Source organism: Callionymus lyra, chromosome 4 (genome assembly GCF_982586985.1).
Source record: "Callionymus lyra chromosome 4, fCalLyr1.hap1.1, whole genome shotgun sequence".
NCBI lineage: Eukaryota > Metazoa > Chordata > Actinopteri > Syngnathiformes > Callionymidae > Callionymus > Callionymus lyra.
Window position 1 is genome coordinate 38712968 of NC_141821.1, and position 68037 is coordinate 38781004.

The following is a 68037-nucleotide window of genomic DNA, read 5'->3' on the forward strand; positions in this document are numbered from 1 at the left end:
AAGAGGTAAAACAAATAAAAAATAAAATAATGTTGGAGTTTTGAAGAGGAAAAAAAAAGAAAGAATTATTTTAACGTTAGAGTTTTGAAGAGGTAAAAAAAAATGTTGGAGTTTTGAAGAGGTAAAAAAAGAAATAAATCTTTTAATGTTGGAGTTTTGAAGACGTAAAAAAAAAAAATTATGTTGGAGTTTTAGAGAGGTAAAAAAAAAAAAAATGTTGGAGTTTTGAAGAGGTAAAAGAAAAAAAAAATTATGTTGGAGTTTAAGAGAGGTAAAAAAAAAGAAATTAATGTTGGAGTTTTGAAGAGGTAAAAAAAGAAATAAATCTTTTAATGTTGGAGTTTTGAAGAGGTAAAAAAAAATAAAAAAAATTTGGAGTTTTGAAGAGGTAAAAAAAAAAATGTTGGACTTTTGAAGAGGTAAAAAAAAAAAAAAACTTTTAATGTTGGAGTTTTGAAGAGGTAAAAAAAAAAAAAATAATAAATTAATGTTGGAGTTTTGAAGAGGCAAAAAAAAAAAAAAATTATGTTGGAGTTTTAGAAAGGTAAAAAAAAAAAAAGTTGGACTTTTGAAGAGGTAAAAAAGAAAGAATTATTTTAATGTTGGAGTTTTGAAGAGGTAAAAAAAGAAAAAAGAATTTATGTTGGAGTTTTAGAGAGGTAAAAAAGAAAGAATTCTTTTAATTTTCGAGTTTTGAAGAGGTAAAAAAAAAATTTGGACTTTTGAAGAGGTAAAAAAAGAAAATTAATTAATGTTGGAGTTTTGGAGAGGTAAAAAAGAAATAAATCTTTTATTTTGGAGTTTTGAAGAGGTAAAAAAAAATAAAAAATGTTGGAGTTTTGAAGAGGTAGAAAAGAAAGAATTCTTTTAATGTTTTAGTTTTGAAGAGGTAAAAAAGAAAGAATTATTTTAATGTTGGAGTTTTGAAGAGGTAGAAAAAAAAAATGTTGGAGTTTTGAAGAGGTAAAAAAGAAAGAATTATTTTAATGTTGGAGTTTTAAAGAGGTATATAAAAAAAAAAAAAAAATTATGTTGGAGTTTTTAGAGAGGTAAAAAAGAAAGAATTATTTTAACGTTGGAGTTTTGAAGAGGTAAAAAAAGAAATTAATGTTGGAGTTTTGAAGAGGTAAAAAAAAAAATTTCGACTTTTGAAGAGGTAAAAAAATAAAATAAATGTTGGGCTTTTGAAGAGGTAAAAAAATAATAATAACGTTGGAGTTTTAGAAAGGTAAAAAAAAAAAAAAATGTTGGGCTTTTGAAGAGGTAAAAAAGAAAGAATTATATTAATGTTGGAGTTTTGAAGAGGTAAAAAAAGAAATAAATCTTTTAATGTTAGAGTTTTGAAGAGGTAAAAAAAAAATGTTGGAGTTTTGAAGAGGTAAAAAAAAAATAAAAAAATTATTGTTGGAGTTTTGAAGAGGTAAAACAAATAAAAAATAAAATAATGTTGGAGTTTTGAAGAGGAAAAAAAAAGAAAGAATTATTTTAATGTTGGAGTTTTGAAGAGGTAAAAAAAGAAATAAATCTTTTAACGTTAGAGTTTTGAAGAGGTAAAAAAAAAATGTTGGAGTTTTGAAGAGGTAAAAAAAAAAAAGTTGGAGTTTTGAAGAGGTAAAAAAAGAAATAAATCTTTTAATGTTGGAGTTTTGAAGACGTAAAAAAAAAAAATTATGTTGGAGTTTTAGAGAGGTAAAAAAAAAAAAAATGTTGGAGTTTTGAAGAGGTAAAAGAAAAAAAAAATTATGTTGGAGTTTAAGAGAGGTAAAAAAAAAGAAATTAATGTTGGAGTTTTGAAGAGGTAAAAAAAGAAATAAATCTTTTAATGTTGGAGTTTTGAAGAGGTAAAAAAAAAATAAAAAAATTTGGAGTTTTGAAGAGGTAAAAAAAAAAATGTTGGACTTTTGAAGAGGTAAAAAAAAACAAAAACTTTTAATGTTGGAGTTTTGAAGAGGTAAAAAAAAAAATAATAATAAATTAATGTTGGAGTTTTGAAGAGGCAAAAAAAAAAAAAATTATGTTGGAGTTTTAGAAAGGTAAAAAAAAAAAAAGTTGGACTTTTGAAGAGGTAAAAAAGAAAGAATTAATTTAATGTTGGAGTTTTGAAGAGGTAAAAAAAAAAAAAAGAATTTATGTTGGAGTTTTAGAGAGGTAAAAAAGAAAGAATTCTTTTAATTTTCGAGTTTTGAAGAGGTAAAAAAAAAATTTGGACTTTTGAAGAGGTAAAAAAAGAAAATAAATTAATGTTGGAGTTTTGGAGAGGTAAAAAAGAAATAAATCTTTTATTTTGGAGTTTTGAAGAGGTAAAAAAAAATAAAAAATGTTGGAGTTTTGAAGAGGTAGAAAAGAAAGAATTCTTTTAATGTTTTAGTTTTGAAGAGGTAAAAAAGAAAGAATTATTTTAATGTTGGAGTTTTGAAGAGGTAGAAAAAAAAAATGTTGGAGTTTTGAAGAGGTAAAAAAGAAAGAATTATTTTAATGTTGGAGTTTTAAAGAGGTATATAAAAAAAAAAAAAAAATTATGTTGGAGTTTTTAGAGAGGTAAAAAAGAAAGAATTATTTTAACGTTGGAGTTTTGAAGAGGTATAAAAAGAAATTAATGTTGGAGTTTTGAAGAGGTAAAAAAAAAAATTTCGACTTTTGAAGAGGTAAAAAAATAAAATAAATGTTGGGCTTTTGAAGAGGTAAAAAAATAATAATAACGTTGGAGTTTTGAAGAGGTAAAAAAAAAAAAAAATGTTGGGCTTTTGAAGAGGTAAAAAAGAAAGAATTATATTAATGTTGGAGTTTTGAAGAGGTAAAAAAAGAAATAAATCTTTTAATGTTAGAGTTTTGAAGAGGTAAAAAAAAAATGTTGGAGTTTTGAAGAGGTAAAAAAAAAATAAAAAAATTATTGTTGGAGTTTTGAAGAGGAAAAAAAAAGAAAGAATTATTTTAACGTTAGAGTTTTGAAGAGGTAAAAAAAAAATGTTGGAGTTTTGAAGAGGTAAAAAAAAAAAATGTTGGAGTTTTGAAGAGGTAAAAAAAGAAATAAATCTTTTAATGTTGGAGTTTTGAAGACGTAAAAAAAAAAAATTATGTTGGAGTTTTAGAGAGGTAAAAAAAAAAAAATGTTGGAGTTTTGAAGAGGTAAAAGAAAAAAAAAATTATGTTGGAGTTTAAGAGAGGTAAAAAAAAAGAAATTAATGTTGGAGTTTTGAAGAGGTAAAAAAAGAAATAAATCTTTTAATGTTGGAGTTTTGAAGAGGTAAAAAAAAATAAAAAAATTTGGAGTTTTGAAGAGGTAAAAAAAAAAACTTTTAATATTGGAGTTTTGAATAGGTAAAAAATATAAAAAATTAATGTGGAGTTTTGAAGAGTTAAAAAAAAAACATCTTTTAATGTTGGAGTTTTGAAGAGCTACAAAAAAAAAAACATTGGAGTTTTGAAGAGGTAAAAAAAAAAAAATAATGTTGGAGTTTTGAAGAATTAAAACAAAAAAACAATAATGTTGGAGTTTTGAAGATGTAAAAAAAAAAAAATATATTTTAACGTTGGAGTTTTGAAGAGGTATAAAAAAATAGATATTTTAATGTTGGAGTTTTGAAGAGGTAAAAACAAGAAATCTTTTAACGTTGGAGTTTTAAGAAGTAAAAAAAAAATACATCTTTTAATGTTGGAGTTTTGAAGAGGAAAAAAAAAAGAAATATTTTAATGTTGGAGTTTTGAAGAGGTAAAAAAATAATAATATTGGAGTTTTGAAGAGGTATAAAAAAAATAATATTGGAGTTTTGAAGAGGACAAAAAAAATAAATCTTTTAATGTTGGAGTTTTGAAGAGGAAAAAAAATATATATTTTAATGTTGGAGTTTTGAAGAGGTAAGAAAAATAATAATAATGTGGAGTTTTGAAGAGGTAAAAAAAAAATAATAATGTGGAGTTTTGAAGTGGTAAAAAATAAGAAATCTTTTAAAGTTGGTGTTTTGAAGAGTTAAAAAAATTAATAATAATGTTGGAGTTTTGAAGAGGTAAAAAAAAAGATATTTTAATGTTGGAGTTTTGAAGAGGTAAAAACAAGAAATCTTTTAACGTTGGAGTTTTAAGAGGTAAAAAAAAAAAGAAATCTTTTAATGTTGGAGTTTTGAAGAGAAAAAAATATATATTTTAATGTTAGAGTTTTGAAGAGGTAAAAAATAAAAATATTGGAGTTTTGAAGAGGTATAAAAAAAATAATATTGGAGTTTTGAAGAGGAAAAACAAAAGAAATCTTTTAATGTTGGAATTTTGAAGAGGTTAAAAAAAAAGAAATCTTTTAATGTTGGAATTTTGAAGAGGTTAAAAAAAAGAAATCTTTCAATGTTGGAGTTTTGAAGAGGTAAAAAAAAAAAATAATAATAAAAAATAAAAAATGTTGGATTTTGAAGATGTAAAAAAAAGAAATCTTTTAATGTTGGAGTTTTGAAGAGGTAAAAAAAAAATCTTTTAATATTGGAGTTTTGAATAGGTAAAAAAGATAAAAAATTAATGTGGAGTTTTGAAGAGTTAAAAAAAAAAACATCTTTTAATGTTGGAGTTTTGAAGAGCTACAAAAAAAAATAACATTGGAGTTTTGAAGAGGTAAAAAAAAAAAATAATGTTGGAGTTTTGAAGATGTAAAAAAAAAAAGAAATATTTTAACGTTGGAGTTTTGAAGAGGTATAAAAAAATAGATATTTTAATGTTGGAGTTTTGAAGAGGTAAAAACAAGAAATCTTTTAATGTTGGAGTTTTGAAGAGGAAAAAACAAAGAAATCTTTTAATGTTGGAGTTTTGAAGAGGAAAAAAAATAATAATAATATTGGAGTTTTGAAGAGGTATGAAAAAAATAATATTGGAGTTTTGAAGAGGAAAAAAAAAAGAAATCTTTTAATGTTGGAGTTTTGAAGAGGAAAAAAAAGAAAGAAATCTTTTAATGTTGGAGTTTTGAAGAGGAAAAAAAAAAAATAATAATACTGGAGTTTTGAAGAGGTATGAAAAAAATAATATTGGAGTTTTGAAGAGGAAAAAAAAAAGAAATCTTTTAATGTTGGAGTTTTGAAGAGGAAAAAAAAAAAAGAAATCTTTTAATGTTGGAGTTTTGAAGAGAAAAAAATATATATTTTAATGTTAGAGTTTTGAAGAGGTAAAAAAATAATAATATTGGAGTTTTGAAGAGGTATAAAAAAAATAATATTGGAGTTTTGAAGAGGAAAAACAAAAGAAATCTTTTAATGTTGGAATTTTGAAGAGGTTAAAAAAAAAGAAATCTTTTAATGTTGGAATTTTGAAGAGGTTAAAAAAAAGAAATCTTTCAATGTTGGAGTTTTGAAGAGGTAAAAAAAAAAAAAAAAAAAAAAAAAAAAAAATGTTGGATTTTGAAGATGTAAAAAAAAAGAAATCTTTTAATGTTGGAGTTTTGAAGAGGTAAAAAAAAAAATCTTTTAATATTGGAGATTTGAATAGGTAAAAAAGATAAACAATTAATGTGGAGTTTTGAAGAGTTAAAAAAAAAAACATCTTTTAATGTTGGAGTTTTGAAGAGCTACAAAAAAAAATAACATTGGAGTTTTGAAGAGGTAAAAAAAAAATAATAATGTTGGAGTTTTGAAGAATTAAAACAAAAAAACAATAATGTTGGAGTTTTGAAGATGTAAAAAAAAAGAGAAATATTTTAACGTTGGAGTTTTGAAGAGGTATAAAAAAATAGATATTTTAATGTTGGAGTTTTGAAGAGGTAAAAACAAGAAATCTTTTAACGTTGGAGTTTTAAGAAGTAAAAAAAAAATACATCTTTTAATGTTGGAGTTTTGAAGAGGTAAAAAAATAAGAAATTTTTTAATGTTGGAGTTTTGAAGTGGTAAAAATAAGAAATCTTTTAAAGTTGGTGTTTTGAAGAGTTAAAAAAATAAATAATAATGTTGGAGTTTTGAAGAGGTAAAAAAATAGATATTTTAATGTTGGGGTTTTGAAGAGGTTAAAAAAAAGAAATCTTTTAATGTTGGAATTTTGAAGAGGGTAAAAAAAGAAATCTTTCAATGTTGGAGTTTTGAAGAGGTAAAAAATAAAAAAAATAAAAAATAAAAAAAATGTTGGAGTTTTGAAGATGTAAAAAAAAAGAAATATTTTAATGTTGGAGTTTTGAAGAGGTAAAAACAAGAAATCTTTTAACTTTGGAGTTTTAAGAAGTAAAAAAAAAATACATCTTTTAATGTTGGTGTTTTGAAGAGGAAAAAAAAAATCTTTTAATGTTGGAGTTTTGAAGAGGAAAAAACAAAGAAATCTTTTAATGTTGGAGTTTTGAAGAGGAAAAATAATAATAATAATATTGGAGTTTTGAAGAGGTATGAAAAAAATAATATTGGAGTTTTGAAGAGGAAAAAAAAAAGAAATCTTTTAATGTTGGAGTTTTGAAGAGGAAAAAAAAAAAAGAAATCTTTTAATGTTGGAGTTTTGAAGAGGAAAAAATAATAATAATAATACTGGAGTTTTGAAGAGGTATGAAAAAAATAATATTGGAGTTTTGAAGAGGAAAAAAAAAAGAAATCTTTTAATGTTGGAGTTTTGAAGAGGAAAAAAAAAAAAGAAATCTTTTAATGTTGGAGTTTTGAAGAGGTAAAAAAATAATAATATTGGAGTTTTGAAGAGGTATAAAAAAAATAATATTGGAGTTTTGAAGAGGACAAAAAAAAGAAATCTTTTAATGTTGGAGTTTTGAAGAGGAAAAAAAAAAAAAAAATTTAATGTTGGAGTTTTGAAGAGGTAAAAAAAATAATAATAATGTGGAGTTTTGAAGAGGTAAAAAAAAAAATAATAATGTGGAGTTTTGAAGTGGTAAAAAATAAGAATTCTTTTAAAGTTGGTGTTTTGTAGAGTTAAAAAAATAAATAATAATGTTGGAGTTTTGAAGAGGTAAAAAAAAAAAATAATATTGGAGTTTTGAAGATGAAAAAAAAAAAAAAAATTTAATATTGGAGTTTTTAAGAGGTGAAAAAAAAAAAGTTTTGCTGTTGGAGTTTTAAAGAGCTAAAAAAAAAAAATTACGTTGGAGTTTTGAAGAGGAAAAAAAAAAGAAATCTTTTAATGTTGGAGTTTTGAAGAGGTAAAAAAATAATAATATTGGAGTTTTGAAGAGGTAAACAAAAAAAAAAACTTTTAATGTTGGAATTTTGAAGAGGTATAAAAAAAAAAATATTGGACTTTGAAGAGGAAAAAAAAAAAGAAATCTTTTAATATTGGAGTTTTGAAGAGGTAAACAATTAATAATATTGGAGTTTTGAAGAGGTATAAAAAAAATAATATTGGAGTTTTGAAGAGGAAAAAAAAAAGAAATCTTTTAATATTGGAGTTTTGAAGAGGTAAACAATTAATAATATTGGAGTTTTGAAGAGGTATAAAAAAAATAATATTGGAGTTTTGAAGAGGTATAAAAAATTAAATTAAATAAATGTTGGAGTTTTGAAGATGTAAAAAAAAAGAAGAAATCTTTTAATGTTGGAGTTTTGAAGAGGTAAAAAAATAATAATATTGGAGTTTTGAAGAGGAAAAAAATATATATATTTTAATGTTGGAGTTTTGAAGAGTTAAAAAAAGAAATACATCTTTTAATGTTGGAGTTTTGAAGAGGTAAAATAAATAATAATAATAAATTAATGTTGGAGTTTTGAAGAGGTAAAAAAGAAAGAATTATATTAATGTTGGAGTTTTGAAGAGGTAAAAAAAGAAATAAATCTTTTAATGTTAGAGTTTTGAAGAGGTAAAAAAAAAATGTTGGAGTTTTGAAGAGGTAAAAAAAAAATAAAAAAATAATTGTTGGAGTTTTGAAGAGGTAAAACAAATAAAAAATAAAATAATGTTGGAGTTTTGAAGAGGAAAAAAAAAGAAAGAATTATTTTAATGTTGGAGTTTTGAAGAGGTAAAAAAAGAAATAAATCTTTTAACGTTAGAGTTTTGAAGAGGTAAAAAAAAAATGTTGGAGTTTTGAAGAGGTAAAAAAAAAAATGTTGGAGTTTTGAAGAGGTAAAAAAAGAAATAAATCTTTTAATGTTGGAGTTTTGAAGACGTAAAAAAAAAAAATTATGTTGGAGTTTTAGAGAGGTAAAAAAAAAAAAAATGTTGGAGTTTTGAAGAGGTAAAAGAAAAAAAAAATTATGTTGGAGTTTAAGAGAGGTAAAAAAAAAGAAATTAATGTTGGAGTTTTGAAGAGGTAAAAAAAGAAATAAATCTTTTAATGTTGGAGTTTTGAAGAGGTAAAAAAAAATAAAAAATTTGGAGTTTTGAAGAGGTAAAAAAAAAAATCTTTTAATATTGGAGTTTTGAATAGGTAAAAAATATAAAAAATTAATGTGGAGTTTTGAAGAGTTAAAAAAAAAACATCTTTTAATGTTGGAGTTTTGAAGAGCTACAAAAAAAAAAACATTGGAGTTTTGAAGAGGTAAAAAAAAAAAAAAATGTTGGAGTTTTGAAGAATTAAAACAAAAAAACAATAATGTTGGAGTTTTGAAGATGTAAAAAAAAAAAGAAATATTTTAACGTTGGAGTTTTGAAGAGGTATAAAAAAATAGATATTTTAATGTTGGAGTTTTGAAGAGGTAAAAACAAGAAATCTTTTAACGTTGGAGTTTTAAGAAGTAAAAAAAAAATACATCTTTTAATGTTGGAGTTTTGAAGAGGAAAAAAAAAAGAAATATTTTAATGTTGGAGTTTTGAAGAGGTAAAAAAATAATAATATTGGAGTTTTGAAGAGGTATAAAAAAAATAATATTGGAGTTTTGAAGAGGACAAAAAAAATAAATCTTTTAATGTTGGAGTTTTGAAGAGGAAAAAAAATATATATTTTAATGTTGGAGTTTTGAAGAGGTAAGAAAAATAATAATAATGTGGAGTTTTGAAGAGGTAAAAAAAAAATAATAATGTGGAGTTTTGAAGTGGTAAAAAATAAGAAATCTTTTAAAGTTGGTGTTTTGAAGAGTTAAAAAAATTAATAATAATGTTGGAGTTTTGAAGAGGTAAAAAAAAAGATATTTTAATGTTGGAGTTTTGAAGAGGTAAAAACAAGAAATCTTTTAACGTTGGAGTTTTAAGAGGTAAAAAAAAAAAGAAATCTTTTAATGTTGGAGTTTTGAAGAGAAAAAAATATATATTTTAATGTTAGAGTTTTGAAGAGGTAAAAAAATAATAATATTGGAGTTTTGAAGAGGTATAAAAAAAATAATATTGGAGTTTTGAAGAGGAAAAACAAAAGAAATCTTTTAATGTTGGAATTTTGAAGAGGTTAAAAAAAAAGAAATCTTTTAATGTTGGAATTTTGAAGAGGTTAAAAAAAAGAAATCTTTCAATGTTGGAGTTTTGAAGAGGTAAAAAAAAATAATAATAATAAAAAATAAAAAATGTTGGATTTTGAAGATGTAAAAAAAAGAAATCTTTTAATGTTGGAGTTTTGAAGAGGTAAAAAAAAAACTTTTAATATTGGAGTTTTGAATAGGTAAAAAAGATAAAAAATTAATGTGGAGTTTTGAAGAGTTAAAAAAAAAAAACATCTTTTAATGTTGGAGTTTTGAAGAGCTACAAAAAAAAATAACATTGGAGTTTTGAAGAGGTAAAAAAAAAAAATAATGTTGGAGTTTTGAAGATGTAAAAAAAAAAAGAAATATTTTAACGTTGGAGTTTTGAAGAGGTATAAAAAAATAGATATTTTAATGTTGGAGTTTTGAAGAGGTAAAAACAAGAAATCTTTTAACGTTGGAGTTTTAAGAAGTAAAAAAAAAATACATCTTTTAATGTTGGAGTTTTGAAGAGGTAAAAAAATAAGAAATTTTTTAATGTTGGAGTTTTGAAGTGGTAAAAATAAGAAATCTTTTAACGTTGGAGTTTTGAAGAGGTAAAAAAATAGATATTTTAATGTTGGAGTTTTGAAGAGGAAAAAAAAAAAAATCTTTTAATGTTGGAGTTTTGAAGAGGAAAAAACAAAGAAATCTTTTAATGTTGGAGTTTTGAAGAGGAAAAAAAATAATAATAATATTGGAGTTTTGAAGAGGTATGAAAAAAATAATATTGGAGTTTTGAAGAGGAAAAAAAAAAGAAATCTTTTAATGTTGGAGTTTTGAAGAGGAAAAAAAAGAAAGAAATCTTTTAATGTTGGAGTTTTGAAGAGGAAAAAAAAAAAAAAATAATACTGGAGTTTTGAAGAGGTATGAAAAAAATAATATTGGAGTTTTGAAGAGGAAAAAAAAAAGAAATCTTTTAATGTTGGAGTTTTGAAGAGGAAAAAAAAAAAAGAAATCTTTTAATGTTGGAGTTTTGAAGAGAAAAAAATATATATTTTAATGTTAGAGTTTTGAAGAGGTAAAAAAATAATAATATTGGAGTTTTGAAGAGGTATAAAAAAAATAATATTGGAGTTTTGAAGAGGAAAAACAAAAGAAATCTTTTAATGTTGGAATTTTGAAGAGGTTAAAAAAAAAGAAATCTTTTAATGTTGGAATTTTGAAGAGGTTAAAAAAAAGAAATCTTTCAATGTTGGAGTTTTGAAGAGGTAAAAAAAAAAAAAAAAAAAAAAAAAAAAAATGTTGGATTTTGAAGATGTAAAAAAAAAGAAATCTTTTAATATTGGAGATTTGAATAGGTAAAAAAGATAAACAATTAATGTGGAGTTTTGAAGAGTTAAAAAAAAAAACATCTTTTAATGTTGGAGTTTTGAAGAGCTACAAAAAAAAATAACATTGGAGTTTTGAAGAGGTAAAAAAAAAATAATAATGTTGGAGTTTTGAAGAATTAAAACAAAAAAACAATAATGTTGGAGTTTTGAAGATGTAAAAAAAAAGAGAAATATTTTAACGTTGGAGTTTTGAAGAGGTATAAAAAAATAGATATTTTAATGTTGGAGTTTTGAAGAGGTAAAAACAAGAAATCTTTTAACGTTGGAGTTTTAAGAAGTAAAAAAAAAATACATCTTTTAATGTTGGAGTTTTGAAGAGGTAAAAAAATAAGAAATTTTTTAATGTTGGAGTTTTGAAGTGGTAAAAATAAGAAATCTTTTAAAGTTGGTGCTTTGAAGAGTTAAAAAAATAAATAATAATGTTGGAGTTTTGAAGAGGTAAAAAAATAGATATTTTAATGTTGGGGTTTTGAAGAGGTTAAAAAAAAGAAATCTTTTAATGTTGGAATTTTGAAGAGGGTAAAAAAAGAAATCTTTCAATGTTGGAGTTTTGAAGAGGTAAAAAATAAAAAAAATAAAAAATAAAAAAAATGTTGGAGTTTTGAAGATGTAAAAAAAAAGAAATCTTTTAATGTTGGAGTTTTGAAGAGGTAAAAACAAGAAATCTTTTAACTTTGGAGTTTTAAGAAGTAAAAAAAAAATACATCTTTTAATGTTGGTGTTTTGAAGAGGAAAAAAAAAAATCTTTTAATGTTGGAGTATTGAAGAGGAAAAAACAAAGAAATCTTTTAATGTTGGAGTTTTGAAGAGGAAAAATAATAATAATAATATTGGAGTTTTGAAGAGGTATGAAAAAAATAATATTGGAGTTTTGAAGAGGAAAAAAAAAAGAAATCTTTTAATGTTGGAGTTTTGAAGAGGAAAAAAAAAAAAGAAATCTTTTAATGTTGGAGTTTTGAAGAGGAAAAAATAATAATAATAATACTGGAGTTTTGAAGAGGTATGAAAAAAATAATATTGGAGTTTTGAAGAGGAAAAAAAAAAGAAATCTTTTAATGTTGGAGTTTTGAAGAGGAAAAAAAAAAAAGAAATCTTTTAATGTTGGAGTTTTGAAGAGGTAAAAAAATAATAATATTGGAGTTTTGAAGAGGTATAAAAAAAATAATATTGGAGTTTTGAAGAGGACAAAAAAAAGAAATCTTTTAATGTTGGAGTTTTGAAGAGGAAAAAAAAATATATATTTTAATGTTGGAGTTTTGAAGAGGTAAAAAAAATAATAATAATGTGGAGTTTTGAAGAGGTAAAAAAAAAAATAATAATGTGGAGTTTTGAAGTGGTAAAAAATAAGAATTCTTTTAAAGTTGGTGTTTTGTAGAGTTAAAAAAATAAATAATAATGTTGGAGTTTTGAAGAGGTAAAAAAAAAAAATAATATTGGAGTTTTGAAGATGAAAAAAAAAAAAAAAAATTAATATTGGAGTTTTTAAGAGGTGAAAAAAAAAAAGTTTTGCTGTTGGAGTTTTAAAGAGCTAAAAAAAAAAAATTACGTTGGAGTTTTGAAGAGGAAAAAAAAAAGAAATCTTTTAATGTTGGAGTTTTGAAGAGGTAAAAAAATAATAATATTGGAGTTTTGAAGAGGTAAACAAAAAAAAAAACTTTTAATGTTGGAATTTTGAAGAGGTATAAAAAAAAAAATATTGGACTTTGAAGAGGAAAAAAAAAAAGAAATCTTTTAATGTTGGAGTTTTGAAGAGGTAAACAATTAATAATATTGGAGTTTTGAAGAGGTATAAAAAAAATAATATTGGAGTTTTGAAGAGGAAAAAAAAAAGAAATCTTTTAATATTGGAGTTTTGAAGAGGTAAACAATTAATAATATTGGAGTTTTGAAGAGGTATAAAAAAAAATAATATTGGAGTTTTGAAGAGGTATAAAAAATTAAATTAAATAAATGTTGGAGTTTTGAAGATGTAAAAAAAAAGAAGAAATCTTTTAATGTTGGAGTTTTGAAGAGGTAAAAAAATAATAATATTGGAGTTTTGAAGAGGAAAAAAATATATATATTTTAATGTTGGAGTTTTGAAGAGTTAAAAAAAGAAATACATCTTTTAATGTTGGAGTTTTGAAGAGGTAAAATAAATAATAATAATAAATTAATGTTGGAGTTTTGAAGAGGTAAAAAAAAAAAGAAAAATTATGTTGGAGTTTTAGAAAGGTAAAAAAAAAAAAAGTTGGAGTTTTGAAGAGGTAAAAAAGAAAGAATTATATTAATGTTGGAGTTTTGAAGAGGTAAAAAAAGAAATAAATCTTTTAATGTTAGAGTTTTGAAGAGGTAAAAAAAAAATGTTGGAGTTTTGAAGAGGTAAAAAAAAAATAAAAAAATTATTGTTGGAGTTTTGAAGAGGTAAAACAAATAAAAAATAAAATAATGTTGGAGTTTTGAAGAGGAAAAAAAAAGAAAGAATTATTTTAATGTTGGAGTTTTGAAGAGGTAAAAAAAGAAATAAATCTTTTAACGTTAGAGTTTTGAAGAGGTAAAAAAAAAATGTTGGAGTTTTGAAGAGGTAAAAAAAAAAAATGTTGGAGTTTTGAAGAGGTAAAAAAAGAAATAAATCTTTTAATGTTGGAGTTTTGAAGACGTAAAAAAAAAAAATTATGTTGGAGTTTTAGAGAGGTAAAAAAAAAAAAAATGTTGGAGTTTTGAAGAGGTAAAAGAAAAAAAAAATTATGTTGGAGTTTAAGAGAGGTAAAAAAAAAGAAATTAATGTTGGAGTTTTGAAGAGGTAAAAAAAGAAATAAATCTTTTAATGTTGGAGTTTTGAAGAGGTAAAAAAAAATAAAAAAATTTGGAGTTTTGAAGAGGTAAAAAAAAAAATGTTGGACTTTTGAAGAGGTAAAAAAAAAAAAAACTTTTAATGTTGGAGTTTTGAAGAGGTAAAAAAAAAAAATAATAATAAATTAATGTTGGAGTTTTGAAGAGGCAAAAAAAAAAAAAATTATGTTGGAGTTTTAGAAAGGTAAAAAAAAAAAAAGTTGGACTTTTGAAGAGGTAAAAAAGAAAGAATTATTTTAATGTTGGAGTTTTGAAGAGGTAAAAAAAAAAAAAAAGAATTTATGTTGGAGTTTTAGAGAGGTAAAAAAGAAAGAATTCTTTTAATTTTCGAGTTTTGAAGAGGTAAAAAAAAAATTTGGACTTTTGAAGAGGTAAAAAAAGAAAATAAATTAATGTTGGAGTTTTGGAGAGGTAAAAAAGAAATAAATCTTTTATTTTGGAGTTTTGAAGAGGTAAAAAAAAATAAAAAATGTTGGAGTTTTGAAGAGGTAGAAAAGAAAGAATTCTTTTAATGTTTTAGTTTTGAAGAGGTAAAAAAGAAAGAATTATTTTAATGTTGGAGTTTTGAAGAGGTAGAAAAAAAAAATGTTGGAGTTTTGAAGAGGTAAAAAAGAAAGAATTATTTTAATGTTGGAGTTTTAAAGAGGTATATAAAAAAAAAAAAAAAAATTATGTTGGAGTTTTTAGAGAGGTAAAAAAGAAAGAATTATTTTAACGTTGGAGTTTTGAAGAGGTAAAAAAAGAAATTAATGTTGGAGTTTTGAAGAGGTAAAAAAAAAAAATTCGACTTTTGAAGAGGTAAAAAAATAAAATAAATGTTGGGCTTTTGAAGAGGTAAAAAAATAATAATAACGTTGGAGTTTTAGAAAGGTAAAACAAAAAAAAAATGTTGGGCTTTTGAAGAGGTAAAAAAGAAAGAATTATATTAATGTTGGAGTTTTGAAGAGGTAAAAAAAGAAATAAATCTTTTAATGTTAGAGTTTTGAAGAGGTAAAAAAAAAATGTTGGAGTTTTGAAGAGGTAAAAAAAAAAAAAAAAAATTATTGTTGGAGTTTTGAAGAGGTAAAACAAATAAAAAATAAAATAATGTTGGAGTTTTGAAGAGGAAAAAAAAAGAAAGAATTATTTTAATGTTGGAGTTTTGAAGAGGTAAAAAAAGAAATAAATCTTTTAACGTTAGAGTTTTGAAGAGGTAAAAAAAAAATGTTGGAGTTTTGAAGAGGTAAAAAAAAAAAATGTTGGAGTTTTGAAGAGGTAAAAAAAGAAATAAATCTTTTAATGTTGGAGTTTTGAAGACGTAAAAAAAAAAATTATGTTGGAGTTTTAGAGAGGTAAAAAAAAAAAAAATGTTGGAGTTTTGAAGAGGTAAAAGAAAAAAAAAATTATGTTGGAGTTTAAGAGAGGTAAAAAAAAAGAAATTAATGTTGGAGTTTTGAAGAGGTAAAAAAAGAAATAAATCTTTTAATGTTGGAGTTTTGAAGAGGTAAAAAAAAATAAAAAAATTTGGAGTTTTGAAGAGGTAAAAAAAAAAATGTTGGACTTTTGAAGAAGTAAAAAAAAAAAAAAACTTTTAATGTTGGAGTTTTGAAGAGGTAAAAAAAAAAATAATAATAAATTAATGTTGGAGTTTTGAAGAGGCAAAAAAAAAAAAAAATTATGTTGGAGTTTTAGAAAGGTAAAAAAAAAAAAAGTTGGACTTTTGAAGAGGTAAAAAAGAAAGAATTATTTGAATGTTGGAGTTTTGAAGAGGTAAAAAAAAAAAAAAGAATTTATGTTGGAGTTTTAGAGAGGTAAAAAAGAAAGAATTCTTTTAATTTTCGAGTTTTGAAGAGGTAAAAAAAAAATTTGGACTTTTGAAGAGGTAAAAAAAGAAAATAAATTAATGTTGGAGTTTTGGAGAGGTAAAAAAGAAATAAATCTTTTATTTTGGAGTTTTGAAGAGGTAAAAAAAAATAAAAAATGTTGGAGTTTTGAAGAGGTAGAAAAGAAAGAATTCTTTTAATGTTTTAGTTTTGAAGTGGTAAAAAAGAAAGAATTATTTTAATGTTAGAGTTTTGAAGAGGTAGAAAAAAAAAATGTTGGAGTTTTGAAGAGGTAAAAAAGAAAGAATTATTTTAATGTTGGAGTTTTAAAGAGGTATATAAAAAAAAAAAAAAAAATTATGTTGGAGTTTTTAGAGAGGTAAAAAAGAAAGAATTATTTTAACGTTGGAGTTTTGAAGAGGTAAAAAAAGAAATTAATGTTGGAGTTTTGAAGAGGTAAAAAAAGAAATAAATCTTTTAATGTTAGAGTTTTGAAGAGGTAAAAAAAAAATGTTGGAGTTTTGAAGAGGTAAAAAAAAAATAAAAAAATTATTGTTGGAGTTTTGAAGAGGTAAAACAAATAAAAAATAAAATAATGTTGGAGTTTTGAAGAGGAAAAAAAAAGAAAGAATTATTTTAATGTTGGAGTTTTGAAGAGGTAAAAAAAGAAATAAATCTTTTAACGTTAGAGTTTTGAAGAGGTAAAAAAAAAATGTTGGAGTTTTGAAGAGGTAAAAAAAAAAAATGTTGGAGTTTTGAAGAGGTAAAAAAAGAAATAAATCTTTTAATGTTGGAGTTTTGAAGACGTAAAAAAAAAAAATTATGTTGGAGTTTTAGAGAGGTAAAAAAAAAAAAAATGTTGGAGTTTTGAAGAGGTAAAAGAAAAAAAAAATTATGTTGGAGTTTAAGAGAGGTAAAAAAAAAGAAATTAATGTTGGAGTTTTGAAGAGGTAAAAAAAGAAATAAATCTTTTAATGTTGGAGTTTTGAAGAGGTAAAAAAAAATAAAAAAATTTGGAGTTTTGAAGAGGTAAAAAAAAAAATGTTGGACTTTTGAAGAGGTAAAAAAAAAAAAAAACTTTTAATGTTGGAGTTTTGAAGAGGTAAAAAAAAAAATAATAATAAATTAATGTTGGAGTTTTGAAGAGGCAAAAAAAAAAAAAAATTATGTTGGAGTTTTAGAAAGGTAAAAAAAAAAAAAGTTGGACTTTTGAAGAGGTAAAAAAGAAAGAATTATTTTAATGTTGGAGTTTTGAAGAGGTAAAAAAAAAAAAAAAGAATTTATGTTGGAGTTTTAGAGAGGTAAAAAAGAAAGAATTCTTTTAATTTTCGAGTTTTGAAGAGGTAAAAAAAAAATTTGGACTTTTGAAGAGGTAAAAAAAGAAAATAAATTAATGTTGGAGTTTTGGAGAGGTAAAAAAGAAATAAATCTTTTATTTTGGAGTTTTGAAGAGGTAAAAAAAAATAAAAAATGTTGGAGTTTTGAAGAGGTAGAAAAGAAAGAATTCTTTTAATGTTTTAGTTTTGAAGAGGTAAAAAAGAAAGAATTATTTTAATGTTGGAGTTTTGAAGAGGTAGAAAAAAAAAATGTTGGAGTTTTGAAGAGGTAAAAAAGAAAGAATTATTTTAATGTTGGAGTTTTAAAGAGGTATATAAAAAAAAAAAAAAAATTATGTTGGAGTTTTTAGAGAGGTAAAAAAGAAAGAATTATTTTAACGTTGGAGTTTTGAAGAGGTAAAAAAAGAAATTAATGTTGGAGTTTTGAAGAGGTAAAAAAAAAAATTTCGACTTTTGAAGAGGTAAAAAAATAAAATAAATGTTGGGCTTTTGAAGAGGTAAAAAAATAATAATAACGTTGGAGTTTTAGAAAGGTAAAAAAAAAAAAAAATGTTGGGCTTTTGAAGAGGTAAAAAAGAAAGAATTATATTAATGTTGGAGTTTTGAAGAGGTAAAAAAAGAAATAAATCTTTTAATGTTAGAGTTTTGAAGAGGTAAAAAAAAAATGTTGGAGTTTTGAAGAGGTAAAAAAAAAATAAAAAAATTATTGTTGGAGTTTTGAAGAGGTAAAACAAATAAAAAATAAAATAATGTTGGAGTTTTGAAGAGGAAAAAAAAAGAAAGAATTATTTTAACGTTAGAGTTTTGAAGAGGTAAAAAAAAAATGTTGGAGTTTTGAAGAGGTAAAAAAAAAAAATGTTGGAGTTTTGAAGAGGTAAAAAAAGAAATAAATCTTTTAATGTTGGAGTTTTGAAGACGTAAAAAAAAAAAATTATGTTGGAGTTTTAGAGAGGTAAAAAAAAAAAAAATGTTGGAGTTTTGAAGAGGTAAAAGAAAAAAAAAATTATGTTGGAGTTTAAGAGAGGTAAAAAAAAAGAAATTAATGTTGGAGTTTTGAAGAGGTAAAAAAAGAAATAAATCTTTTAATGTTGGAGTTTTGAAGAGGTAAAAAAAAATAAAAAAATTTGGAGTTTTGAAGAGGTAAAAAAAAAAATGTTGGACTTTTGAAGAGGTAAAAAAAAAAAAAAACTTTTAATGTTGGAGTTTTGAAGAGGTAAAAAAAAAAATAATAATAAATTAATGTTGGAGTTTTGAAGAGGCAAAAAAAAAAAAAAATTATGTTGGAGTTTTAGAAAGGTAAAAAAAAAAAAAGTTGGACTTTTGAAGAGGTAAAAAAGAAAGAATTATTTTAATGTTGGAGTTTTGAAGAGGTAAAAAAAAAAAAAAAGAATTTATGTTGGAGTTTTAGAGAGGTAAAAAAGAAAGAATTCTTTTAATTTTCGAGTTTTGAAGAGGTAAAAAAAAAATTTGGACTTTTGAAGAGGTAAAAAAAGAAAATAAATTAATGTTGGAGTTTTGGAGAGGTAAAAAAGAAATAAATCTTTTATTTTGGAGTTTTGAAGAGGTAAAAAAAAATAAAAAATGTTGGAGTTTTGAAGAGGTAGAAAAGAAAGAATTCTTTTAATGTTTTAGTTTTGAAGAGGTAAAAAAGAAAGAATTATTTTAATGTTGGAGTTTTGAAGAGGTAGAAAAAAAAAATGTTGGAGTTTTGAAGAGGTAAAAAAGAAAGAATTATTTTAATGTTGGAGTTTTAAAGAGGTATATAAAAAAAAAAAAAAAAATTATGTTGGAGTTTTTAGAGAGGTAAAAAAGAAAGAATTATTTTAACGTTGGAGTTTTGAAGAGGTAAAAAAAGAAATTAATGTTGGAGTTTTGAAGAGGTAAAAAAAAAAATTTCGACTTTTGAAGAGGTAAAAAAATAAAATAAATGTTGGGCTTTTGAAGAGGTAAAAAAATAATAATAACGTTGGAGTTTTGAAGAGGTAAAAAAAAAAAAAAATGTTGGGCTTTTGAAGAGGTAAAAAAAAAAATCTTTTAATATTGGAGTTTTGAATAGGTAAAAAATATAAAAAATTAATGTTGAGTTTTGAAGAGTTAAAAAAAAAAACATCTTTTAATGTTGGAGTTTTGAAGAGCTACAAAAAAAAAAAACATTGGAGTTTTGAAGAGGTAAAAAAAAAAAAATAATGTTGGAGTTTTGAAGAATTAAAACAAAAAAACAATAATGTTGGAGTTTTGAAGATGTAAAAAAAAAAAGAAATATTTTAACGTTGGAGTTTTGAAGAGGTATAAAAAATAGATATTTTAATGTTGGAGTTTTGAAGAGGTAAAAACAAGAAATCTTTTAACGTTGGAGTTTTAAGAAGTAAAAAAAAAATACATCTTTTAATGTTGGAGTTTTGAAGAGGAAAAAAAAAAGAAATATTTTAATGTTGGAGTTTTGAAGAGGTAAAAAAATAATAATATTGGAGTTTTGAAGAGGTATAAAAACAATAATATTGGAGTTTTGAAGAGGACAAAAAAAATAAATCTTTTAATGTTGGAGTTTTGAAGAGGAAAAAAAATATATATTTTAATGTTGGAGTTTTGAAGAGGTAAGAAAAATAATAATAATGTGGAGTTTTGAAGAGGTAAAAAAAAATAATAATGTGGAGTTTTGAAGTGGTAAAAAATAAGAAATCTTTTAAAGTTGGTGTTTTGAAGAGTTAAAAAAATTAATAATAATGTTGGAGTTTTGAAGAGGTAAAAAAAAAGATATTTTAATGTTGGAGTTTTGAAGAGGTAAAAACAAGAAATCTTTTAACGTTGGAGTTTTAAGAGGTAAAAAAAAAAAGAAATCTTTTAATGTTGGAGTTTTGAAGAGAAAAAAATATATATTTTAATGTTAGAGTTTTGAAGAGGTAAAAAAATAATAATATTGGAGTTTTGAAGAGGTATAAAAAAAATAATATTGGAGTTTTGAAGAGGAAAAACAAAAGAAATCTTTTAATGTTGGAATTTTGAAGAGGTTAAAAAAAAAGAAATCTTTTAATGTTGGAATTTTGAAGAGGTTAAAAAAAAGAAATCTTTCAATGTTGGAGTTTTGAAGAGGTAAAAAAAAAAAAAAATAATAAAAAATAAAAAATGTTGGATTTTGAAGATGTAAAAAAAAGAAATCTTTTAATGTTGGAGTTTTGAAGAGGTAAAAAAAAAATCTTTTAATATTGGAGTTTTGAATAGGTAAAAAAGATAAAAAATTAATGTGGAGTTTTGAAGAGTTAAAAAAAAAACATATTTTAATGTTGGAGTTTTGAAGAGCTACAAAAAAAAATAACATTGGAGTTTTGAAGAGGTAAAAAAAATAAATAATGTTGGAGTTTTGAAGATGTAAAAAAAAAAAGAAATATTTTAACGTTGGAGTTTTGAAGAGGTATAAAAAAATAGATATTTTAATGTTGGAGTTTTGAAGAGGTAAAAACAAGAAATCTTTTAACGTTGGAGTTTTAAGAAGTAAAAAAAAAATACATCTTTTAATGTTGGAGTTTTGAAGAGGTAAAAAAATAAGAAATTTTTTAATGTTGGAGTTTTGAAGTGGTAAAAATAAGAAATCTTTTAATGTTGGAGTTTTGAAGAGGTAAAAAAATAGATATTTTAATGTTGGAGTTTTGAAGAGGAAAAAAAAAAAAATCTTTTAATGTTGGAGTTTTGAAGAGGAAAAAACAAAGAAATCTTTTAATGTTGGAGTTTTGAAGAGGAAAAAAAAAAAAAATAATATTGGAGTTTTGAAGAGGTATGAAAAAAATAATATTGGAGTTTTGAAGAGGAAAAAAAAAAGAAATCTTTTAATGTTGGAGTTTTGAAGAGGAAAAAAAAGAAAGAAATCTTTTAATGTTGGAGTTTTGAAGAGGAAAAAAATATATATTTTAATGTTAGAGTTTTGAAGAGGTAAAAAAATAATAATATTGGAGTTTTGAAGAGGTATAAAAAAAATAATATTGGAGTTTTGACGAGGAAAAAGAAAAGAAATCTTTTAATGTTGGAATTTTGAAGAGGTTAAAAAAAAAGAAATCTTTTAATGTTGGAATTTTGAAGAGGTTAAAAAAAAGAAATCTTTCAATGTTGGAGTTTTGAAGAGGTAAAAAAAAAAAAAAAAAAAAAAAAAAAAAAATGTTGGATTTTGAAGATGTAAAAAAAAAGAAATCTTTTAATGTTGGAGTTTTGAAGAGGTAAAAAAAAAAACTTTTAATATTGGAGTTTTGAATAGGTAAAAAAGATAAAAAATTAATGTGGAGTTTTGAAGAGTTAAAAAAAAAAAACATCTTTTAATGTTGGAGTTTTGAAGAGCTACAAAAAAAAATAACATTGGAGTTTTGAAGAGGTAAAAAAAAAATAATAATGTTGGAGTTTTGAAGAATTAAAACAAAAAAACAATAATGTTGGAGTTTTGAAGATGTAAAAAAAAAAATATATATTTTAACGTTGGAGTTTTGAAGAGGTATAAAAAAATAGATATTTTAATGTTGGAGTTTTGAAGAGGTAAAAACAAGAAATCTTTTAACGTTCGAGTTTTAAGAAGTAAAAAAAAAATACATCTTTTAATGTTGGAGTTTTGAAGAGGTAAAAAAATAAGAAATTTTTTAATGTTGGAGTTTTGAAGTGGTAAAAATAAGAAATCTTTTAAAGTTGGTGTTTTGAAGAGTTAAAAAAATAAATAATAATGTTGGAGTTTTGAAGAGGTAAAAAAATAGATATTTTAATGTTGGAGTTTTGAAGAGGTTAAAAAAAAAGAAATCTTTTAATGTTGGAATTTTGAAGAGGTTAAAAAAAGAAATCTTTCAATGTTGGAGTTTTGAAGAGGCAAAAAATAAAAAAAATAAAAAATAAAAAAAATGTTGGAGTTTTGAAGATGAAAAAAAAAAGAAATCTTTTAATGTTGGAGTTTTGAAGAGGTAAAAACAAGAAATCTTTTAACTTTGGAGTTTTAAGAAGTAAAAAAAAAATACATCTTTTAATGTTGGTGTTTTGAAGAGGAAAAAAAAAAAATCTTTTAATGTTGGAGTTTTGAAGAGGAAAAAACAAAGAAATCTTTTAATGTTGGAGTTTTGAAGAGGAAAAATAATAATAATAATATTGGAGTTTTGAAGAGGTATGAAAAAAATAATATTGGAGTTTTGAAGAGGAAAAAAAAAAGAAATCTTTTAATGTTGGAGTTTTGAAGAGGAAAAAAAAAAAAGAAATCTTTTAATGTTGGAGTTTTGAAGAGGAAAAAATAATAATAATAATACTGGAGTTTTGAAGAGGTATGAAAAAAATAATATTGGAGTTTTGAAGAGGAAAAAAAAAAGAAATCTACTAATGTTGGAGTTTTGAAGAGGAAAAAAAAAAAGAAATCTTTTAATGTTGGAGTTTTGAAGAGGAAAAAAAATAAATAATAATACTGGAGTTTTGAAGAGGTATGAAAAAAATAATATTGGAGTTTTGAAGAGGAAAAAAAAAAGAAATCTTTTAATGTTGGAGTTTTGAAGAGTTAAAAAAATTAAATAATAATGTTGGAGTTTTGAAGAGGTAAAAAAATAGATATTTTAATGTTGGAGTTTTGAAGAGGTAAAAACAAGAAATCTTTTAACGTTGGAGTTTAAAGAGGTAAAAAAAAAAGACATCTTTTAATGTTGGAGTTTTGAAGAAGAAAAAAAAAAGAAATATTTTAATGTTGGAGTTTTGAAGAGGTAAAAAAAATAATAATATTGGAGTTTTGAAGAGCTAAAAAAATAAATAATAATGTGGAGTTTTGAAGTGGTAAAAAAAAAAATAATATTGGAGTTTTGAAGATGAAAAAAAAAAAAAAAATTTTAATATTGGAGTTTTTAAGAGGTGAAAAAAAAAAAGTTTTGCTGTTGGAGTTTTAAAGAGCTAAAAAAAAAAAATTACGTTGGAGTTTTGAAGAGGAAAAAAAAAAGAAATCTTTTAACGTTGGAGTTTTGAAGAGGTAAAAAAATAATAATATTGGAGTTTTGAAGAGGTAAACAAAAAAAAAAAACTTTTAATGTTGGAATTTTGAAGAGGTATAAAAAAAAAAATATTGGAGTTTTGAAGAGGAAAAAAAAAAAGAAATCTTTTAATATTGGAGTTTTGAAGAGGTAAACAATTAATAATATTGGAGTTTTGAAGAGGTAAAAAAAAAATAATATTGGAGTTTTGAAGAGGAAAAAAAAAAGAAATCTTTTAATATTGGAGTTTTGAAGAGGTAAACAATTAATAATATTGGAGTTTTGAAGAGGTATAAAAAAAATAATATTGGAGTTTTGAAGAGGTATAAAAAATTAAATTAAATAAATGTTGGAGTTTTGAAGATGTAAAAAAAAAGAAGAAATCTTTTAATGTTGGAGTTTTGAAGAGGTAAAAAAATAATAATATTGGAGTTTTGAAGAGTTAAAAAAAGAAATACATCTTTTAATGTTGGAGTTTTGAAGAGGTAAAAAAAGAAATAAATCTTTTAATGTTGGAGTTTTGAAGAGGTAAAAAAAAAATGTTGGAGTTTTGAAGAGGTAAAAAAAAAATAAAAAAATTATTGTTGGAGTTTTGAAGAGGTAAAACAAATAAAAAATAAAATAATGTTGGAGTTTTGAAGAGGAAAAAAAAAGAAAGAATTATTTTAATGTTGGAGTTTTGAAGAGGTAAAAAAAGAAATAAATCTTTTAACGTTAGAGTTTTGAAGAGGTAAAAAAAAAAATGTTGGAGTTTTGAAGAGGTAAAAAAAAAATGTTGGAGTTTTGAAGAGGTAAAAAAAGAAATAAATCTTTTAATGTTGGAGTTTTGAAGACGTAAAAAAAAAAAATTATGTTGGAGTTTTAGAGAGGTAAAAAAAAAAAAATGTTGGAGTTTTGAAGAGGTAAAAGAAAAAAAAAATTATGTTGGAGTTTAAGAGAGGTAAAAAAAAAGAAATTAATGTTGGAGTTTTGAAGAGGTAAAAAAAGAAATAAATCTTTTAATGTTGGAGTTTTGAAGAGGTATAAAAAAAAAAAAAAATTTGGAGTTTTGAAGAGGTAAAAAAAAAATGTTGGACTTTTGAAGAGGTAAAAAAAAAAAAAAATCTTTTAATGTTGGAGTTTTGAAGAGGTAAAAAAAATAATAATAATAAATTAATGTTGGAGTTTTGAAGAGGCAAAAAAAAAAAAAAATTATGTTGGAGTTTTAGAAAGGTAAAAAAAAAAAAAGTTGGACTTTTGAAGAGGTAAAAAAGAAAGAATTATTTTAATGTTGGAGTTTTGAAGAGGTAAAAAAAAAAAAAAGAATTTATGTTGGAGTTTTAGAGAGGTAAAAAAGAAAGAATTCTTTTAATTTTCGAGTTTTGAAGAGGTAAAAAAAAAATTGGACTTTTGAAGAGGTAAAAAAAGAAAATAAATTAATGTTGGAGTTTTGGAGAGGTAAAAAAGAAATAAATATTTTATTTTGGAGTTTTGAAGAGGTAAAAAAAAATAAAAAATGTTGGAGTTTTGAAGAGGTAGAAAAGAAAGAATTCTTTTAATGTTTTAGTTTTGAAGAGGTAAAAAAGAAAGAATTATTTTAATGTTGGAGTTTTGAAGAGGTAGAAAAAAAAATGTTGGAGTTTTGAAGAGGTAAAAAAGAAAGAATTATTTTAATGTTGGAGTTTTAAAGAGGTATATAAAAAAAAAAAAAAATTATGTTGGAGTTTTTAGAGAGGTAAAAAAGAAAGAATTCTTTTAACGTTGGAGTTTTGAAGAGGTAAAAAAAAAAAAAAATGTTGGAGTTTTGAACAGATAAAAAAAAGAAATTAATGTTGGACTTTTGAACAGATAAAAAAAAGAAATTAATGTTGGAGTTTTGAAGAGGTAAAAAAAAAAAATTCGACTTTTGAAGAGGTAAAAAAAAAAAAAAAATGTTGGGCTTTTGAAGAGGTAAAAAAATAATAATAACGTTGGAGTTTTGAAGAGGTGAAAAAAAAAAAAAATGTTGGGCTTTTGAAGAGGTAAAAAAAAAATAACGTTTAGTTTTGAAGAGGTAAAAAAAGAAATAAATCTTTTAATGTTGGAGTTTTGAAGAGGTAAAAAAAATAATAATAATAAATTAATGTTGGAGTTTTGAAGAGGTAAAAAAAGAAATAAATCTTTTAATGTTGGAATTTTGAAGAGGTAAAAAAAAAAATGTTGGAGTTTTGAAGAGGTAAAAAAAAAAAAAAAAAAAATTATGTTGGAGTTTTAGAGAGGTAAAAAAGAAAGAATTCTTTTAATTTTCGAGTTTTGAAGAGGTAAACATTTTTTTTGGACTTTTGAAGAGGTAAAAAAAAAGAAATTAATGTTGGAGTTTTGAAGAGGTAAAAAAAGAAATAAATCTTTTAATGTTGGAGTTTTGAAGAGGTAAAAAAAAAAAAAATGTTGGACTTTTGAAGAGGTAAAAAAAAAAATGTTGGACTTTTGAACAGATAAAAAAAAAAGAAATTAATGTTGGAGTTTTGAAGAGGTAAAAAAAGAAATAAATCTTTTAATGTTGGAGTTTTGAAGAGGTAAAAAAAAAAAAAAATGTTGGGCTTTTGAAGAGGTAAAAAAAAAATAACGTTTAGTTTTGAAGAGGTAAAAAAAGAAATACATCTTTTAATGTTGGAGTTTTGAAGAGGTAAAAAAAATAATAATAATAAATTAATGTTGGAGTTTTGAAGAGGTAAAAAAAGAAATAAATCTTTTAATGTTGGAGTTTTGAAGAGGTAAAAAAAAAAATGTTGGAGTTTTGAAGAGGTAAAAAAAAAAAAAAAAAAAATTATGTTGGAGTTTTAGAGAGGTAAAAAAGAAAGAATTCTTTTAATTTTCGAGTTTTGAAGAGGTAAACATTTTTTTTTGGACTTTTGAAGAGGTAAAAAAAAAGAAATTAATGTTGGAGTTTTGAAGAGGTAAAAAAAGAAATAAATCTTTTAATGTTGGAGTTTTGAAGAGGTAAAAAAAAAAAAAATGTTGGACTTTTGAAGAGGTAAAAAAAAAAATGTTGGACTTTTGAACAGATAAAAAAAAAGAAATTAATGTTGGAGTTTTGAAGAGGTAAAAAAAGAAATAAATCTTTTAATGTTGGAGTTTTGAAGAGGTAAAAAAAAAGAAATTAATTAATGTTGGAGTTTTGAAGAGGTAAAAGAAATAAAAAATAAAATAATGTTGGAGTTTTGAAGAGGAAAAAAAAAGAAAGAATTATTTTAATGTTGGAGTTTTGAAGAGGTAAAAAAAGAAATAAATCTTTTAACGTTGGAGTTTTGAAGAGGTAAAAACAAAAAATATTGGAGTTTTGAAGAGGTAAAAAAAGAAATAAATCTTTTAATGTTGGAGTTTTGAAGAGGTAAAAACAAAAAAATGTTGGAGTTTTGAAGAGGTAAAAAAAAAATGTTGGACTTTTGAACAGATAAAAAAAAAGAAATTAATGTTGGAGTTTTGAAGAGGTAAAAAAAAAAAAAAAAATGTTGGAGTTTTGAAGAGGTAGAAAAGAAAGAATTATTTTAATGTTTTAGTTTTGAAGAGGTAAAAAAGAAAAAAATATTTTAAAGTTGGACTTTTGAAGAGGTAAAACAAATAAAAAAAAAAAAATGTTGGACTTTTGAAGAGGTAAAAAAATTTTTTTGGACTTTTGAAGAGGTAAAAAAAGAAAAAAATCTTTTAATATTGGAGTTTTGAAGAGGTAAAAAAAAAAAAAAAATATTGTTGGAGTTTTGAAGAGCTAAAAAAAGAAATAAATCTTTTAATGTTGTAGTTTTGAAGAGGTAAAAAAAAAAGAAATTAATGTTGGAGTTTTGAAGAGGTAAAACAAATAAAAAATAAAATAATGTAGGAGTTTTGAAGAGGTAAAAAAAAGGAAGAATTATTTTAATGTTGGAGTTTTGAAGAGGTAAAAAAAAAAAAAAAAATGAATGTTGGAGTTTTGAAGAGGTAAAAAAGAAAGAATTATTTTAATGTTTTAGTTTTGAAGAGGTAAAAAAAAAAAAAAAAAAATGTTGGAGTTTTGAAGAGGTAGAAAAGAAAGAATTCTTTTAATGTTTTAGTTTTGAAGAGGTAAAAAAGAAAGAATTATTTTAAAGTTGGAGTTATGAAGAGGTAATAAAAAATCTTTTAACGTCGGAGTTTTGAACAGGTAAAAAAAATAATCTTTTAATGTTGAAGTTTTGAAGAGGTAAAAAAAGTAAATAAATAAAATAATGTTGGAGTCTTGAAGAGGTGAAAAAAAAAATCTTTTAATGTTGAAGTTTTGAAGACGGTAAAAAAAAAATATATATGTTGGAGTTTTGAAGAGGAAAAAACAAACAAAAAAAATTTTAACGTTGGAGTTTTGAAGAGGTGAAAAAAAAACTTTTATTGTTGGAGTTTTGAAGAGGTAAAAAAAAAAAAAATGTTGGACTTTTGAAGAGGTAAAAAAAGAAAAAGAAATTAACGTTGGAGTTTTGAAGAGGTAAAAAAAGAAAGAATTATTTTAATGTTTTAGTTTTGAAGAGGTAAAAAAAAAAAAAAAAAATGTTGGAGTTTTGAAGAGGTAGAAAAGAAAGAATTCTTTTAATGTTTTAGTTTTGAAGAGGTAAAACAAATAAAAAATAAAAATAATGTTGGAGTTTTGAAGAGGTAAAAAAAAAGAAAAAAGAATTTATGTTGGAGTTTTAGAGAGGTAAAAAAGAAAGAATTCTTTTAATTTTCGAGTTTTGAAGAGGAAAAAAAAAAAATTTGGACTTTTGAAGAGGTAAAAAAAGAAAATAAATTAATGTTGGAGTTTTGGAGAGGTAAAAAAGAAATAAATCTTTTAATGTTGGAGTTTTGAAGAGGTAAAAAAAAAAAAAAAATGTTGGAGTTTTGAAGAGGTAGAAAAGAAAGAATTATTTTAATGTTTTAGTTTTGAAGAGGTAAAAAAGAAAGAATTATTTTAATGTTGGAGTTTTGAAGAGGCAGAAAAAAAAAAATGTTGGAGTTTTGAAGAGGTAAAAAAGAAAGAATTATTTTAATGTTGGAGTTTTAAAGAGGTATATAAAAAAAAAAAAAAATTATGTTGGAGTTTTTAGAGAGGTAAAAAAGAAAGAATTCTTTCAATGTTGGAGTTTTGAAGAGGTAAAAAAAAAAAAAAACGTTGGAGTTTTTAAGAGGTAAAAAAAAAAATGTTGGACTTTTGAACAGATTAAAAAAAAGAAATTAATGTTGGAGTTTTGAAGAGGTAAAAAAAAAAATTTCGACTTTTGAAGAGGTAAAAAAAGAAAATAAATGTTGGGCTTTTGAAGAGGTAAAAAAAAGAATAATAATGTTGGAGTTTTGAAGAGGTAAAAAAAAAAAAAAATGTTGGGCTTTTGAAGAGGTAAAAAAAAAATAACGTTAAGTTTTGAAGAGGTAAAAAAAGAAATAAATCTTTTAATGTTGGAGTTTCGAAGAGGTAAAAAAAAAAATAATAATAAATTAATGTTGGAGTTTTGAAGAGGTAAAAAAAGAAATAAATCTTTTAATGTTGGAGTTTTGAAGAGGTAAAAAAAAAAATAGTAATAATGTTGGAGTTTTAAAGAGGTAAAAGAAATAAAAAATAAAATAATGTTGGAGTTTTGAAGAGGAAAGAAAAGAAAGAATTCTTTCAATGTTGGAGTTTTGAAGAGGTAAAAAAAGAAATAAATCTTTTAATGTTGGAGTTTTGAAGAGGTAAAAAAAAAAAAAATGTTGGACTTTTGAAGAGGTAAAAAAAAATAAAAATGTTGGACTTTTGAAGAGGTAAAAAAAAAAGAAATTAATGTTGGAGTTTTGAAGAGGTAAAAAAGAAAGAATTCTTTTAATGTTGGAGTTTTGAAAAGGTAAAAAAGAAAGAATTTTTTTAATGTTGGAGTTTTGAAGAGGTAAATTTTTTTTTTTTTTAAATGTTGGGCTTTTGAAGAGGTAAAAAAAAAAAAAAAACGTTGGACTTTTGAAGAGGTGAAAAAAAATATTGGACTTTTGAAAAGATAAAAAAAAAAGAAATTAATGTTGGAGTTTTGAAGAAGTAAAAAAGAAAGAATTATTTTAATGTTGGAGTTTTGAAGAGGTAAAAAAAAAATAAAAAAAATAACGTTGGAGTTTTGAAGAGGTAAAAAAAGAAATAAATCTTTTAATGTTGGAGTTTTGAAGAGGTAAAAACAAAAAAATGTTGGAGTTTTGAAGAGGTAAAAAAAAATGTTGGACTTTTGAACAGATAAAAAAAAAAGAAATTAATGTTGGAGTTTTGAAGAGGTAAAAAAAATAAAAAATAAATGTTGGAGTTTTGAAGAGGTAGAAAAGAAAGAATTCTTTTAATGTTTTAGTTTTGAAGAGGTAAAAAAGAAAAAAATATTTTAAAGTTGGAGTTTTGAAGAGGTAAAACAAATAAAAAATAAAAATAATGTTGGACTTTTGAAGAGGTAAAACATTTTTTTTGGACTTTTGAAGAGATAAAAAAAAAGAAATTAACATTGGAGTTTTGAAGAGGTAAAAAAAGAAAAAAATCTTTTAATATTGGAGTTTTGAAGAGGTAAAAAAAAAAAAAAAAATTAATGTTGGAGTTTTGAAGAGGTAAAAAAAGAAATAAATCTTTTAATGTTGGAGTTTTGAAGAGGTAAAAAAAAAAGAAATTAATGTTGGAGTTTTGAAGAGGTAAAACAAATAAAAAATAAAATAATGTTGGAGTTTTGAAGAGGTAAAAAAAAGAAAGAATTATTTTAATGTTGGAGTTTTGAAGAGGTAAAAAAGAAAGAATTCTTTTAATGTTGGAGTTTTGAAGAGGTAAAGAAAAAAGAAAAAGAAATGAATGTTGGAGTTTTGAAGAGGTAAAAAAGAAAGAATTCTTTTAATGTTTTAGTTTTGAAGAGGTAAAAAAAAAAAAAAAAAAATGTTGTAGTTTTGAAGAGGTAGAAAAGAAAGAATTCTTTTAATGTTTTAGTTTTGAAGAGGTAAAAAAGAAAAAAATATTTTAAAGTTGGAGTTTTGAAGAGGTAAAACAAATAAAAAATAAAAATAATGTTGGAGTTTTGAAGAGGTAAACAAAAAAAAAAAAATGTTGGACTTTTGAAGAGGTAAAACATTTTTTTTGGACTTTTGAAGAGATAAAAAAAAAGAAATTAACGTTGGAATTTTGAAGAGGTAAAAAAAGAAAAAAATCTTTTAATATTGGAGTTTTGAAGAGGTAAAAAAAAGAAAGAATTATTTTAATGTTGGAGTTTTGAAGAGGTAAAACAAATAAAAAATAAAATAATGTTGGAGTTTTGAAGAGGAAAAAAAAAAAAAATTATGTTGGAGTTTTGAAGAGGTAAAAAAGAAAGAATATTTTAATGTTGGAGTTTTGAAGAGGTAAAAAAGAAAGAATTCTTTTAATGTTGGAGTTTTGAAGAGGTAAAAAAGAAAGAATTCTTTTAATGTTGGAGTTTTGAAGAGGTAAAAAAAAAAGAAAAAGAAATGAATGTTGGAGTTTTGAAGAGGTAAAAAAGAAAGAATTCTTTTAATGTTTTAGTTTTGAAGAGGTAAAAAAAAAAAAAAAAAAATGTTGGAGTTTTGAAGAGGTAGAAAAGAAAGAATTCTTTTAATGTTTTAGTTTTGAAGAGGTAAAAAAGAAAAAAATATTTTAAAGTTGGAGTTTTGAAGAGGTAAAACAAATAAAAAATAAAAATAATGTTGGAGTTTTGAAGAGGTAAACAAAAAAAAAAAAATGTTGGAGTTTTGAAGAGGTAAAACATTTTTTTTGGACTTTTGAAGAGATAAAAAAAAAGAAATTAACGTTGGAATTTTGAAGAGGTAAAAAAAGAAAAAAATCTTTTAATATTGGAGTTTTGAAGAGGTAAAAAAAAGAAAGAATTATTTTAATGTTGGAGTTTTGAAGAGGTAAAACAAATAAAAAATAAAATAATGTTGGAGTTTTGAAGAGGAAAAAAAAAAAAAATTATGTTGGAGTTTTGAAGAGGTAAAAAAGAAAGAATATTTTAATGTTGGAGTTTTGAAGAGGTAAAAAAGAAAGAATTCTTTTAATGTTGGAGTTTTGAAGAGGTAAAAAAGAAAGAATTCTTTTAATGTTGGAGTTTTGAAGAGGTAAAAAAAAAAGAAAAAGAAATGAATGTTGGAGTTTTGAAGAGGTAAAAAAGAAAGAATTCTTTTAATGTTTTAGTTTTGAAGAGGTAAAAAAAAAAAAAAAAAAATGTTGGAGTTTTGAAGAGGTAGAAAAGAAAGAATTCTTTTAATGTTTTAGTTTTGAAGAGGTAAAAAAGAAAAAAATATTTTAAAGTTGGAGTTTTGAAGAGGTAAAACAAATAAAAAATAAAAATAATGTTGGAGTTTTGAAGAGGTAAACAAAAAAAAAAAATTGTTGGACTTTTGAAGAGGTAAAACATTTTTTTTGGACTTTTGAAGAGATAAAAAAAAAGAAATTAACGTTGGAATTTTGAAGAGGTAAAAAAAGAAAAAAATCTTTTAATATTGGAGTTTTGAAGAGGTAAAAAAAAGAAAGAATTATTTTAATGTTGGAGTTTTGAAGAGGTAAAACAAATAAAAAATAAAATAATGTTGGAGTTTTGAAGAGGAAAAAAAAAAAAATTATGTTGGAGTTTTGAAGAGGTAAAAAAGAAAGAATATTTTAATGTTGGAGTTTTGAAGAGGTAAAAAAGAAAGAATTCTTTTAATGTTGGAGTTTTGAAGAGGTAAAAAAGAAAGAATTCTTTTAATGTTGGAGTTTTGAAGAGGTAAAAAAAAAAGAAAAAGAAATGAATGTTGGAGTTTTGAAGAGGTAAAAAAGAAAGAATTCTTTTAATGTTTTAGTTTTGAAGAGGTAAAAAAAAAAAAAAAAAAATGTTGGAGTTTTGAAGAGGTAGAAAAGAAAGAATTCTTTTAATGTTTTAGTTTTGAAGAGGTAAAAAAGAAAAAAATCTTTTAATATTGGAGTTTTGAAGAGGTAAAAAAAGAAAGAATTATTTTAATGTTGGAGTTTTGAAGAGGTAAAAAAGAAAGAATTCTTTTAATGTTGGAGTTTTGAAGAGGTAAAAAAAAAAAAAAAAAAATGAATGTTGGAGTTTTGAAGAGGTAAAAAAAAGAAAGAATTATTTTAATGTTGGAGTTTTGAAGAGGTAAAAAAGAAAGAATTCTTTTAATTTTTTAGTTTTGAAGAGGTAAAAAAGAAAGAATTATTTTAAAGTTGGAGTTATGAAGAGGTAATAAAAAATCTTTTAATGTCGGAGTTTTGAACAGGTAAAAAAAAAAAATCTTTTAATATTGGAGTTTTGAAGAGGTAAAAAAAAGAAAGAATTATTTTAACGTTGGAGTTTTGAAGAGGTAAAAAAGAAATAATTCTTTTAATGTTTTAGTTTTGAAGAGGTAAAAAAGAAAGAATTATTTTAAAGTTGGAGTTATGAAGAGGTAATAAAAAATCTTTTAATGTCGGAGTTTTGAACAGGTAAAAAAAAAAATCTTTTAATGTTGAAGTTTTGAAGAGGTAAAAAAAGTAAATAAATAAAATAATGTTGGAGTCTTGAAGAGGTGAAAAAAAAATCTTTTAATGTTGAAGTTTTGAAGACGGTAAAAAATATATATATATGTTGGAGTTTTGAAGAGGAAAAAACAAACAAAAAAAATTTTAACGTTGGAGTTTTGAAGAGGTAAAAAAAAAAACTTTTATTGTTGAAGTTTTGAAGAGGTAAAAAAAACAAATGTTGGACTTTTGAAGAGGTAAAAAAAGAAAAAGAAATTAACGTTGGAGTTTTGAAGAGGTAAAAAAAGAAAGAATTATTTTAATGTTTTAGTTTTGAAGAGGTAAAAAAAAAAAAAAAAAAATGTTGGAGTTTTGAAGAGGCAGAAAAGAAAGAATTATTTTAATGTTTTAGTTTTGAAGAGGTAAAAAAGAAAGAATTATTTTAATGTTGGAGTTTTGAAGAGGTAAAAAAAATAAATAAAAATAACGTTGGAGTTTTGAAGAGGTAAAAAAATAAATAAATCTTTTAATGTTTGAGTTTTGAAGAGGTTAAAAAAAAAAAAAATTAATGTTGGAGTTTTGAAGAGGAAAAATAAAATAATGTTGGAGTCTTGAAGATGTAAAAAAGAAAGAATTATTTTAATGTTGGAGTTTTGAAGAGGTAAAAAAAAAAGAAAAAAAATTAATGTTGGAGTTTTGAAGAGGTAAAAAAAGAAAAAAAAATTTAATGTTGGAGTTTTGAAGAGGTAAAAAAGAAAGAATTATTTTAATGTTTTAGTTTTGAAGAGGTAAAAAAAAAATAAAAAAAATGTTGGAGTTTTGAAGAGGCAGAAAAGAAAGAATTATTTTAATGTTTTAGTTTTGAAGAGGTAAAAAAGAAAGAATTATTTTAATGTTGGAGTTTTGAAGAGGTAAAAAAATAAAAATAAAATAACGTTGGAGTTTTGAAGAGGTAAAAAAATAAATAAATCTTTTAATGTTGTAGTTTTGAAGAGGTAAAACAAATAAAAAATAAAATAATGTTGGAGTTTTGAAGAGGTAAAAAAAAGAAAGAATTATTTTAATGTTGGAGTTTTGAAGAGGTAAAAAAGAAAGAATTCTTTTAATGTTGGAGTTTTGAAGAGGTAAAAAAAAAAAAAAATCTTTTAATGTTGGAGTTTTGAAGAGGTAAAAAAGAAAGAATTATTTTAATGTTTTAGTTTTGAAGAGGTAAAAAAAAAAAAAAAAAACGTTGGAGTTTTGAAGAGGCAGAAAAGAAAGAATTCTTTTAAAGTTGGAGTTTTGAAGTGGTAAAAAAATATATATATGTTTGAGTTTTAGAGAGGTAAAAAAGAAAGAATTATTTTAATGTTGGAGTTTTGAAGAGGTAAAAAAGAAAGAAAAAAAATTAATGTTGGAGTTTTGAAGAGGTAAAAAAAGAAAAAAATATTTTAATGTTGGAGTTTTGAAGAGGTAAAAAAAGTAAATAAATAAAATAATGTTGGAGTCTTGAAGAGGTGAAAAAAAAATCTTTTAATGTTGAAGTTTTGAAGACGGTAAAAAATATATATATATGTTGGAGTTTTGAAGAGGAAAAAACAAACAAAAAAATTTTTAACGTTGGAGTTTTGAAGAGGTAAAAAAAAAACTTTTATTGTTGAAGTTTTGAAGAGGTAAAAAAAACAAATGTTGGACTTTTGAAGAGGTAAAAAAAGAAAAAGAAATTAACGTTGGAGTTTTGAAGAGGTAAAAAAAGAAAGAATTATTTTAATGTTTTAGTTTTGAAGAGGTAAAAAAAAAAAAAAAAAAATGTTGGAGTTTTGAAGAGGCAGAAAAGAAAGAATTATTTTAATGTTTTAGTTTTGAAGAGGTAAAAAAGAAAGAATTATTTTAATGTTGGAGTTTTGAAGAGGTAAAAAAAATAAATAAAAATAACGTTGGAGTTTTGAAGAGGTAAAAAAATAAATAAATCTTTTAATGTTTGAGTTTTGAAGAGGTTAAAAAAAAAAAAAATTAATGTTGGAGTTTTGAAGAGGAAAAATAAAATAATGTTGGAGTTTTGAAGATGTAAAAAAGAAAGAATTATTTTAATGTTGGAGTTTTGAAGAGGTAAAAAAAAAAGAAAAAAAATTAATGTTGGAGTTTTGAAGAGGTAAAAAAAGAAAAAAATATTTTAATGTTGGAGTTTTGAAGAGGTAAAAAAGAAAGAATTATTTTAATGTTTTAGTTTTGAAGAGGTAAAAAAAAAATAAAAAAAATGTTGGAGTTTTGAAGAGGCAGAAAAGAAAGAATTATTTTAATGTTTTAGTTTTGAAGAGGTAAAAAAGAAAGAATTATTTTAATGTTGGAGTTTTGAAGAGGTAAAAAAATAAAAATAAAATAACGTTGGAGTTTTGAAGAGGTAAAAAAATAAATAAATCTTTTAATGTTGTAGTTTTGAAGAGGTAAAACAAATAAAAAATAAAATAATGTTGGAGTTTTGAAGAGGTAAAAAAAAGAAAGAATTATTTTAATGTTGGAGTTTTGAAGAGGTAAAAAAGAAAGAATTCTTTTAATGTTGGAGTTTTGAAGAGGTAAAAAAAAAAAAAAAATTAATGTTGGAGTTTTGAAGAGGTAAAAAAAGAAATAAATCTTTTAATGTTGGAGTTTTGAAGAGGTAAAAAAGAAAGAATTATTTTAATGTTTTAGTTTTGAAGAGGTAAAAAAAAAAAAAAAAACGTTGGAGTTTTGAAGAGGCAGAAAAGAAAGAATTCTTTTAAAGTTGGAGTTTTGAAGTGGTAAAAAAATATATATATGTTTGAGTTTTAGAGAGGTAAAAAAGAAAGAATTATTTTAATGTTGGAGTTTTGAAGAGGTAAAAAAGAAAGAATTCTTTTAATGTTGGGGTTTTGAAGAGGTAAAAAAGAAAGAATTATTTTAAAGTTGGAGTTTTGAAGAGGTAAAAAAATATATATGTTTGAATTTTAGAGAGGTAAAAAAGAAAGAATTCTTTTAATGTTGGGGTTTTGAAGAGGCAAAAAAAAAAATGTTTTGGACTTTTGAAGAGGTAAAAAAGAAATAATTATTTTAATGTTGGAGTTTTGAAGAAGCAAAAAAAAAAAAAAAAATAACGTTCGAGTTTTGAAGAGGTAAAAAAAGAAATACATCTTTTAATGTTGTAGTTTTGAAGAGGTAAAAAAAAAAGAAATTAAAGTTGGAGTATTGAAGAGGTAAAACAAATAAAAAATAAAATAAAGTTGGAGTTTTGAAGAGGTAAAAAAAAGAAAGAATTATTTTAATGTTGGAGTTTTGAAGAGGTAAAAAAGAAAGAATTATTTTAATGTTTTAGTTTTGAAGAGGTAAAACAAAAAAAAAAAAAATTAATGTTGGAGTTTTGAAGAGGTAAAAAAGAAAGAATTATTTTAATGTTTTAGTTTTGAAGAGGTGAAAAAATTTTTAAAAAAATGTTGGAGTTTTGAAGAGGCAGAAAAGAAAGAATTATTTTAATGTTTTAGTTTTGAAGAGGTAAAAAAGAAAGAATTATTTTAAAGTTGGAGTTTTGAAGAGGTAAAAAAAAATCTTTTAATGTCGGAGTTTTGAAGAGGTAAAAAAAAAGAAGTTTTAATGTCGGAGTTTTGAAGAGGTAAAAAAAAAATAATCTTTTAATGTTGAAGTTTTTAAGACGGTGAAAAAAATATATATATGTTGGAGTTTTGAAGAGGGAAAAACAAACAAAAAAAACTTTTAACGTTGAAGTTTTGAAGAGGTAAAAAAAAAATATATATATATATATATATATATATATATATATATATATATATATATATATATATATATATATATATATATATCAGAATCAATCCCTTTATTGTCCCGCCAGGGGGAATTCATTTTAACAACAGCAAGAGCAATATACCAGAAAAAAAATAAAACACCCAGAAATAAAATATTAAAAAGAAAAGAAAAAAATCTAAATAGAATAGAAAATAAATCTGCACTATATTATACTCACAATCATATTTACAAAAATAACAAGAAAGGTGCAGTTAGATAATTATCTGGCTGTGTTCTTGTTGTGGAGTCTGATGGCAGTAGGGAGGAAGGACCTGCGGTACCTCTCCCTCACACACCGGGGATGGAGCATCCTATCACTGATGGAGCTCCTCAATGCCCTCAGTGTGTGCTGGAGAGGGTGAGACAAGTTCCACCTCATGGAGCCCAGCTTGCTCCGTATCCTCCTCCCAGTCACTTCCTCCACAGGATCCAGGGGGCGCCCTAGGACGTAACCGGCCTTCTTAATAAGGCTGTCCAGTTTAGCCCTATCGTTTGCTGTCATGCTGCTCCCCCAGCAGACCACACCGTTGAAGATGGCAGAGGCCACTACTGAGTCATAGAATGACTTCAGGAGTGGCCCCCGGACACCAAACGACCTCAACCTCCGGAGCAGGTAGAGTCTACTCCGCCCTTTTTTAAAAAGAGCAGCAGTGTTATCCACCCAGTCCAGGCGGTTGTTGAGGTGATTACCCAGGAACTTGTAAGACGTGACAATCTCAATGTCCTGTCCCTGGATGTTCAGTGGTGAGGGGGAGATGGAGGGACACCGCCGGAAATCCACAATCACAATCACATATATATATATATATATATATATATATATACTGTATATGAATATACTGTATATGAATATATAAATGAGATGCGGTCACTTCAGTATTCTGAGTCTATTGGACCACAGAGTCGGTGCGATGGCCCTTTGGCTCAGCGTAAAATGGGGTGAGGCATCAGGCTCCAGAGAAGGTGAGTGGGGGGGCCTTCAGGCACACATGTTGGTTATTGTCTCTTCCAGGATTCCAGAGCTGCTCCAGGATCTTAACCATGTCAACGGATCCAAATTTCTCTCCAGCACCCTTCATGGACTCTTCTGCCCTACTCTCTCCTCTTTTCTCTAACTGTATTCTCCCTAGCTTTTTCTCCATCCATCTTTCTACAGGTAATGCAGCCTTAAGAGGTCACAAGACAGTGTCTTCTTAAGCCGGTCCCAAGCCCGGATAACTGCAGAGGGTTGTGACGGGAAAGGCATCCAACGTAAAACCCGTGCCAAAACCTAGTATGCGAATCGAAATCTGATAAGATATTTTGTTACCGTTATGTGTCTATTGTACATTGTATTCCATATACATAGTTGTTTTTTTTTGTATGTGTTCTTATGTTCATCTAATAAAACATAAGAACTCACATTATATCACGTTGTGTGATGTTTATAGTGTGCCTTAAATTCTAGTGGGGATGTATCGTTTCTCTTGCATTCATTTTGATCCATACCGGTTATTCCCACATGTTTAAAAAGAGGAGATGGTAACTTCTACTCCACAAATTTGGGGAAGAATTTATAAATGATAAAATACTGGAAGATTATGCCTGTGCAGAAGCATTAGAGATCAGGTGAGTTTCTCTAATTAAAAGCTTTGGTACTTTTGGTTGATGGTGAGTCCCTCGTTATCTGTGCAAAACATGTGTACTCGCTCACAACAGTGACATTCTGTGTTGCAACATTCACCAGAGGTTTGCCAACGGGAAGAGGAACAGAACTCACTTGGATCAGTTTGAGGAAAGTTGTGGAGTGACCCCCTGACAAAAGATCAGCTGTGTTGATGTCTTGATCAAATGTTTCCTAGATTTATTTATTTTTGTTTAATCTGCATTACTCTTAATTTTTTTCCGACACTTTAATCAAATTGTACATTTACTGTCACACGCAACTTTAAAGTCGGCTGCTCCTCGTAGACGCTCTTTCTATCGCTTGCTCATTCATTCACTCGCACTCGGCGCCCCTCTCTCGTGGTTCTGACCGCTTCAAGACTCAAGGGACACACTCGGATGTTGTTGACTCATTAATTCCCCGACAAGCCGATTTGTGTTTCGTAGTAGAAGAGGAAAAAAAATGTTTTAATGGTGGAGTTTTGAAGAGGTAAATATATATATATATATATATATATATATATATATATATATATCTCTTTTAATGTTGAAGTTTTGAAGAGGTAAAAATATTTATATTTAATTTTGTAATTTTGAAGAGGTAAAAAAAAAGAAAATTAAAGAATATTTTCCGTTCGGCAGCTGCCAGTGATTACGTATTTATTGTTGGAGTTTTGAAGAGGTAATATATATATATATACAGTATATATTTTAATGTTGAAGTTTTGAAGAGGTAAAAAAAAAAAAATTAACGTCTGACGTTATTAATATATGATATATTCATTTTGGGTGATAATTACAATGTGTTAACTGTGCTGTAGGATCACTCAGAAACTGTATAATGGATTGATGATAATCCAGGTGTTTTCCCGCAGGTCGGTGAGGATTCCTTGGTGCCGTGGCGTAATGAGAGCAGGAAGACACTTTGACAGGTCTGTTGAATGAGGAAGTTGAAGACGACAACTTGGTGGCCAGGGATCCTTTCATGTTTGTCTTTGACAACAAGGAGGATATGCAAATGTTTATGAGAGTGTCTTGATCGGATAGATCCGAGAGATTGTGCTGAATGTATTTTAGATGCTTGTGAGTCAGTCGGTGAGTTGTCTTTGTGTTCAACTGTTGGGGAATTTGTAAATAAAGTGGGTTTGTACTTGTTTTGTCTTGTCTTGTTTCCTCATGAAAGTTGTTTTGTCATAAACCAAGTTAACCACTGACACCTTGGATGCAATATGTATAAACAGGTCTCTCTTGAAAAAATAAATAAAGGTTAATGATGCAAAATAGAAAATAAAACTGCACAAACAAACAATTTACACATCTTGATTTTAGAGCATCTATGATTTTTATGGCAATCAAAATTATATTAAAGATTTTGATTTACAAAAAAGTTTGATACCTGAATAAAAACATTTAAATTCCAAACTAGCAAGAATGACAGTAAATATATAAAGTCTTAATAAAAGATACATTCTCGAAATGTATACTCAAAACAAAATAAGGGTAAAAGCCTAATAAACATGTTTCCTGATGACAGTGTTTCATATTAAAAAAATAATCGTAATATAATCCACGCCTAATTACTGGATATTTTCTCCTAACTCGTTCATTTAAGTACGAACAAATATTTTGTAGTGATCGTAGTCAAAGTTTATATTTAGATTCAATTATTCTCTGTCCAAACATTGATCTAACTGTGTTATACAAACAAGTATTTGTTTAGAAATAACTGGAAATAATTGATCCAATAATTAGCTTCACTAGTATTCAAAGTAGCATTTGATGATGTACAAAATACTTTTATCAACGCTCGTAGTTAATTCATTTTCATTAAAGTTCATTTTTATTATACACATTACTCCCATCTAGTGACCATTTAGTATAACTACATCGATTATTCTAAATAAGTTAGTTGGAATATTCTGTATTTTTAAATCTACAACAATTTGGAGTACAATTACTGTATGCAGACATAGAAATAAATGTGACCGTGTTCTTGTACACACTGAATGTTTTTATTAACACACCATAATAAATAAAACCACTTCTGTAAAAAAAGAAAATGTTCTATGTTTTGCAACATTGGATCCTCCAATTTTTAATGAAGAAGACGAGGGTGAGAGGCTTTGATGCCCAGTGTCGATGCTTAACAGAAGAGTGACTAATATGCATTTAATATTTATATTTTAATGTTTAAGTTTTGAAGAGGTAAAAAAAAAAAAAAAAAAAAGTTTAATGTTGGAGATTTGAAGAGGAAAAAACAAACAAAATTGTTTTTAATGTTGGAGTTTTGAAGAGGTAAAAAAAAGAAACATTTTTTTTTTTAATGTTGGAGTTTTGCTCCATGCTCAGTTTTGTGACCGTGTTAGTACGCCAATTTAGTGTGCATGGCGCACTAAATTTCGCATACTAAGAATTGAGACGCACTAACGCACTAAAAATACTAACTTTGAGTACGATGATGATCAGTCACAATATAGACAATGCTGACTTAAAATTATGCTTGACTTGTAGGGGAGTACCGGTAGTTATACATTACTGTCTAGTTAGTTTTCAAAGGACATTAACACCGTCACTGCTGTAGGACTATAAGATGTTTTCCCACACCTGTTATGATTATTTTTTAATCTTGAGCATAACCAAAGTCTTTATATCCTATACATATAATACATTCACCTGTTAAGGTAAGGTACGGTAAAACTTTATTGATCCCTCAGGAGGTCTCCTTTGGGAAATTGTTTTTTTCATAAAAAAATAAATCAAAATTATATTTTGCATAGTTACCAGACCAGAGCGTCGAGGGGCGTTAAAGTTAGTGTGGCTGGGTGGTGTTGATTCATTTAAACATACGTTATCATCTATAGACAGCCAGGTTTTGGTTAAGCAGAATAAGTCAATGTTTTTTATCTGATATGAGTTCATTAATAAGTGCAGCTTTTGAGGACAGGGATCCGATATTCAACAATCCACACTTAATTCTCCTGTCCTGTACACTAGAAGGGGAAGAATGTATTTGAATTAGATTTGCTTTAACAACTCTTATACTCCAGACATTTGTTCTTGGTTTTATTAAACAGGGCTGCCTCCTGATCTGTGCTCTCAGTTTTCATGAGTTGTAATGATGAATATTTGTTATAAGAGAACAATTGTTTCAATTGTATTGAAGCATAAATGTTTGCTATTTACCAATTAGTGTTAAATATTAGTTGTATTGATAATGACAAAATGGGGACACTTGAAAAAAAAGAATGCCCCCTACTGTTAAGTCTTTCTGTAAGTTTGTTTATTGGATATAATGAATAGTTTTAGTAGCACTACAGGGCAGCAGAGAGTACAAGTTGCTTTGCGTGCAGGTGGAGAGAGAGGACGAGCTAATCAGCTCACCTGTGCAGGTGAAGCTTCTGTCTACAGAGCATGACTACAGCCAAGGTAATGTTAACTCTTCTGTTAAATTGTTCTCATTTGGAGAGAATATCTAAGGATTATTGACATAAACTTGTAGTGTGACTGCAGTTCACACTTTTAATGATGTCGTCATTAAGTAGAAAAATGATTAATGACATACATGACCTTTAGATCGTCCAGCTCTTTCTGGAGGACCCCCTGTGTTTCCAGACATCAGAGACAAGTAAGTTTAGATAAAAGTTCCTTTTAATTCACTAAGATTCTCACCGATGCTCATCAATGAAGATTTATTTTCTTCCATCACCTTTTCCTAATTAATAAGAGTCAAATGTTATCAAACAAGATTCAGACTAGAATCTGATTCATTATGAATTAAACATATTTAAACTTGGGTAGGTAACAATTGCACTGTAACAAAATTAATTTAATGAGTTAGATTAAAAATACTGGAAAGGAAAATCAATTCTTACATACCTCTGGTCTTCTTCTGTGGTCTTTTTTGTCTGGTTAAGAAGAAAATATGTAAAACAAACCTGCCCAGATGTTCACAAATCAATGTACAAATGAGATTTCATTGGACTTTTACCTCTTTGTCTTTTTATAAACAAAACTACAGGACATGTGATCAGTAGAACGATCATAATCACAGCAACAATAATTCCAGCCACTTCTCCTGGTGTCAAACCTTCTCGACATACACAGTCAGAAGAAATGGTTCCTTCTCGTAGATATGTTGAACATCTACAAGGACAAGTGGAGACAATTTAGAAGAAAACATCTGGAGCAAACATTTGTGAAGCTTCACTCACTGTTTGTGATCCTGACATGACGTGAACGTTCCATTTGAAAATGTTCTTCTTGAAGGTACAGGATCTGATCTCTCTCAGTCCTGTTAGTCAATAACAAATTCTACATCACATCTACATACTGACCAACTCATCATTCTAGTGAAGAACAAACTTTACCTTCAGTACAGACGAGACACTTGAAACAATGTTTCTCTCCGTTATATTTGTTCATGTAAGTTCCATCATCACAGGCAGTGCAGGACGTACCTTGAAATTCTATACAATCAACTCTTACTTTGTTACCTGTTAGACAAATAAATAAATCAGTAGTTTAAGTGAAAGTTTGAGACTTGATCCCACTATTGTCTGAGAACTGATAATGAAGTCTCGACCACTTCTTACTTAAAATCAATATAATTCATAAATCAACACTTCGAGGACTAAGACTGGATCTTACCTGGAAAACACTTTGGACAACATTCTTCTCCTTCATCTGTCCTCAACACATATTCAGTTGAGTGACAGATGAGTGTGTTTACCTCCGTTATAGTAGAAAACAACTGTATAAACAAAACAACATCAATCACTGATCAAAGAAATAATGCTCAGCAAATATTTAACACTGACAAAAGAGCGACTGATATTTAAATCAAAATAAATGGTATATTTTTCTTTCTTTAAATTGTATTATCCTGTTGACATACTTTACATTATACTTCACAGTTTTAACAAGATAAAGGACTGATTCCTGGTTTTACCTTTAACAAAATACCTTCATATTAAGAACATGTTATAGAATCACACACACAGTAACTATTCTGGTTGAAGATCACACTAAATGATTTACTACAAATAATCTCACAGTGAAAATTGTATCATATAAAAACAAAACTCACCAGTAAAGGAAGAATCGACATAAATCCACTCGTCATGTTTTCAGGACTTTATCCAGAATTCATTCATGAACTCTGGTTTAAAAACATCTGTCAACAAGGAACATCTGGAGTGAAAAAAATAAAGTTCAAAAGGATTCAACTCAAATCATGTTTGTTTTTTACCTTTATACTTCATTTGGACCTTTGACTGCTATAAACACTGTAGGTTGTCAGTGAAAAAAAAGATAATAATCTTCAATATCAATGTCAGTTGGATTCTGTTTCCTAAGGCGAGCTCTGGGAGGACGGAAACCTCCCGTGGAGCAGAAGGGCAAAAGCTCGCTTGATCTTGATTTGTTTTTAACAAATATAAAGTTGAAAATGTTGATCTGCTAATTTATTTGGAAATACATTTACTTTCTATAAAAACAAAAACATTTTACCTGGTGACTCTACTTTGCTCCTGGTCCTTTGTGACGCTGAATACAGGAAAAAAACGTTTAAATCTTTAACATCCTGGTCCTTGTCTTACATTAGAAACACAACACTACACAACATCTACACACTTTTACTTGCTCACCATTTCCCTGAGAAAATTCAAAAGGTTACAATCTTCGGTTGTGTTGGTTCTGACCCTGCAGTGTCTTCCTGAAAGTCTTGTGGAGTCAGTTCTAGAATCAAAGTTCACAACATTTAAAGGAGGAGAGACAGAGTTAATGTTTCATCTTGTCGCACATGCGCAGATGGATCATGGTTTACTGACGCTAAAATAATGTATAAAATATCTACACGCGCACACATAAAACGAATGCGCACACATAAAACGAATGCGCACGCGCACACAAAACGAATGCGCACACATAAAACGAATGCGCACGCGCACACATAAAACGAATGCGCACGCGCAAACATAAAACGAATGCGCACGCGCACACATTAAAATGAAGATACTTTAATAAACAACAACATGTACCTCTGCTCCTTCCAGCTGCTTTCAGTGATAGCTTCGTAGATTCTTCTGCGTCTGACTGCTCTCCTCCTACCGTAACACCTTCACAAAAGCGCAAGTTTTTTTTTTATAGTTGCGGTTGTCGTAGTGACTTTGACTGTTATAAACCACCATGTAGGTGGACAATGCATGCGCAAATGCATCGTTTCCAACTTCGTGTACTGTACTGATACTAATATAATGTTTTTCCATCATATTTGTCCATCTTGACGAGTGCCATGGATCATACATGAACACACATGTTTAATGATAAATATTTGTTACCAGAGAACAATTGTTTCAACTGTAATGAAGCATAAATGTTTGCTATTTACCAATTAGTGTTAAATATTAGCAATATTGATGTTTGAGACAAAATGGGGACACTTGAAAAAAAGAATGACCCACACTGTTAAGTCTTAAACAGTGTGGGTCACTGTTAAGAGGGCAGCAGAGAGTACAAGTTGCTTTGCATGCAGGTGGAGAGAGAGGACGAGCTAATGAGATCACCTGTGCAGATGAAGCTTCTGTCTACAGAGCATGACTGCAGCCAAGGTAATGTTAAACTCTTCTGTTAAATTGTTCTCATTTGGAGAGAATATCCAAGGATTATGGACATAAACTTGTAGTGTGACTGCAGTTCACACTTTTAATGATGTCGTCATTAAGTAGAAAAATGATTAATTACATACATGACCTTGATAATTGATCCAGATCTACTGTATGTTCATGTGTCAAAGACATAAAAAAAAAAGAAATCTTTAAATTTTGGAGTTTTGAAGAGGTAAAAAAAAAAAAGAAATCTTTTAACGTTAGAGTTTTGAAGAGGTAAAAAAAAAGAAATATTTTAATGTTGGAGTTTTGAAGAGGTGAAAAAATAAGAAATCTTTTAAAGTTGGATTTTTGAAGAGGTTAAAAAAATAATAATAATAATGTTGCAGTTTTGAAGAGAAAAAAAGAAGAAATCTTTTAATGTTGGAGTTTTGAAGAGGTAAAAAAATAAATATATATATGTTGGATTTTTGAAGAGGAAAAAAAAAATGAATGTTGGAGTTTTGAAGAGGTAAGAAAAAAGAAATCTTTTAATGTTGGGGTTTTGAAGAGGTAAAAAAATGAATAATATTGGAGTTTTGAAGAGAAAAAAAAAATAATATTGGAGTTTTGAAGAGAAAAAAAAAAATTTAATGTTTGAGTTTTGAAGAGGGAAGAAAAAAGAAATATTTTAATGTTGGAGTTTTGAAGAGGTAAAAGAAAATAAACATTTAAATGTTGGAGTTTTGAATAGTTAAAAAAAAAGAAATCTTTTAATGTTGGAGTTTTGAAGAGGTAAAAAAATAAATATATATATGTTGGATTTTTGAAGAGGTAAAAGAAAATAAACATTTAAATGTTGGAGTTTTGAAGAGTTAAAAAAAAAAAATATTTTATCGTAGGAGTTTTGAAGAGGTAAAAAATAAAGAAATCTTTTAACGTTGAAGTTTTGAAGAGGAAAAAAAATATATATATATATATATATATATTAATGTTGGAGTTTTGAAGAGGAAAAAAAATATATAATAATATTCGAGTTTTGAAGAGCTAAAAAAAAATAATAATGTTGGAGTTTTGAAGAGGTATAAAAAATTAAAATAAATAAATGTTGGAGTATTGAAGATGTAAAAAAAAGAAGAAATCTTTTAATGTTGGAGTTTTGAAGAGGTAAAAAAATAATATTGGAGTTTTGAAGAGGTAAAAAAAATGATGTTGGAGTTTTGAAGAGGTAAACAAAAAAAAAAAATCTTTTAATGTTGGAATTTTGAAGAGGTAAAAAAAAAAATATTTTAATGTTGGAGTTTTGAAGAGGTGAAAAAATAAGAAATCTTTTAAAGTTGGATTTTTGAAGAGGTTAAAAAAAAAGAAATATTTTAATGTTGGAGTTTTGAAGAGGTAAAAAAACAAGAAATCTTTTAATGTTGGAGTTTTGAAGATGTAAGAAAAAATAAATCTTTTAATGTTGGAGTTTTGAAGAGGTAAATAAAATAAATCTTTTAGTGTTATAGTTTTAAGAGGTAAAAAAAAGATATCTTTAAATGTTGGAGTTTTGAAGAGGTTAAAAAACAAGAAATCTTTTAACGTTGGAGTTTTGAAGAGGTAAACAAAAAAAAAAATCTTTTAATGTTGGAATTTTGAAGAGGTAAAAAAAAAATCGTTTAATGTTGGAGTTTTGAAGAGGTAAAAAAAATTAAAAAATTAATCTTCGAGTTTTGAAGACGTAAAAAAAAAGAAATCTTTTAATGTTGGAGTTTTGAAGAGGTAAAAAAAAGAAATCTTTTGATGTTGGAGTTTTGAAGAGGGAAGAAAAATGAAATCTTTTAATGTTGGAGTTTTGAAGAGGTAAAACAAAAATATATTTTAATGGTGGAGTTTTGAAGAGGTAAAAGAAAATAAACATTTAAATGTTGGAGTTTTGAAGAGTTAAAAAAAAAGAAATCTTTTATCGTAGGAGTTTTGAAGAGGTAAAAAAATAAAGAAATCTTTTAACGTTGAAGTTTTGAAGAGGAACAAATATATATATATATTAATTTTGGAGTTTTGAAGAGGAAAAAAAATAATAATAATGTTGGAGTTTTGAAGATGTAAAAAAAAAAGAAATATTTTAATGTTGGAGTTTTGAAGAGGTAAAAAAAAAAAAATCTTTTAATGTTGGCGTTTTGAAGAGTTAAAAAAATAATAACTTTGGAGTTTTGAAGAGAAAAAAAGAAGAAATCTTTTAATATTGGAGTTTTGAATAGGTAAAAAAAAAAAAAAAATTAACGTGGAGTTTTGAAGAGGTAAACAAAAAAAAAAAAATAATGTTGGAGTTTTGAAGAGGTAAAACAAAAAAAGAATAATGTTGGAGTTTTGAAGATTTAAAAAAATAGAAATCTTTTAATGTTGGAGTTTTGAAGATGTAAAAAAAATATATATATTTTAATGTTGGAGTTTTGAAGAGGTAAAAAAAAAGAAATCTTTTAATGTTGGAATTTTGAAGAGGTAAAAAAAAAAAAATCTTTTGATGTTGGAGTTTTGAAGAGGTAAAAAAATAATAATAATAATGTTGGAGTTTTGAAGATGTAAAAAAAAAAAGAAATATTTAAATGTTGTAGTTTGGAAGAGGTATAAAAAAAGAAATATTTTAATGTTGGAGTTTTGAAGATGTAAAAAAAAAAATCTTTTAATCTTGGAGTTTTGAAGAGGTAAAAAAAAAAAAATTTTAATGTTGGAGTTTTGAAAAAAAGGTAAAAAAAATAATAATAACGTTGGAGTTTGGAAGAGAAAAAAAGAAGAAATCTTTTAATATTGGAGTTTTAATAGGTAAAAAAATTTAAAAATTAATGAGGAGTTTTGAAGAGGTAAAAAAAAAAGAAAAAAAAAAAAGTTGGAGTTTTGAAGAGAAAAAAAGAAGAAATATTTTAATATTGGAGTTTTGAATAGGTAAAAAAAATAAAAAAATAATGTGGAGTTTTGAAGAGGAAAAAAAAATAATAATGTTGGAGTTTTGAAGAGGTAAAACAAAAAAAGAATAATGTTGGAGTTTTGAAGATGTAAAAAAAAAAAAAGAAATATTTAAATGTTGTAGTTTGGAAGAGGTATAAAAAAAGAAATATTTTAATGTTGGAGTTTTGAAGAGGTAAAAAAATAAGAAATCTTTTAATGTTGGAGTTTTGAAGTGGTAAAAAATAAGAAATCTTTTAAAGTTGATGTTTTGAAGAGTTAAAAAAATAAATTATAATGTTGGAGTTTTGAAGAGGTAAAAAAAGAGATATTTTAATGTTGGAGTTTTGAAGATCTAAAAAAAAAATAATAATATTGGAGTTTTGAAGAGGAAAAAAAAAAGATTATTTTTATTATTGGAGTTTTTAAGAGGTGAAAGAAAAAGAAATATTTTAATGTTGGAGTTTTGAAGAGGTAAAAAAAAAAGAAATATTTTAATGTTGGAGTTTTGAAGAGGTTAAAAAAAAGAAATCTTTTAATGTTGGAGTTTTGAAGAGGTAAAAAAATAATAACGTTGGAGTTTTGAAGAGAAAAAAAAAATCTTTTAATGTTGGAGTTTTGAAGAGGTAAAAAAATAATAATATTGGAGTTTTGAAGAGGTATAAAAATAAGAAATCTTTTAATGTTGGAGTTTTGAAGTGGTAAAAAATAAGAAATCTTTTAAAGTTGGTGTTTTGAAGAGTTAAAAAAATAAATAATAATGTTGGAGTTTTGAAGAGGTAAAAAAAAAATAATATTGGAGTTTTGAAGATGTAAAAAAAAAAAAATCTTTTAATGTTGGAGTTTTGAAGAGGTAAAAAAAAGAAATATTTTGATGTTGGAGTTTTGAAGAGGGAAGAAAAAAAATAACGTTGGAGTTTTGAAGAGAAAAAAAACTTTTAATGTTGGAGTTTTGAAGAGGTAAAAAAATAATAATATTGGAGTTTTGAAGAGGTATAAAAATAAGAAATCTTTTAATGTTGGAGTTTTGAAGTGGTAAAAAATAAGTAATCTTTTAAAGTTGGTGTTTTGAAGAGTTAAAAAAATAAATAATAATGTTGGAGTTTTGAAGAGGTAAAAAAAAGAGATATTTTAATGTTGGAGTTTTGAAGAGGTAAAAAAAAAATAATATTGGAGTTTTGAAGATGTAAAAAAAAAAAAATCTTTTAATGTTGGAATTTTGAAGAGGTTAAAAAAAAAGAAATCTTTTAATGTTGGAATTTTGAAGAGGTAAAAAAAAAAATCTTTTAATGTTGGAGTTTTGAAGAGGTAAAAAAAAATAATATTGGAGTTTTGAAGATGTAAAAAAATAAGAAATCTTTTAAAGTTGGTGTTTTGAAGAGTTAAAAAAATAAATAATAATGTTGGAGTTTTGAAGAGGTAAAAACAAGAAATCTTTTAACGTTGGAGTTTTAAAAGGTAAAAAAAAAAGACATCTTTTAATGTTGGAGTTTTGAAGAGAAAAAAAAAAAAAATTAATATTGGAGTTTTGAAGAGGTAAAAAAATAAATATATTTTTATGTTGGAGTTTTGAAGAGGTAAACAAAAAAAAAAAAATGTTGGAGTTTTGAAGAGGTACAAAAAAAAAGAAATGTTGGAGTTTTGAAGAGGTAAAAAAAAAAAAAAAATGTTGGAGTTTTGAAGAGGTAAAAAAAAATAAAAAATGGTGGGGTTTTGAAGAGGTAAAAAAAAAAAAAGTTTTTGGAGTTTTGAAGAGGTAAAATAATAATAATAATAATAATGTTGGAGTTTTGAAGAGGTAAAAACAAAAAAAAAAATGTTGGAGTTTTGAAGAGGTAAAAAAAAAAAAAAAAATGTTGGTGTTTTGAAGAGGTAAAAAAAAATAAAAAAAAATGGAGTTTTGAAGAGGTAAAAAAAAAAAACTTTTTGGAGTTTTGAAGAGGTAAAATAATAATAATAATAATAATGTTGGAGTTTTGAAGAGGTAAAAAAAAAAAAAAAATGTTGGAGTTTTGAAGAGATAAAAAAAAAAAAAATGTTGGAGTTTTGAAGAGGTAAAAAAAAAAAATGGAGTTTTGAAGAGGTAAAAAAATAAAGAAAAGATTTTGGAGTTTTGAAGAGGTAAAAAAAAAAAAAAAATGTTGGTGTTTTGAAGAGGTAAAAAAATATATATATTTTAATGTTGGAGTTTTGAAGAGGTACAAACAAATAATAATAATAATTTTGGAGTTTTGATGAGGTAAAAAGAAAAATATTTTAATGTTGGAGTTTTGAAGAGGTTAAAAAAAAAGAAATCTTTTATTGTTGGAGTTTTGAAGAGGTAAAACAATTATAATAATAATAATGTTGGAGTTTTGAAGAGGTAAAAAAAAATAATGTTGGAGTTTTGAAGAGCTAAAAAAAAATAATGTTGGAGTTTTGAAGAGGTAAAAAAAAATAATGTTGGAGTTTTGAAGACGTTAATAAAAAAAAAATAATAATAAAGTTGGAGTTTTGAAGCAGTAAAAAAGAAAAAATGTTGAAGTTTAAAGAGGTAAAAAAAAGAGGTGAAAAGGTTTTGAAGAGGTAAAATAATAATAATAATGTTGGAGTTTTGAAGAGGTAAAAAAAGAATAATAATGTTGGAGTTTTGAAGACGTGTAAAAAAAAAAAATATTGTTGGAGTTTTGAATAGTTAAAAAAATATATATTTTAATGTTGGAATTTTGAAGAGGTACAAACAAATAATAATAATAATTTTGGAGTTTTGATGAGGTAAAAAGAAAAATATTTTAATGTTGGAGTTTTGAAGAGGTAAAAACAAAAAAAAATGAATGTTGGAGTTTTGAAGAGGTAAAAAAAAAAAAAATATTGTCGGAGTTTTGAAGAGGAAAAAAAAAGACATCTTTTAATGTTGGAGTTTTGAAGAGAAAAAAAAAAAAAATTAATATTGGAGTTTTGAAGAGGTAAAAAAATAATAATATTGGAGTTTTGAAGAGGTATAAAAAAAATAATATTGTAGTTTTGAAGAGGAAAAAACAAATAAATCTTTTAATGTTGGAGGTTTGAAGAGCTAAAAAAATAATAATGTTGGAGTTTTGAAGAGGAAAAAAAATAATAATAATGTTGGAGTTTTGAAGAATTAAAACAAAAAAATAATAATGTTGGAGTTTTGAAGAGGTAAAAAAATAAATATATTTTTATGTTGGAGGTTTGAAGAGGAAAAAAAAAAATAATATTGGAGTTTTGAAGTGGTATGAAAAAAATAATATTAGAGTTTTGAAGAGGAAAAAAAAAAAGAAATCTTTTAATGTTGGAGTTTTGAAGAGGAAAAAAAAAAGAAATCTTTTAATGTTGGAGTTTTGAAGAGGAAAAAAAAAAATAATATTGGAGTTTTGAAGAGGTATAAAAAAAAATAATATTGGAGTTTTGAAGAGGAAAAAAATATGAAATCTTTTAATATTGGAGTTTTGAAATGGTAAAAAATAAGAAATCTTTTAAAGTTGGTGTTTTGAAGAGTTAAAAAAATAAATAATAATGTTGGAGTTTTGAAGAGGTAAAAAAATAGATATTTTAATGTTGGAGTTTTGAAGAGGTAAAAACAAGAAATCTTTTAACGTTGGAGTTTTAAGAGGTAAAAAAAAAAGACATCTTTTAATGTTGGAGTTTTGAAGAGGTAAAAAAAAATGGAGTTTTTAAGAGGTAAAAAAAAGGAACAAAAAAAATTGTTGGAGTTTTGAAGAGAAAAAAAAAAAAATGTTGGAGTTTAGAAGAGGTAAAAAAAAAAAAAATGTTGGTGTTTTGAAGAGATAAAAAAAAAATGTTGGAGTTTTGAAGAGGTAAAAAAAAAAAAAAAATGTTGGAGTTTTGAAGAGGTTAAAAAAATTAAAAAAATTTGGAGTTTTGAAGAGGTAAAAAAAGGAACAAAAAATCAATGTTGGAGTTTTGAAGAGGTAAAAAAAAAAAAAAATGTTGGAGTTTTGAAGAGGTAAAAAAAGGAACAAAAAATCAATGTTGGAGTTTTGAAGAGGTAAAAAAAAAAAAAAAATGTTGGAGTTTTGAAGAGGTAAAGAAAAAATGGAGTTTTGAAGAGGTTAAAAAAAAAATGTTGGAGTTTTGAAGAGGTAAAAAAAAAAAAAAAATGTTGGAGTTTTGAAGAGGTAAAGAAAAAAAAAAAATGTTGGAGTTTTGAAGAGGTAAAGAAAAAATGGAGTTTTGAAGAGGTTAAAAAAATTTAAAAAATTTGGAGTTTTGAAGAGGTAAAAAAAAAAATTGTTGGAGTTTTGAAGAGAAAAAAAAAAAAATGTTGGAGTTTAGAAGAGGTAAAAAAAGAAGAAAAAAAAAAGTTGGAGTTTTGAAGAGGTAAAAAAAAAGTTGGAGTTTTGAAGAGGTAAAAAAAAAAATGAAGTTTTGAAGAGGTAAAAAAAAAAATAATAATAATGTTGGAGTTTTGAAGAGGTAAAAAAAAAATGTTGGAGTTTTGAAGAGGTAAAAAAAAAAAAATGTTGGAGTTTTGAAGAGATAAAAAAAAAAAAAATGTTGGAGTTTTGAAGAGGTATAAAAAAAAAATGTTGGAGTTTTGAAGAGGTAAAAAAAAAAAAAAATGTTGGAGTTTTGAAGAGGTAAAAAAAGGAACAAAAAATCAATGTTGGAGTTTTGAAGAGGTAAAAAAAAAAAAAAAACGTTGGAGTTTTGAAGAGGTATAAAAAAAAAAAAAATGTTGGAGTTTTGAAGAGGTAAAGAAAAAATGGAGTTTTGAAGAGGTTAAAAAAATTTAAAAATTTTGGAGTTTTGAAGAGGTAAAAAAAAAAATTGTTGGAGTTTTGAAGAGAAAAAAAAAAAAATGTTGGAGTTTAGAAGAGGTAAAAAAAGAAGAAAAAAAAAAGTTGGAGTTTTGAAGAGGTAAAAAAAAAGTTGGAGTTTTGAAGAGGTAAAAAAAAAATGAAGTTTTTAAGAGGTAAAAAAAAGGAACAAAAAATCAATGTTGGAGTTTTGAAGAGGTAAAAAAAAAAAAAAAATGTTGGAGTTTTGAAGAGGTATAAAAAAAAAATGTTGGAGTTTTGAAGAGGTAAAAAAAAATAAAAAATGTTGGAGTTTTGAAGAGGTAAAGAAAAAATGGAGTTTTGAAGAGGTTAAAAAAATTTAAAAATTTTGGAGTTTTGAAGAGGTAAAAAAAAAAATTGTTGGAGATTTGAAGAGAAAAAAAAAAAATGTTGGAGTTTAGAAGAGGTAAAAAAAGAAGAAAAAAAAAAGTTGGAATTTTGAAGAGGTAAAAAAAAAAAATGTTGGACTTTTGAAGAGTTAAAAAAAATATATATATTTTAATGTTGGAGTTTTGAAGAGGTAAAAAAGGGAACAAAAAATCAATGTTGGAGTTTTGAAGAGGTAAAAAAAAAAAAAAATGTTGGAGTTTTGAAGAGGTAAAAAAAAAAAAATGTTGGAGTTTTGAAGAGGTAAAAAAAAAAAAAATGTTGGAGTTTTGAAGAGGTAAAAAAAAAAAAAATGTTGGTGTTTTGAAGAGATAAAAAAAAAAATGTTGGAGTTTTGAAGAGGTAAAAAAAAAAAAATGTTCGAGTTTTGAAGAGGTAAAAAAAAAAAAAAAAAGTTGGAGTTTTGAAGAGGTAAAAAAAAAAAAAAAATGTTGGAGTTTTGAAGAGGTAAAAAAAAAATGGAGTTTTTAAGAGGTAAAAAAAAGGAACAAAAAAAAATGTTGGAGTTTTGAAGAGGTAAAAAATAAAAAAAATGTTGGAGTTTTGAAGAGGTAAAAAATAAAAAAAAATGTTGGAGTTTTGAAGAGGTAAAAAAAGGAACAAAAAATCAATGTTGGAGTTTTGAAGAGGTAAAAAATAAAAAAAATGTTGGAGTTTTGAAGAGGTAAAAAAAGGAACAAAAAATCAATGTTGGAGTTTTGAAGAGGTAAAAAAAAAAAAAAATGTTGGAGTTTTGAAGAGGTATAAAAAAAAATTGTTGGAGTTTTGAAGAGAAAAAAAAAAAAATGTTGGAGTTTAGAAGAGGTAAAAAAAGAAGAAAAAAAGTTGGAGTTTTGAAGAGGTAAAAAAAAAAAAAATGGAGTTTTGAAGAGGAAAAAAAAAAGGAACAAAAATTCAATGTTGGAGTTTTGAAGAGGTAAAAAAAGGAACAAAAAATCAATGCTGGAGTTTTGAAGAGGTAAAAAAAAAAAAATGTTGGAGTTTTGAAGAGGTAAAAAAAAAATGGAGTTTTTAAGAGGTAAAAAAAAATGGAGTTTTGAAGAGGTAAAAAAAAAAAAAAAATTAATGTTGGAGTTTTGAAGAGGTAAAAAAAAAAAAAAAATTGGAGTTTTGAAGAGGTATAAAAAAAAATGTTGGAGTTTTGAAGAGGTAAAAAAAAAAAAAAAATGTTGGAGTTTTGAAGAGGTAAAGAAAAAATGGAGTTTTGAAGAGGTAAAAAACAAAAAAAATGTTGGAGTTTTGAAGAGGTAAAAAATAAAAAAAATGTTGGTGTTTTGAAGAGATAAAAAAAAAATGTTGTAGTTTTGAAGAGGTAAAAAAAAAAATGTTGGAGTTTTGAAGAGGTAAAAAAAAAAAATGTTGGAGTTTTGAAGAGGTAAAAAAAAAAAAAATGTTGGAGTTTTGAAGAGGTAAAAAAAAAAAAATGTTGGAGTTTTGAAGAGGTAAAAAAAAAAAAATGTTGGAGTTTTGAAGAGGTAAAAAAAAAAAAATTTGGAGTTTTGAAGAGGTAAAAAAAGGAACAAAAAATCAATGCTGGAGTTTTGAAGAGGTAAAAAAAAAAAAAAATGTTGGAGTTTTTAAGAGGTAAAAAAAAGGAACAAAAAATCAATGTTGGAGTTTTGAAGAGGTAAAAAAAAATAAAAAATGTTGGAGTTTTGAAGAGGTATAAAAAAAAATGTTGGAGTTTTGAAGAGGTAAAAAAAAAAAAAAAATGTTGGAGTTTTGAAGAGGTAAAGAAAAAATGGAGTTTTGAAGAGGTTAAAAAAATTTAAAAATTTTGGAGTTTTGAAGAGGTAAAAAAAAAAATGTTGGAGTTTTGAAGAGGTAAAAAAAAAAAAATGTTCGAGTTTTGAAGAGGTAAAAAAAAAAAAAAAAAGTTGGAGTTTTGAAGAGGTAAAAAAAAAAAAAAAATGTTGGAGTTTTGAAGAGGTAAAAAAAAAATGGAGTTTTTAAGAGGTAAAAAAAAGGAACAAAAAAAAATGTTGGAGTTTTGAAGAGGTAAAAAATAAAAAAAATGTTGGAGTTTTGAAGAGGTAAAAAATAAAAAAAAATGTTGGAGTTTTGAAGAGGTAAAAAAAGGAACAAAAAATCAATGTTGGAGTTTTGAAGAGGTAAAAAATAAAAAAAATGTTGGAGTTTTGAAGAGGTAAAAAAAGGAACAAAAAATCAATGTTGGAGTTTTGAAGAGGTAAAAAAAAAAAAAATGTTGGAGTTTTGAAGAGGTATAAAAAAAAAATGGAGTTTTGAAGAGGAAAAAAAAAAGGAACAAAAATTCAATGTTGGAGTTTTGAAGAGGTAAAAAAAGGAACAAAAAATCAATGCTGGAGTTTTGAAGAGGTAAAAAAAAAAAATGTTGGAGTTTTGAAGAGGTAAAAAAAAAATGGAGTTTTTAAGAGGTAAAAAAAAATGGAGTTTTGAAGAGGTAAAAAAAAAAAAAAAATTAATGTTGGAGTTTTGAAGAGGTAAAAAAAAAAAAAAAATTGGAGTTTTGAAGAGGTATAAAAAAAAATGTTGGAGTTTTGAAGAGGTAAAAAAAAAAAAAAAATGTTGGAGTTTTGAAGAGGTAAAGAAAAAATGGAGTTTTGAAGAGGTAAAAAATAAAAAAAATGTTGGAGTTTTGAAGAGGTAAAAAATAAAAAAAATGTTGGTGTTTTGAAGAGATAAAAAAAAAATGTTGTAGTTTTGAAGAGGTAAAAAAAAAAAATGTTGGAGTTTTGAAGAGGTAAAAAAAAAAAATGTTGGAGTTTTGAAGAGGTAAAAAAAAAAAAAATGTTGGAGTTTTGAAGAGGTAAAAAAAAAAAAATGTTGGAGTTTTGAAGAGGTAAAAAAAAAAAAATGTTGGAGTTTTGAAGAGGTAAAAAAAAAAAAATTTGGAGTTTTGAAGAGGTAAAAAAAGGAACAAAAAATCAATGCTGGAGTTTTGAAGAGGTAAAAAAAAAAAAAAATGTTGGAGTTTTTAAGAGGTAAAAAAAAGGAACAAAAAATCAATGTTGGAGTTTTGAAGAGGTAAAAAAAAAAAAAAAATGTTGGAGTTTTGAAGAGGTATAAAAAAAAATGTTGGAGTTTTGAAGAGGTAAAAAAAAAAAAAAAATGTTGGAGTTTTGAAGAGGTAAAGAAAAAATGGAGTTTTGAAGAGGTTAAAAAAATTTAAAAATTTTGGAGTTTTGAAGAGGTAAAAAAAAAAATGTTGGAGTTTTGAAGAGGTAAAAAAAAAAAAATGTTCGAGTTTTGAAGAGGTAAAAAAAAAAAAAAAAAGTTGGAGTTTTGAAGAGGTAAAAAAAAAAAAAAAATGTTGGAGTTTTGAAGAGGTAAAAAAAAAATGGAGTTTTTAAGAGGTAAAAAAAAGGAACAAAAAAAAATGTTGGAGTTTTGAAGAGGTAAAAAATAAAAAAAATGTTGGAGTTTTGAAGAGGTAAAAAATAAAAAAAAATGTTGGAGTTTTGAAGAGGTAAAAAAAGGAACAAAAAATCAATGTTGGAGTTTTGAAGAGGTAAAAAATAAAAAAAATGTTGGAGTTTTGAAGAGGTAAAAAAAGGAACAAAAAATCAATGTTGGAGTTTTGAAGAGGTAAAAAAAAAAAAAATGTTGGAGTTTTGAAGAGGTATAAAAAAAAAATGGAGTTTTGAAGAGGAAAAAAAAAAGGAACAAAAATTCAATGTTGGAGTTTTGAAGAGGTAAAAAAAGGAACAAAAAATCAATGCTGGAGTTTTGAAGAGGTAAAAAAAAAAAAATGTTGGAGTTTTGAAGAGGTAAAAAAAAAATGGAGTTTTTAAGAGGTAAAAAAAAATGGAGTTTTGAAGAGGTAAAAAAAAAAAAAAAATTAATGTTGGAGTTTTGAAGAGGTAAAAAAAAAAAAAAAATTGGAGTTTTGAAGAGGTATAAAAAAAAATGTTGGAGTTTTGAAGAGGTAAAAAAAAAAAAAAAATGTTGGAGTTTTGAAGAGGTAAAGAAAAAATGGAGTTTTGAAGAGGTAAAAAATAAAAAAAATGTTGGAGTTTTGAAGAGGTAAAAAATAAAAAAAATGTTGGTGTTTTGAAGAGATAAAAAAAAAATGTTGTAGTTTTGAAGAGGTAAAAAAAAAAAATGTTGGAGTTTTGAAGAGGTAAAAAAAAAAAATGTTGGAGTTTTGAAGAGGTAAAAAAAAAAAAAATGTTGGAGTTTTGAAGAGGTAAAAAAAAAAAAATGTTGGAGTTTTGAAGAGGTAAAAAAAAAAAAATGTTGGAGTTTTGAAGAGGTAAAAAAAAAAAAATTTGGAGTTTTGAAGAGGTAAAAAAAGGAACAAAAAATCAATGCTGGAGTTTTGAAGAGGTAAAAAAAAAAAAAAATGTTGGAGTTTTTAAGAGGTAAAAAAAAGGAACAAAAAATCAATGTTGGAGTTTTGAAGAGGTAAAAAAAAAAAAAAAATGTTGGAGTTTTGAAGAGGTATAAAAAAAAATGTTGGAGTTTTGAAGAGGTAAAAAAAAAAAAAAAATGTTGGAGTTTTGAAGAGGTAAAGAAAAAATGGAGTTTTGAAGAGGTTAAAAAAATTTAAAAATTTTGGAGTTTTGAAGAGGTAAAAAAAAAAATGTTGGAGTTTTGAAGAGGTAAAAAAAAAAAAATGTTCGAGTTTTGAAGAGGTAAAAAAAAAAAAAAAAAAGTTGGAGTTTTGAAGAGGTAAAAAAAAAAAAAAAATGTTGGAGTTTTGAAGAGGTAAAAAAAAAATGGAGTTTTTAAGAGGTAAAAAAAAGGAACAAAAAAAAATGTTGGAGTTTTGAAGAGGTAAAAAATAAAAAAAATGTTGGAGTTTTGAAGAGGTAAAAAATAAAAAAAAATGTTGGAGTTTTGAAGAGGTAAAAAAAGGAACAAAAAATCAATGTTGGAGTTTTGAAGAGGTAAAAAATAAAAAAAATGTTGGAGTTTTGAAGAGGTAAAAAAAGGAACAAAAAATCAATGTTGGAGTTTTGAAGAGGTAAAAAAAAAAAAAATGTTGGAGTTTTGAAGAGGTATAAAAAAAAATTGTTGGAGTTTTGAAGAGAAAAAAAAAAAAATGTTGGAGTTTAGAAGAGGTAAAAAAAGAAGAAAAAAAGTTGGAGTTTTGAAGAGGTAAAAAAAAAAAAAATGGAGTTTTGAAGAGGAAAAAAAAAAGGAACAAAAATTCAATGTTGGAGTTTTGAAGAGGTAAAAAAAGGAACAAAAAATCAATGCTGGAGTTTTGAAGAGGTAAAAAAAAAAAATGTTGGAGTTTTGAAGAGGTAAAAAAAAAAAAAAAATTAATGTTGGAGTTTTGAAGAGGTAAAAAAAAAAAAAAAATTGGAGTTTTGAAGAGGTATAAAAAAAAATGTTGGAGTTTTGAAGAGGTAAAAAAAAAAAAAAAAATGTTGGAGTTTTGAAGAGGTAAAGAAAAAATGGAGTTTTGAAGAGGTAAAAAAAAAAAAAAAATTTGGAGTTTTGAAGAGGTAAAAAAAAAGGAGTTTTGAAGAGGTAAAAAAAAAAAAAAAAAATTAATGTTGGAGTTTTGAAGAGGTAAAAAAAAAAATGTTGGAGTTTTGAAGAGGTAAAAAAGAAAGAATTATTTTAATGTTGGAGTTTTGAAGAGTTAAAAAAAGAAATAAATATTTCAATGTTGGAGTTTTGAAGAGGTAAAAAAAAAAAAAAAATGTTGGAGTTTTGAAGAGGTAAAGAAAAAATTGAGTTTTGAAGAGGTAAAAAAAAAAAAAAAAGTTGGAGTTTTGAAGAGGTAAAAAAAAAAGGAGTTTTGAAGAGGTAAAAAAAAAAAAAAAAATTAATGTTGGAGTTTTGAAGAGGTAAAAAAAAAAATGTTGGAGTTTTGAAGAGGTAAAAAAGAAAGAATTATTTTAATGTTGGAGTTTTGAAGAGTTAAAAAAAGAAATAAATATTTCAATGTTGGAGTTTTGAAGAGGTAAAAAAAAAAAAAAAAATGTTGGAATTTTGAAGAGGTAAAAAAAAAAAATGTTGGACTTTTGAAGAGTTAAAAAAAAAGAATTATTTTAATGTTGGAGTTTTGAAGAGGTAAAAAAAAAAAAAATGTTGGAGTTTTAAAGAGGTAAAAAAAGGAACAAAAAAAATGTTGGAGTTTTGAAGAGGTAAAAAAAAAAAATGTTGGAGTTTTGAAGAGGTAAAAAAAAATGTTGGAGTTTTGAAGAGGTAAAAAAAAAAAAAAAATGTTGGAGTTTTGAAGAGGTAAAAAATAAAAAAAATGTTGGAGTTTTGAAGAGGTAAAAAATAAAAAAAATGTTGGAGTTTTGAAGAGGTATAAAAAAAAAAATGTTGGAGTTTTGAAGAGGTAAAGAAAAAATTGAGTTTTGAAGAGGTAAAAAAAAAAAATTGTTGGAGTTTTGAAGAGAAAAAAAAAAAAAAATGTTGGAGTTTAGAAGAGGTAAAAAAAGAAGAAAAAAAAAGTTGGAGTTTTGAATAGGTAAAAAAAAAAAAAAAAGTTGGAGTTTTGAAGAGGTAAAAAAAAAGGAGTTTTGAAGAGGTAAAAAAAAAAAAAAAAATTAATGTTGGAGTTTTGAAGAGGTAAAAAAAAAAATGTTGGAGTTTTGAAGAGGTAAAAAAGAAAGAATTATTTTAATGTTGGAGTTTTGAAGAGTTAAAAAAAGAAATAAATATTTCAATGTTGGAGTTTTGAAGAGGTAAAAAAAAAAAAAAAATGTTGGAGTTTTGAAGAGGTAAAGAAAAAATTGAGTTTTGAAGAGGTAAAAAAAAAAAAAAAAGTTGGAGTTTTGAAGAGGTAAAAAAAAAAGGAGTTTTGAAGAGGTAAAAAAAAAATAAAAAATTAATGTTGGAGTTTTGAAGAGGTAAAAAAAAAAATGTTGGAGTTTTGAAGAGGTAAAAAAGAAAGAATTATTTTAATGTTGGAGTTTTGAAGAGTTAAAAAAAGAAATAAATATTTCAATGTTGGAGTTTTGAAGAGGTAAAAAAAAAAAAAAAAATGTTGGAATTTTGAAGAGGTAAAAAAAAAAAATGTTGGACTTTTGAAGAGTTAAAAAAAAAGAATTATTTTAATGTTGGAGTTTTGAAGAGGTAAAAAAAAAAAAAATGTTGGAGTTTTAAAGAGGTAAAAAAAGGAGCAAAAAAAAATGTTGGAGTTTTGAAGAGGTAAAAAAAAAAAAATGTTGGAGTTTTGAAGAGGTAAAAAAAAATGTTGGAGTTTTGAAGAGGTAAAAAAAAAAAAAAAATGTTGGAGTTTTGAAGAGGTAAAAAATAAAAAAAATGTTGGAGTTTTGAAGAGGTAAAAAATAAAAAAAATGTTGGAGTTTTGAAGAGGTATAAAAAAAAAAATGTTGGAGTTTTGAAGAGGTAAAGAAAAAATTGAGTTTTGAAGAGGTAAAAAAAAAAAATTGTTGGAGTTTTGAAGAGAAAAAAAAAAAAAAATGTTGGAGTTTAGAAGAGGTAAAAAAAGAAGAAAAAAAAAGTTGGAGTTTTGAATAGGTAAAAAAAAAAAAAAAAGTTGGAGTTTTGAAGAGGTAAAAAAAAAAAAATGTTGGAGTTTTGAAGAGGTAAAAAAAAAATAAATGTTGGAGTTTTGAAGAGGTAAAAAAAAAATGTTGGAGTTTTGAAGAGGTAAAAAAAAAAAAAAATGTTGGAGTTTTGAAGAGGTAAAAAAAGGAACAAAAAATCAATGTTGGAGTTTTGAAGAGGAAAAAAAAAAAAAATGTTGGAGTATGGAAGAGGTAAAAAATAAAAAAAATGTTGGAGTTTTGAAGAGGTATAAAAAAAAAATGTTGGAGTTTTGAAGAGGTAAAAAAAAAAAAAAAATGTTGGAGTATGGAAGAGGTAAAAAATAAAAAAAATGTTGGAGTTTTGAAGAGGTATAAAAAAAAAAATGTTGGAGTTTTGAAGAGGTAAAGAAAAAATGGAGTTTTGAAGAGGTAAAAAATAAAAAAAATGTTGGAGTTTTGAAGAGGTAAAAAAAGGAACAAAAAAAAATGTTGGAGTTTTGAAGAGGTAAAAAATAAAAAAAATGTTGGAGTTTTGAAGAGGTATAAAAAAAAAAATGTTGGAGTTTTGAAGAGGTAAAGAAAAAATGGAGTTTTGAAGAGGTAAAAAATAAAAAAAATGTTGGAGTTTTGAAGAGGTAAAAAAAAAAAAATGTTGGAGTTTTGAAGAGGTAAAAAAAAAATGGAGTTTTGAAGAGGTAAAAAAAAAAATGTTGGAGTTTTGAAGAGGTAAAAAATAAAAAAAATGTTGGAGTTTTGAAGAGGTAAAAAAAAAAAAAAAATGTTGGAGTTTTGAAGAGGTAAAAAAAGGAACAAAAAATCAAGGTTGGAGTTTTGAAGAGGAAAAAAAAAAAAAAAAAATGTTGGAGTTTTGAAGAGGTAAAAAAAAAAATGTTGGAGTTTTGAAGAGGTAAAAAATAAAAAAAATGTTGGAGTTTTGAAGAGGTAAAAAAAAAAAAAAAATGTTGGAGTTTTGAAGAGGTAAAAAAAGGAACAAAAAATCAAGGTTGGAGTTTTGAAGAGGAAAAAAAAAAAAAAAAAATGTTGGAGTTTTGAAGAGGTATAAAAAAAAAAATGTTGGAGTTTTGAAGAGGTAAAAAAAAAAAAAAAATGTTGGAGTTTTGAAGAGGTAAAGAAAAAATGGAGTTTTGAAGAGGTTAAAAAAATTAAAAAAGTTTTGGAGTTTTGAAGAGGTAAAAAAAAAAATTGTTGGAGTTTTGAAGAGAAAAAAAAAAAAATGTTGGAGTTTAGAAGAGGTAAAAAAAGAAGAAAAAAAGTTGCAGTTTTGAAGAGGTAAAAAAAAAAATGTTGGAGTTTTGAAGAGGTAAAAAAGAAAGAATTATTTTAATGTTGGAGTTTTGAAGAGTTAAAAAAAGAAATAAATATTTCAATGTTGGAGTTTTGAAGAGGTAAAAAAAAAAAAAAAAACGTTGGAATTTTGAAGAGGTAAAAAAAAAAATGTTGGACTTTTGAAGAGTTAAAAAAAAAAGAATTATATTAATGTTGGAGTTTTGAAGAGGTAAAAAAAAAATGTTGGAGTTTTGAAGAGGTAAAAAAAAAAAAAAATGTTGGTGTTTTGAAGAGATAAAAAAAAAATGTTGGAGTTTTGAAGAGGTAAAAAAAAAAAAAATGTTGGAGTTTTGAAGAGGTAAAAAAAAAAATGTTGGAGTTTTGAAGAGGTAAAAAAAAAAATGGAGTTTTGAAGAGGTAAAAAAAAAAAAAATGGAGTTTTGAAGAGGTAAAAAAAAAAAAAATGTTGGAGTTTTGAAGAGGTAAAAAAAAAATGTTGGAGTTTTGAAGAGGTAAAAAAAAAAAAAATGTTGGAGTTTTGAAGAGGTAAAAAAAAAAAAAATGTTGGAGTTTTGAAGAGGTAAAAAATAAAAAAATGTTGGAGTTTTGAAGAGGTAAAAAATAAAAAAAATGTTGGAGTTTTGAAGAGGTATAAAAAAAAAAATGTTGGAGTTTTGAAGAGGTAAAGAAAAAATGGAGTTTTGAAGAGGTAAAAAAAAAAAATTGTTGGAGTTTTGAAGAGAAAAAAAAAAAAAAATGTTGGAGTTTAGAAGAGGTAAAAAAAGAAGAAAAAAAAAAGTTGGAGTTTTGAAGAGGTAAAAAAAAAAAAAAAGTTGGAGTTTTGAAGAGGTAAAAAAAAAAATGTTGGAGTTTTGAAGAGGTAAAAAATAAAAAAATGTTGGAGTTTTGAAGAGGTAAAAAATAAAAAAAATGTTGGAGTTTTGAAGAGGTAAAAAAAAAAATGTTGGAGTTTTGAAGAGGTAAAAAAAAAAAAAAAATGTTGGAGTTTTGAAGAGGTAAAAAAAGGAACAAAAAATCAATGTTGGAGTTTTGAAGAGGAAAAAAAAAAAAAAAAAATGTTGGAGTTTTGAAGAGGTAAAGAAAAAATGGAGTTTTGAAGAGGTTAAAAAAATTAAAAAATTTTGGAGTTTTGAAGAGGTAAAAAAAAAAATTGTTGGAGTTTTGAAGAGAAAAAAAAAAAAAAATGTTGGAGTTTTGAAGAGGTAAAAAATAAAAAAAATGTTGGAGTTTTGAAGAGGTAAAAAAAAAAAGTTGGAGTTTTGAAGAGGTAAAAAAAAAAAAAAAATGTTGGAGTTTAGAAGAGGTAAAAAAAGAAGAAAAAAAAAAGTTGGAGTTTTGAAGAGGTAAAAAAAAAAAAAAAAAGTTGGAGTTTTGAAGAGGTAAAAAAAAAATGGAGTTTTGAAGAGGTAAAAAAAAAAATGTTGGAGTTTTGAAGAGGTAAAAAATAAAAAAAATGTTGGAGTTTTGAAGAGGTAAAAAAAAAAATGTTGGAGTTTTGAAGAGGTAAAAAAAAAAAAAAAATGTTGGAGTTTTGAAGAGGTAAAAAAAGGAACAAAAAATCAATGTTGGAGTTTTGAAGAGGAAAAAAAAAAAAAGAAAATGTTGGAGTTTTGAAGAGGTATAAAAAAAAAAATGTTGGAGTTTTGAAGAGGTAAAAAAAAAAAAAAAATGTTGGAGTTTTGAAGAGGTAAAGAAAAAATGGAGTTTTGAAGAGGTTAAAAAAATTAAAAAATTTTGGAGTTTTGAAGAGGTAAAAAAAAAAATTGTTGGAGTTTTGAAGAGAAAAAAAAAAAATGTTGGAGTTTAGAAGAGGTAAAAAAAGAAGAAAAAAAGTTGGAGTTTTGAAGAGGTAAAAAAAAAAAGGAGTTTTGAAGAGGTAAAAAAAAAAAAAAAAAATTAATGTTGGAGTTTTGAAGAGGTAAAAAAAAAATGTTGGAGTTTTGAAGAGGTAAAAAAGAAAGAATTATTTTAATGTTGGAGTTTTGAAGAGTTAAAAAAAGAAATAAATATTTTAATGTTGGAGTTTTGAAGAGGTAAAAAAAAAAAAAAAACGTTGGAATTTTGAAGAGGTAAAAAAAAAATGTTGGACTTTTGAAGAGTTAAAAAAAAAAGAATTATATTAATGTTGGAGTTTTGAAGAGGTAAAAAAAAAATGTTGGACTTTTGAAGAGGTAAAAAAAGAAAGAATTATTTTAATGTTGGAGTTTTGAAGAGGTAAAAAAGGGAACAAAAAATCAATGTTGGAGTTTTGAAGAGGTAAAAAAAAAAAAAAAATGTTGGAGTTTTGAAGAGGTAAAAAAAGGAACAAAAAAAACGTTGTAGTTTTGAAGAGGTAAAAAAGGGAACAAAAAATCAATGTTGGAGTTTTGAATAGGTAAAAAAAAAAAAAAAAAGTTGGAGTTTTGAAGAGGTAAAAAAAAAATGGAGTTTTGAAGAGGTAAAAAAAAAAAATGTTGGAGTTTTGAAGAGGTAAAAAATAAAAAAAAATGTTGGAGTTTTGAAGAGGTAAAAAAAAAAATGTTGGAGTTTTGAAGAGGTAAAAAAAAAAAAAAAATGTTGGAGTTTTGAAGAGGTAAAAAAAGAAAGAATTATTTTAATGTTGGAGTTTTGAAGAGGTAAAAAAGGGAACAAAAAATCAATGTTGGAGTTTTGAAGAGGTAAAAAAAAAAAAAAAATGTTGGAGTTTTGAAGAGGTAAAAAAAGGAACAAAAAAAAATGTTGGAGTTTTGAAGAGGTAAAAAAAAAAATGGAGTTTTGAAGAGGTAAAAAAAAAAAAAAATGTTGGTGTTTTGAAGAGATAAAAAAAAAAAGTGTTGGAGTTTTGAAGAGGTAAAAAAAAAAAAAAAATTGTGGAGTTTTGAAGAGGTTAAAAAAAAAAAAAAAAAGTGTGGAGTTTTGAAGAGGTAAAAAAAAAAAAAAAAATTTAGGAGTTTTGAAGAGGTAAAAAAAAAAAATTGAGTTTTGAAGAGGTAAAAAAAAAAAAAAAGTGGAGTTTTGAAGAGGTAAAAAAAGGAACAAAAAATCAATGTTGGAGTTTTGAAGAGGTAAAAAAAAAAAAATTGGAGTTTTGAAGAGGTAAAAAAAAAAAAAAATTGGAGTTTTGAAGAGGTAAAAAAAAAAAAAATTGGAGTTTTGAAGAGGTAAAAAAAATAAAAAAAAATTGTGGAGTTTTGAAGAGGTAAAAAAATGAACAAAAAATCAATGTTGGAGTTTTGAAGAGGTAAAAAAAAAAATGGAGTTTTGAAGAGGTAAAAGAAAAAAAATTTGGAGTTTTGAAGAGGTAAAAAAAAAAAAAAAAAGTTGGAGTTTTGAAGAGGTAAAAAAAAAAAAAAAAAAAAAATTGTGGAGTTTTGAAGAGGTAAAAAAAGGAACAAAAAATCAATGTTGGAGTTTTGAAGAGGTAAAAAAAAAAAAAAAAAAAGTTGGAGTTTTGAAGAGGTAAAAAAAAAATATATAAAAAAAATTGTGGAGTTTTGAAGAGGTAAAAAAAGGAACAAAAAATCAATGTTGTAGTTTTGAAGAGGTAAAAAAAAGAAAATGTTGGAGTTTTGAAGAGGTAAAAAAAAAATGGAGTTTTGAAGAGGTAAAAAAAAAAAAAAAATTAATGTTGGAGTTTTGAAGAGGTAAAAAAAAAAAAATGTTGGAGTTTTGAAGAGGTATAAAAAAAAAATGTTGGAGTTTTGAAGAGGTAAAAAAAAAAAAAAATGTTGGAGTTTTGAAGAGGTAAAGAAAAAATGGAGTTTTGAAGAGGTTAAAAAAATTAAAACATTTTGGAGTTTTGAAGAGGTAAAAAAAGAAAGGAGTTTTGAAGAGGTAAAAAAAAAAAAATGGAGTTTTGAAGAGGTAAAAAAAAAAATGTTGGAATTTTGAAGAGGTAAAAAAGAAAGAATTATTTTAATGTTGGAGTTTTGAAGAGTTAAAAAAAGAATTAAATATTTTAATGTTGGAGTTTTGAAGAGGTAAAAAAAAAAAAAAAAAATGTTGGAATTTTGAAGAGGGAAAAAAAAAATATGTTGGACTTTTGAAGAGTTAAAAAAAAAAGAATTATTTTAATGTTGGAGTTTTGAAGAGGTAAAAAAAAAATGTTGGACTTTTGAAGAGGTAAAAAAAGAAATAATTATTTTAATGTTGGAGTTTTGAAGAGGTAAAAAAAGGAACAAAAAAAAATGTTGGAGTTTTTGAAGACGTAAAAAAAAAAAAAAATGGAGTTTTGAAGAGGTAAAAAAAAAAAATGTTGGTGTTTTGAAGAGATAAAAAAAAAAATGTTGGAGTTTTGAAGAGGTAAAAAAAAAAAAATGTTGGAGTTTTGAAGAGGTAAAAAAAAAAAAATGTTGGAGTTTTGAAGAGGTAAAAAAAAAAAAAATGTTGGAGTTTTGAAGAGGTAAAAAAAAAAATGTTGGAGTTTTGAAGAGGTAAAAAAAAAAAATGTTGGACTTTTGAAGAGTTAAAAAAAAAAAGAATTATTTTAATGTTGGAGTTTTGAAGAGGTAAAAAAAAAAAATGTTGGAGTTTTGAAGAGGTAAAGAAAAAATGGAGTTTTGAAGAGGTTAAAAAAATTAAAAAAATTTGGAGTTTTGAAGAGGTAAAAAAAAAAATTGTTGGAGTTTTGAAGAGAAAAAAAAATAAAAAAAATGTTGGAATTTTGAAGAGGTAAAAAAAAAAAATGTTGGAGTTTAGAAGAGGTAAAAAAAGAAGAAAAAAAAAGTTGGAGTTTTGAAGAGGTAAAAAAAAATGGAGTTTTGAAGAGGTAAAAAAAAAAAAATGGAGTTTTGAAGAGGTAAAAAAAAAAAAAAAAAATGTTGGAATTTTGAAGAGGTAAAAAAAAAAAATGTTGGACTTTTGAAGAGTTAAAAAAAAAAGAATTATTTTAATGTTGGAGTTTTGAAGAGGTAAAAAAAAAATGTTGGAGTTTTGAAGAGGTAAAAAAAGAAAGAATTATTTTAATGTTGGAGTTTTGAAGAGGTAAAAAAGGGAACAAAAAATCAATGTTGGAGTTTTGAAGAGGTAAAAAAAAAAAAAAAATGTTGGAGTTTTGAAGAGGTAAAAAAAAAAATGTTGGAGTTTTGAAGAGGTAAAAAAAAAAATGTTGGTGATTTGAAGAGATAAAAAAAATATTGGAGTTTTGAAGAGGTAAAAAAAATGTTGGAGTTTTGAAGAGGTAAAAAAAAAAAAATGTTGGAGTTTTGAAGAGGTAAAAAAAGGAACAAAAAAAATGTTGGAGTTTTGAAGAGGTAAAAAAAAAAAAAAATGGAGTTTTGAAGAGGTTAAAAAAAGGAACAAAAATTCAATGTTGGAGTTTTGAAGAGGTAAAAAAAAGGAACAAAAAATCAATGCTGGAGTTTTGAAGAGGTAAAAAAGGGAACAAAAAATCAATGTTGGAGTTTTGAAGAGGTAAAAAAAAAAAAAAAATGTTGGAGTTTTGAAGAGGTAAAAAAAAAAATGTTGGAGTTTTGAAGAGGTAAAAAAAAAAATGTTGGTGATTTGAAGAGATAAAAAAAAAATGTTGGAGTTTTGAAGAGGTTAAAAAAAATGTTGGAGTTTTGAAGAGGTAAAAAAAAAAAAATGTTGGAGTTTTGAAGAGGAAAAAAAAAAAAAAAATGTTGGTGTTTTGAAGAGATAAAAAAAAATGTTGTTGTTTTGAAGAGGTAAAAAAAAAAAAATGTTGGAGTTTTGAAGAGGTAAAAAAAGGAACAAAAAAAATGTTGGAGTTTTGAAGAGGTAAAAAAAAAAATGGAGTTTTGAAGAGGTTAAAAAAAGGAACAAAAATTCAATGTTGGAGTTTTGAAGAGGTAAAAAAAAAAAAAATGGAGTTTTGAAGAGGTATAAAAAAAAAAATGTTGGAGTTTTGAAGAGGTAAAGAAAAAAAATGTTGGACTTTTGAAGAGGTAAAAAAAATTAAAAAATTTGAGTTTTGAAGAGGTAAAAAAAAAAAAAAAATGTTGGAATTTTGAAGAGGTAAAAAAAAAAAATGTTGGACTTTTGAAGAGGTAAAAAAAAAGAATTATTTTAATGTTGGAGTTTTGAAGAGGTAAAAAAAAAATGTTGGACTTTTGAAGAGGTAAAAAAAGAAAGAATTATTTTAATGTTGGAGTTTTGAAGAGGTAAAAAAAAAAAAAAAAGTTGGAGTTTTGAAGAGGTAAAAAAAAAAAAAAAATGTTGGTGTTTTGAAGAGATAAAAAAAAAATGTTGGAGTTTTGAAGAGGTAAAAAAAAAAAAAATGTTGGAGTTTTGAAGAGGTAAAAAAAAAAAATGTTGGAGTTTTGAAGAGGTAAAAAAAGGAACAAAAAAAATGTTGGAGTTTTGAAGAGGTAAAAAAAAAAAAAAAATGTTGGAGTTTTGAAGAGGTATAAAAAAAGGAACAAAAATTCAATGTTGGAGTTTTGAAGAGGTAAAAAAAAAAAAAAATGTTGGAGTTTTGAAGAGGTATAAAAAAAAAATGTTGGAGTTTTGAAGAGGTAAAGGGTAAAAGAAAAAAAAAAAAAATGAGAGGTAAAAAAAAAAAAAAAATAAAAAAATGTTGGACTTTTGAAGAGGTAAAAAAAAAAGAATTATTTTAATGTTGGAGTTTTGAAGAGGTAAAAAAAAAATGTTGGAGTTTTGAAGAGGTAAAAAAGAAAGAATTATTTTAATGTTGGAGTTTTGAAGAGGTAAAAAAAAAAAAAAAGTTGGAGTTTTTAAGAGGTAAAAAAAAAATGGAGCTTTGAAGAGGTAAAAAAAAAAAAAAAAATTTATGTTGGAGTTTTGAAGAGGTAAAAAAGAAAGCATTATTTTAATGTTGGAGTTTTGAAGAGTTAAATAAATAAATAAATATTTTAATGTTGGAGTTTTGAAGAGGTAAAAAAAAAAAAAAAATGTTGGAGATTTGAAGAGGAAAAAAAAGGAACAAAAAATCAATGTTGGAGTTTTGAAGAGGTAAAAAAAGGAACAAAAAATCAATGTTGGAGTTTTGAAGAGGTAAAAAAAAAAAAAATTTTGGAGTTTTGAAGAGGTATAAAAAAAAAATGTTGGAGTTTTGAAGAGGTAAAAAAATAATGGAGTTTTGAAGAGGTTAAAAGAATTAAAAATTTTTGGAGTTTTGAAGAGGTAAAAAAAAAAAAATGTTGGAGTTTAGAAGAGGTAAAAAAAGAAGAAAAAAAAAAGTTGGAGTTTT

At 24.7% G+C, this 68037-nt stretch overlaps 2 long non-coding RNA genes across 2 annotated transcripts; both read right to left on the bottom strand.

The window, feature by feature from the left end:
• Positions 1-41814: 41814 nt before the first annotated feature.
• LOC148082941 (uncharacterized) lies at positions 41815-42610 on the bottom strand. The gene is made up of 3 exons (XR_015710945.1): positions 42529-42610; positions 42090-42192; positions 41815-41935 (listed from the first exon to the last, which is right to left on the bottom strand). It is a non-coding gene; the product is annotated as an uncharacterized LOC148082941 (long non-coding RNA).
• Positions 42606-43111, bottom strand: LOC148082942 (uncharacterized). Its single transcript, XR_015710946.1, has 3 exons — positions 43088-43111; positions 42951-42986; positions 42606-42632 (listed from the first exon to the last, which is right to left on the bottom strand). It is a non-coding gene; the product is annotated as an uncharacterized LOC148082942 (long non-coding RNA).
• Positions 43112-68037: the final 24926 nt, after the last annotated feature.